At 38.7% G+C, this 72,089-nt stretch overlaps 1 protein-coding gene and 1 long non-coding RNA gene across 6 annotated transcripts; one reads left to right on the forward strand and one right to left on the reverse strand.

Moving 5' to 3' along the window:
• Positions 1-3,042: 3,042 nt before the first annotated feature.
• On the reverse strand, positions 3,043-43,309 carry RMDN2 (regulator of microtubule dynamics 2). Of its 4 annotated transcripts, XM_037528212.2 has the most exons (11): positions 43,127-43,308; positions 34,016-34,483; positions 21,390-21,564; positions 20,912-21,014; positions 19,489-19,549; positions 11,522-11,597; positions 10,630-10,707; positions 8,013-8,111; positions 4,592-4,645; positions 4,429-4,509; positions 3,044-3,418 (listed from the first exon to the last, which is right to left on the reverse strand). In XM_037528212.2, exons 2-11 carry the CDS (start codon positions 34,465-34,467, stop codon positions 3,365-3,367), a joined length of 1,233 nt encoding a protein of 410 aa, XP_037384109.1. In that variant the 5' UTR covers positions 34,468-34,483; positions 43,127-43,308; the 3' UTR covers positions 3,044-3,364. The 4 variants fall into 4 exon arrangements, with proteins under 4 accessions (XP_037384110.1, XP_037384109.1, XP_054557173.1 ...); XM_037528213.2 differs by lacking the exons at positions 34,016-34,483; positions 43,127-43,308 and adding an exon at positions 28,472-28,668 and having other exon boundaries at positions 3,043-3,418; XM_054701198.1 differs by lacking the exons at positions 3,044-3,418; positions 4,429-4,509; positions 4,592-4,645; ... (3 more) ...; positions 19,489-19,549; positions 20,912-21,014 and adding an exon at positions 27,077-27,863 and having other exon boundaries at positions 21,523-21,564; positions 43,127-43,309.
• Positions 28,673-38,979, forward strand: LOC119259390 (uncharacterized). Of its 2 annotated transcripts, XR_005128444.2 has the most exons (4): positions 28,673-29,221; positions 37,414-37,467; positions 37,987-38,093; positions 38,830-38,979. It is a non-coding gene; the product is annotated as an uncharacterized LOC119259390 (long non-coding RNA). The 2 variants fall into 2 exon arrangements; XR_005128443.1 differs by lacking the exon at positions 38,830-38,979 and having other exon boundaries at positions 37,987-38,613.
• Positions 43,310-72,089: the final 28,780 nt, after the last annotated feature.

Here is a 72,089-nt window from a genome sequence, read left to right on the forward strand (position 1 = left end):
CTTGCTACTATGTTTCTGCTTCACCCATTCTGGGTGCACTTACTGTATTTCTGGATGGGTCTGGAAAAACGGTTAAAGGTACATTTACCTAGCAGGATCAACAACAGTGGAAACATTTTATTACATCCTGGCATAGTTCCACCCAAAGAGCAGAACTGGCAGCAACTATCACTGTTTTCCAACATTTTTCTAATCAACCATTAAATTGTAGCTGAGGTGTTTCAAAATAGAAGCAAAATTATAGAATCTTAAAAACTGACAAATACCACAAATATTGACCACAGGGACCAAATAAGGATTCTGTTAAAACAAATAAAAACTGGTTAGATCTTACGTCATATTCCAATTATAAGTCCCAAGTCCCATCATTACCCATGAAGAATATTCTCAATGTTCCTCTTAGCTGCTCCTACAAATGAGCAGCTCATTTGGAATGAGCTGCTCCTGCAAAGCCTGCAATGTGGTTGGTTCTGGGTCATTTGCTGCCAGTTTGCATCACCTGTCTCCACTTGCACATTCTTTTAACTGTTTGGAGCTAGGCAGAGGGATATGTAAGTTCACTGTGTAGATGTGAGGGGAACTGCAACACTTTTGCCCCTTTTAACCAGCAGTTTCAGTATTAGGTCATTTGTCAGAGGAAAGTGGGTTGGACTCAGTGTACTGATTCAGGTATCTTGATAGACTATTATAGAAGATGAGAGTAGCTCAGTTTGATTAATTGGTATCACTAGGTGACAGCTTGAAATTGTGTGTATGTGCATGTGTGTGCTTGTGTGCTTGCATATCCATGTATTTGGGATAGTAAACAGGAAATACAATTTTGACCTGATTTCCAGGATGATGCTGGTTAAAGAATAATGGGCACTCTATAGGTCACTGAGAGCTAAGTTAAATTTAAAAATGCCTTTTAGTTTATTAAAAGTTGGGAGGTGTAAGATAAAAACAGGACTCCACAGAAATATAAACTGCTACAGTTGAGGATATTTTCTTTTTTTTTAAATTTTTTAAATTTTTATATTCCCCATACAATTGCACCCCCTTATTTTGACCCCCCTATAGTGTGTCTCTGGTTCATAGTTGTATGTTGATTTTGATTTTTTCTTTCTCATAGTTATTCTTTTTCCTGGTCCCTTATTTAGGTTTTCTAGATTCCTGCTATGAGTGAGACCATCTGGTATTTTTCTTTTTCTTTCTGGCTTATTTCGTTGAGCATGATCCCTTCCAGCTCCATCCATGTTGCCGCAAACTGCATGTGTTTATCTTTTTTGATTGCTGAGTAATATTCCATGGTGTACATGTACCACATCTTCTTGATCCAGTCATCTATTTTTGGGCATTTGGGTTGTTTCCAAAGCTTAGCTATTGTAAATAGTGCTGCTATAAACATAGGGTTGCAGGTGCTCTTTGGAATTAATGTTTCTGTGTCCTTTGGGTAAATACCTAGGAGTGGAATTGCTGGATCATATGGAAGCTCTATGTTTAGTAGGTCCAGAAATCTCCACACAGCTCTCCATAGTGGTTGGACCAGTTTGCACTCCCACCAGCAATGCAGGACAGTTCCTTTTTCTCCACCTCCTTGCCAACATTTGTTGTTGCTAGTTTTTTTTAATATGTGTCATTCTCGTTGGTGTAAGATGGTATCTCATTGTAGTTTTGATTTGTATTTCCCTGATTACAAGTGATGTTGAACATTTTTTCATTGCCTATTGGCCATTTGCATTTCCTCTTTGGAGAAGTTTCTTTTTAGCTCTTCTGCCCATTTTTTGACTGGGTTATTTACTTTGTTTTTGTTGATTCTCCTCAGCTCTGTGTAGATTTTGTGATCAGTCCTTTATCATTAGTGTTGTGTGCAAAAATTTTCTCCCAGTTGGTGGGGAGAAACAATTTTCTCCCAGTTTCTCTTTGTTTTGGTTATTGTCTCTTTTGCTGTGTAGAAGCTCTTTAATTTGATGTAGTTCCAGCTGTTCATCTTTGCCTTCACTATCACTGCTTTGGGTGATGTGTCTGTAAAGATGTCTTTGAGGTGCATGTCATGCAGTGTTTCACCTATATTTCCTTCTATATATTTTATGGTTTCAGGTCTTATGTCTAGTTCTTTAATCCATTTTGAGTTGGTTTTTGTGCATGGTGTGAGGTAGTAGTCAAGTTTCATTCTTTTGCATGTAGCGACCCAGTTTTCCCAGCACCATTTATTGAACAAACTTTCTTTGCTCCAGTGCATATTCTTTGCTCCTTTGTCAACGATTAGTTGACCATAAATCTGTGGGTTTATTTCTGGGTTTTCTATTCGGTTCCATTGGTCCATGTGTCTGTTCTGGTTCCAATACCATGCAGTTTTGATTATTATGGCTTTGTACTATAGCTTGAAATCTGGGAGAGTTGAGGATATTTTCAATAGATCCTTTTCTACACACATTTTCATATAGTTGAGATGATATGTATATAATAGTTTGTCTTATCTTTGCACTTCAGATTCTCAGGCATTTTCTTATAACATTTCTGTAATTATTTTTAATGTCAAAATAATTCAATGTAGTTATAGTCTAATATGATTAACTGCTTTCATATTGTTGGACATAGTGTTTTTTCTGTAACAAATAATGCTGTTGTGAATCTGTGTATAAATAATTGTACTTTTTATTTTTAGGATTATTTCCATGAAATGAAATTGTGAGAGTAAGGAGGTAATATGTTTTTAAGGTTCTGGATACACTTTATGAAATGTTTGTGTCAAAATAAACTCCCTCACCAGCAACATATGAGAATGTCCACCTCACAGCATCATTGCCAACACTGAATGTTTCTTGAAAGAAAAAAAAAATCTCTGCTAATTTGAAAGTAAAACAGCAGGTTATTATAATTTCACTGATTAAATTTCACAGAAAAATTAATAATCTTCCTCATTATTAATTATGATATATCTCCTTTACTTTTTCTCTTCTACCAGTAACCAGTTCATGGCCTTTCCCATTTTTTCCCCACTCTTCATCAACTTTAATGAAATGATTTTCTTTTGTAAAATTTCCACTGAAGCAACAATAACTCACCAGAGTTCATTTCATTGCACTAATTTAAATATTTTATTTAAAGAAATATACTGAAGACTACTGTTTATTGATAGGAAAAAATTTAAAGCATACATTTGTAAAGATCATTTTGTACTAACATTATAGGAAATAGAATTCTCCAAAAAACATGATTAGTTTTGTAGTGCTACTAAATGCAGAGATTGGTTTTACCTTTACATCTGAGCACATTACTATTACATCAAAAAGAAAAAGGATAATAAAAAATAACCCAGAATTTTAATTAATTTAACCTTTAGTAGACCATGTCTGACTTGTTGAAGAGTAAGTTCTTTTATTTACCTCTTCAAGGAAGTGATCATTTTTTCCACCATTTTCTGTATATCCTTATCCTATAAAAAAAATATATACATGGTGAAACATCACATTTGTCCTGATACTCTAGGTTCTTTGAGACAGGCCTTTGTTGAGTGAGGGGATGTTTTGAAAGACCATTAGAAAGTAACTGGGAATTTCTAAGGAGCAGACATGATTCAGATCTCTGTGAATTGGGATAAGGTAGGGAATTCTTTCCAGATTTTTCCTCTACCAGGCCTGGAGTGGTGGAACACAGGAAGGAGAGCCTTCCAGGAAAGCTGACTCACTACATCTTACTGGCGTGTTAAGGATAACACTGCTTTCTCTTTCAACACTAAGATGTGGAGGTAATACTAGCCCTAGCAGCAGGATTTGAAGAGATCTGAGCCTCCAGAAAAATCCACACTCCAATACTGACTTTATCAGGGAGTTTATATTTAAGATTAAAATTATGTAATGTGCTTTGTAGGATACCATATGTATTTTTTTAGGGGTATGTGTGGGAAACTTTCATTTTTAAATTGAGTAACAATTATCTTACAATGCTATTTAAGTTTCAGCAGTGTAGTTTCACACCTTAATACATATCTACCAAAGCATGCCCACCACCAAGGGTCTATTTACCATAGACCAACATCCATTTACCCCTTCCACCTATTCCTTTCCCCAACCCCTTCCCTCTGATTTCACTGTCAGATTTTAAGACTTTATTATTTGTTTTGTTTATTTATTTGCACCTCAGAGACCAAAACAGACTGCATCAGAAGGGAGAGATCCAAGCACATGTGTGATGGAAGGTGGGTGCAGAGGCACATATGGAGGTGGCAGTCTGAGACTGGAGAGGCCCAGGCCCTGGTGATTGTAACATAGTATATACAGATGCTGATTTACAATGATGTACACCTGAAACATACTGCTAAAAACAAATGTTACCTTAGTAAAACATAAAAAGGAAGACTTCATATGTATCTAAGTCAGTGGATGGTGTCTGACACTGGAATAGCACTGAAAAGGCAAGAGCACCATTGTCACTGTTTGGACTTACCTCATTGGTAACACAAGGCAGCAGCAATGCCAAGTTACAGAACTTCAAAGCCTCAGCTTTCTGTTCAAGATCTATATAACACTAGAAAAAAAAATCAATATAATGATAATCACATTTTTATGTAATGGACTCAAAGTGGTCTTAAAATAGTGATTTTCATTACCTTGGCTAAGTACATGTAGTTGGACTTAGAAAAACCAGGGTTTAGTTCTTCAACCTGATTTTAAGAGAAAAGAGAATAACAGGGCAATATTAAAACAATAGTAGTAGCCACTGAAGAGGATATGGTTCACTAAATCAAACAATAGGCAAATTGTATCAGAATTTGGGTTGGTTTTATCATATCTAAATTATGCATACAAGAGCTGGGGTACAGGCCAGAGATGCGGGGGGTGAGAGGATTTACCAGAGACAGAGTGGGGAACAGAACAGGCAGATTGACCAAAGTACAGTGCTGAGGGGAGCAGCAGGCAAGTCAGTAGAGGTCTGCTGTACCATGTGGGTTGCTCCCTGGCCAGCCGGGGACTGAACTCATGCTGCAGAGGCTGAGGATTGCTTCATAGTCCTGTGCTTAACCCCTTGTGCCACCAGGGAGGCCCCCCCATATCTAAATTATCTTATTTCAAGTATACTTTGGGTAGAAACATAGCTTTTGACTTTATCCATTAAAGTGAAATTACTTTTATGGTCAAAAAGTTGACAAAGCAATGAGATGCTCTAAGGCTTTGGGGTTCCTTTGTATAACCATCTCTATGCTTTCCCTTTTTTCCATTTAAGAACAATGCCAACTGCTGCTACACATGCCCAAGAACAAGCTATGGGCATTTCATAGTCTACACAGAAAACTGGAGTGGAGCATGACTGATGTCACATGGCCAATATCTTCCACGACATCAATATTTGATTTATTATTTCAACACATTCCACTTTAGTTGAATACTATGAAGTCCAAGATAGCAAGTACTTTCATGGAAAAGAGAAATCCTTAAAACAAGTAATAGAGCTACTTATAGATTTTAACAAGAGAATACTATGAAGTACTTTACTCCTCATCTACTAATTTTTAGTGTACCAGTTCCTTTTCTTTATCACTGGTAACTAAGAATTCTTTCCGGTATATGGCACTGCTACCAGAGGGCTCTCCTGGGACCCTAAGCCAGCTTGTGCCTCACAGTGAGCTTCTGCAGTTATAAATGGAAGGCAAGTCTGCTCCCAACCTGATCCTGCCCCACCCAGAGGGATGCAGAACCCTAGAGAACCTGTAAAATATTTACAAAAATTGCTTGTTTTGGGCCTCCCCGGTGGCGCAGTGGTTGAGCGCTGGGTTGCGAAGCTGCCCGCAGCCTCTGCAGCGCCGGTTTGATCCCCGGCCACCAGGTGAGGGTCCCACATGGCGCGCAGACCTCTCCTGCCGCCCGCTGCTCCCCTCAGCAGTGTACTTCGGTCCTTCTGCCTGCTCTGCTCTCCCCTCTGGCTCTGGTGAATTCTCTCACCCTCCTGCACTTCTGACTGTATCCAGTGCTTGTATAAATAAATAAATAAATAAATCTTAAAAAAAAAAAAAAAGCTATAAAAAAAAATTGCTTGTTTTACAAGACACAAACAGTCCAGGAATTTCCAAAATTAGAAGGTGAATGTTTCTCCATTTCAGTTTTACTCTCAATTTGTTGCAGGGAGTATGGGGAGCAGCATTCCTGGTGCTTCTCACTCTCTTTTGACAAGCACCTTGGAATGGATTTTTCAGACAGAGTTTAAGTCAAGGTCCCCAAGATGGTTAGTTATGGTGTTTACATTTTAATAAAGCTAACAGTCTACAGGATTTATCGAGCACTTACTAAGCAATTTACTTTTATTAACCTATTTAATCTTCACAGCAACACTATGAGGCAGGTACTATTATCTCCATGTTATTGATTAGAGAGAGAGAGAGGGGTTGGGGAAGAGAGAGAGAGTGGTGCTAAGTAACTTGCCCAATATTAATCAGTCAGTAAGTAGTAGAACTGGGATACCAGAGTTTCCAGAGCTTCCACTCTATTTCTACATTATTCTGCCTCTTAATAACTTGATTTTATCTTATAATATTTCAGGTCTGTAAGCACCTTGAGAACTTTTGTGCAGGGCCTCCCCTGGTGGTGCAGTGGTTGAGCGCTGGGCTGCGAAGCTGCCTACAGCCTCTGCAGCAATGGTTCGATCCCCGGCGGGGGTCCCACATGGTGCACAGACCTCTCCAGCAGTGCCCACTGCTCCCCTCAGCAGTGTATTTTGTCAGTCTGCCTGCTCTGTTCCCCGCTCTGGCTCTGGTGAATTCTCTCACCCTTCCGTGCTTCTGACTGCACCCAGTGCTTGTATAAATAAATAAATAAATCTTAAAAAAAAAAGAGAACTTTTGTGCAGTGTATTGAAAATATGACCCCCTTCCCCATTATAACTTTGATATTATGAAGAAATATTTAATTTGTTATAATTTAGCATCTTTTATAAATCATTTATCTCAAATATACCATGATCTGTAGTCTTATAACATTTAAAGTGAACTATTAATTCTCAGTGGTAGAAAGTGAAAATATGGGGATGATGCAGTCACAAACTTCATTCTTTTGTAGATTTTTGTGTGACACTCGAAAAAATTAAGTTCTTATGGTCTTGATTTCCTTTCTTTTTTAACATAAAGGATCATACTAAATAAAAAATAAGAAAAGGATCGTCCTAGAACTCTTTTGTGCTCGATCTCAGCACACTAAATTTTCCACTAAGCACTCGAGAAGCCAGTAGCTAGCTCAGAGAAGTATGAGGAAATTCATTTACACTCTGAGACTGTATGGTAGCTCAATTCCCTCTCAGTTCTACAAAATTGATACTCAACAACAAAAAAATATCACCAAGTACAATGTGGTGGACAATACCATTCAGGGCCTAATTTTGTCTATATGGTTACAAATCTGAAATAGGTAGGAAGGGAAAGAAAAGACATCTTTCAAGATTCTATAATTGGTTCCCTGGAAAGGGGACAGGATTAGCCCAATAGGAAGTTGATTATATGGATGTGTATATAGTTGCATGTGTGCACCACACATATTACTAGGCAGTTTTATAGCATAGCAATTATACATTTTAAAACAGGAATAAAAATGCTGGCTTGGTTTGATGCTCCAAGAATGTTCCAGAGAACTGTTTGCAATTTATGAAGTGGTTTACGAAATAACTCTTCCTTTTGCATCCTTTAGTTCCTTAAGATTAGACTGTCTCCATATTAGCCTCATCAAGAATTTTTGGACCTAAGTCTAATAATCAGGGCATGAATGCTCTTGCACATACTCCCATGACCTGGAGAGCTGCTTTTGGATTTGGTAGTCAGGGCTGCCACACCTAGGACCTAGAGTGTAGCCTGAAGCACTGAGAAATAGTTTGGATTTAAAACACATTACAAGAGCCCTCGAACAGAACATGCCAAACATAGGGTTCAAACTGTGGCTTCAGTAAGAGGTCTACTCATGAGAGGAGAAAGATTTCATTAACAAAGGTAGGAGGGACAGGTGGAGAGAGCAGCCAGTCTGGCACTCAAATAACTGACAGGCAAAATATACCTTAAGGAAATTTTGCAAAGCTTCTTCTACAGTTGAGGATGGTGTTTTTCCAAACAGAGTAGCAGCCATTTTTTTCTCAAGCCAGCTCAGTTTTGAGACCTGCAAATATAGAGCAGCATCACTTTTTGAAAGTTGTTCACCATTTGAATAAATAATCATTTCCAAGTTAGGTATGTATATATGTATGTACATCATATAATATACAGAAACATATTCATAAATAATAAATATATGAGATTTATTGCCTTTGTCATATTTTGTCTTTCTTTTCCACAATTCTGACAAACTAACTCAAAGACCACTGGTTAAAAAACCTATTGGAAATACACATAAGAAGATTTGTATTCAATCAGAGAAAAGGGGAGGGGTAGGAAGTAATGCTGATTTTGTTTGTTCTGATGGTGAATCTGAGACGAGCACACGGTGATTCTCTGCAAAGAGTGCAGTAGCTGTTAAGACCCGCCTTTGCCCTCTTCTTGCCTATTTCATGCTCCCAACCTGATCCAAAGAGCAGCATCTCCAAAAGAAATTATCTCACATAGATACTTTTAAATTTTATCCAATGGGTAAGACTAAAATAGCATCTCCTTTTGGTTTTTAATTATCCTTTCCCATGATATCCAATTTCAAGATGTATGTTTGTTGCTTTGCCTTTTTATTTCTAATTGCATTATGATCAGAAACCCTGTATATCAATTCTTTGAAATGTATTAAGACTTGCTTTACGACCTTACATAAAGTCGAATTTAGAAAACATTCCACATAAACATGTACCCTTTAATGATTAGATACATATTTTCATAGATGTCTATTAGATCAAGATGATTAAATGTGAGGTTCCAAAGTTTTATGTATTTTTTTTGTTTCTTGTCTTATTAGTTACCTAAAATTTACCACTAGTGGTATCCTTACTTCACTTCCATGTCTTTTTTTAATTCTTCCTTTCATATTTTCCATCTCTTTGTTTCTCTGGACAACATTCCAGGTAACATTTTTAGACTGAGAGTTCATGAATTCTTTCTTAAGGAGTGGCTATGTACTATTTTTTTTTTTTTTTTTTTTTTTTTCTAGAGGCATGTCTTATTTATTTATTTATTATTTGTTTGTTTGTTTGGTTATACATGCACTGGGTACAGTCAGAAGCGTGGGAGGTGAGAGAATTCACCAGAGCCAGAGCGGGGAGCAGAGCAGGCAGAAGGACCGAAGTACACTGCTGAGGGAGCAGCGGGTGGCAGGAGAGGTCTGCCGCCATGTGGGACCCTCCTCCGGTGGCCGGGGAGCAGCCGGGATCGAACCGGCTGCAGAGGCTGCAGGCAGTTTCGCAATCCAGTGCTCAACCGCTGCGCCACCGGGGAGGCCCTGGCTATGTACTATTAAACCTTTCCACTGAGTTTTCTTTTACTGTCAATTAATATACTTTTTATATAAAAAGTTGTTTCATCATTTTTTTAATTTTCCTTGACATTTTTATAGTTTCATACTTCTTGTTTTTTTTCCTCTTAATTCTTCTAATTTTTTGAAACATGATCCATAGATGTCTAAATTCTGTATTCTGTGTTTCCAAAATCTGAAATATGTTTAGGTCTATTTCTGTTCTTTTTTGTTCGCTTCTGTTGACTTGTCATTCTGACATCTTATTTCCTCTTGTATTCCTCTACTTCTGACTGTGAGCTCATCAATGCAAGGCCATGCTGCAAGACTTTTACAACTTTATAACTCTGAGAAGGTGTGTTCCTCCAGGAGGTTTAGCTTCTGCCATTTATCTATGGTCTGAAGATTAGGATTCATTTTGAATTAAAATTTCTTTCTTGGCATTTTTAAGCCTAAATAAATAATATATGTTTAACTACTAGACTCATGTGATGTTGAGTCGACGGTTTTTAAATCTTAGGGGGCATTACCCACCTTCATGAAGACTCAGATTCTTAATATTTAAAGCTGGAATAATATAAAATATTTATAGCACTATTAGAAGTACTAAATAAAATAAGAAATATCAAGTATTAAATGCACACCATAGGTGATCAATAAAAACGATCTTCCTTCTTTATTTATTCTTTATCGCTTTCAAGACTATTTAAAAGACTTTTCTTGCCTGCCCTAATTTTCTCATTCAGAAACAGCATTTCTCTTCAAGGTAATTTTTTCATAAATCTCAACACACATTTTCACATTCTGCTAACATTCCGTAAACTAAAGTCATTTAAGACACTGGGCCTTCAACTTAGCATCTATCTTAATTCATTGCATCTCTCATCCCCTTCAAGTTCCTTGAAGACAAGGACAGTGTTTTATTAACCTTAACACAAGTGAGCACATAATTTATGCTCAATATAGTCTGATAAATGAAAAAAATCCCTCCCACAAAATGGAGATGAGTGCTCCAGTCCAGGGTGCACATCACAAATGCAGAGGAGAGAGCACAAAGGAAGCATGTGACTGCTGTAGTAAGGACAAAATACATCAAATCACATTAGTATACAAATTATAAACTCATCAAATATGTATTGAGTTTATAATTTTCCCTACCATTGGCATCTGGTAAAGCAAAAGCCATTGAAAATACGTAATCTTAGTATACTCAAATAAAATTTATAGATAAAAGTATTTAACTTACAGTGTAACAGTATCTTCCCTTGAGGTAATACAAAAAGGGTTCTTCAGGTAAAAATAAGATTGCCTTATCTAGATGGTCCTGAAAGAAAATGCAAAAGAAATATCATCTCCCAAGTTACAGGAAGTATTGGATAGAAGTGCACTCAGTGAATTCACAGGGGCTTTACAGTGCTGTCTCATCCTCCCCCCCAAACCCCATCATTAATTGAAGTCTTACCAATAATTCAATTCTCAAAAACAATTGCTCGCAGCTAGAACCAGAACTGTGACTATGATTTAATTAGGCTACAGATAATTTAAAGCCAAAATGTTACTATAAAAACAGAAAACATCCAAGGCAAATGTTCATCCATAATTTGCCTAGATAACACTTACTGATTCAGAGGCAAACTTACACATAGCAAATGATTAGCGTATAATGGAGGAAAGAACAGCAGAACTAGGTGGGAGAGGAAACTACTCACCTGGTGTTGTCAAAATGGTTATAGGAAGCTGGAAAGCAAAGAATTCTTTGTCCATCCCTACAGGGCACTTCTGATGGGGATTCTACTTTTCCCACCAAGTCAACATGTGGAAAATATTAACTAATTATGATGGTGAGGATCTCGTGAAAAATAAGCTAATCCTCTGTCTTTGAAAAAAATAATACCCATGCACTATGTGACTTCGTTCAGGATCTAAAATGATCATCTTAAATCACCCACAGTTTTAATTCTTTTTGTCACAATACTATTTAAAGACTGCCATTTCATTTAAAGAAAAAAATAATTCAAGCAGAATAGCTCTGAGTAATCAAAGATTAGTAACTAGTAGTTAATTTGTTGAATCATTTGATTAATACCTGTTAGTGGAACATGAAGCTACACCAATACATTTTTAATATCAAGAAATACCTTGAAGTGCTGTCCATAGTTCACTTTGTTTTGTAAGCTCTCAAACTCAGATACGTGGCCACATAAAACTGCATACCTGCAAAGGAAAAGAAACAGTGGGTGTTGTGTGAATTTTTGACATTCATTAATGTTTAACAAAGTATTCATATAGGTGCCAGGACGCTAACAACAATAAATACTTAATATTAACATGAGGTCAATAATGATGTCATGGTCTCCTTTAATGTCATTTGAAAATAAAATAAATATCATGACTAAAAATGAGGAAAAGTTAAAGATAACTTTAAAATATACTTTTCCAAAAAAATCCCCCATGTGCCTCAATCCCTCAGTACATAACTAGAAAAGGGTATCCCATGGATTTTTTGTAAAGCTTTCTTTTTTCCATTGGGAACACAAAATTGATATAATTATTTGACTGTAAATTGGGTGCAATATTTGTTCAACAATTTGCTTACTCTAAATACCGGAATATATTACTTTTCACATTCAGAGTGTTTTTGTGCAAAGGTCTTCAATTATTTCATGGTGTTTCTTTCTGAGGCAAAATACTCATTTACTGGAATTATTTTTTTTTTTTTTAAATTTTATTTTTATTTTTTATTTATTTATTTTTTTAATAGAGGCATGTTTTATTTATTTATTTATTTTATTTTGTTTTGTTTGTTTTTTTGTTTATACATGCACTGGGTACAGTCAGAAGCGCGGGAGGGTGAGAGAGTTCACCAGAGCCAGAGCGGGGAGCAGAGCAGGCAGAAGGACCGAAGTACACTGCTGAGGGGAGCAGCGGGCGGCAGGAGAGGTCTGCGCGCCATGTGGGACCCTCCTCCGGAGGCCGGGGAGCAGCCGGGGATCGAACCGGCGCCGCAGAGGCCGCGGGCAGCTTCGCAACCCAGCGCTCAACCGCTGCACCACCGGGGAGGCCCTACTGGAATTATTTTAAGAGTAGGTGTTAATTTTCACTTGCATTATTATAACAGCAAATAGGAGATGTAATTTTGAGTATCTTGATAAGCATAACTTTTAGGTACAAAAATTACAATTTTTTTAATCTAGAGCAGAAGACCCTTCCTGGACACCAAAGATCACATAATTTCATTCATTTTATACACAACCAATTAGTCGACCATTTTTAGTGATGACTTTTTTGACCTCTTAATTTCCAATTTCTTTATAACCAAAAAGTCTTCTATTCTAGGAGCAAAAATGATGACTAAATTAACCTATTAAAGATGATCCAAGAATGTAGCCAGATCAGGAAATACTACTACTTCTTACAAATTCTAAAATCAGACTGTATTTCACATACTTGTCTGCACCTACCAGAGACTGAACTTTTAAGGAAAGACTGCTGGAAATGACTGTTGAGGTCCCTTGTGAAAACCGCTAGCATCACCTTCGGCTGCCCTGTGTTCTTTTGAAAGACTGTCATTCTGTTCTGTCATTCCTCCCAGAGTTCCAGATGGGGGAGCAAAATTTCACACAACTGCATCCTTAAATTCCTCATTTTTTGATATGGGAATCGCCATTTCCCAAATTCTTTGAGCTTAAAACCAACCTTAAGCCACTTTAAAAAAGAAACACTTTTGGGCCTCCTCGGTGGCGCAGCGGTTGAGCCCTGGGTTGCGAAGCTGCCCGTAGCCTCTGCAGCGCCAGTTCAATCCCCGGCTGCTCCCCGGTCACCGGAGGAGGGTCCCACATGGCACACAGACCTCTCCTGCCGCCCGCTGCTCCCCTCAGCAGTGTACTTCGTCAGTCTGCCTGCTCTGCACTCCTCCCCTCTGGCTCTGGTGAATTCTCTCACCTTCCCGTGCTTCTGACTGTACCCAGTGCTTGTATGAATAAATAAATAAATCTTTAAAAAAAAAAAAAAGAAACACTTTTATTTTAAAATAGCTTGAGATTCACGGGAAAGTTGTAAAGACAGAACAGAGTCCCTGTAGACCCACACCCAGTTTCCTCCACTGTTTATACCTTACAGGCTATGGTACATTTACTACATTACCACATGTTGACATATGATAGCAGTACATAATTTTTCAATGAACCAATGTTAAAACATTACTAAGTGATCTCTACACTTTATTCAAATTTCTATTTGTTTTTTCTTAATGTTCTTACATTTTGACATTTTTCTCTCCATCCTTCCTTCCACACTTATTCCTATTACTTTACACCTGGTTATGTATCTTTTTCAACACGTGAAAAAATTTTGAATTGCTATTATCACCCATCAAATGCCTTTCCCCCCAGTTTTGTGTTATTTGCAAGTTTTATAAGCATGCTTTCAAAATCTTCATTACCCGAAAAAATTACTGAGTACACTACTACGTAAGATATTCATCCTGGAATCCTAGACTTATTTCTATATTGACAATGAGATAGCCAAAACTATTCTGCTGAATAACTTGGCTCCAAACTTTCCATCGTCATGGACAAGCCAGCAGTTGCTTGCCCATATTTCCACACATTTGTCCACAAGAATTTATATGTGAACTTACCTTGATGCTTTGCTTAAATATAGATAGAGCTCAATTTCCCTATTCTACCTACTAGTAAAGAAGTAAAAGAGCATGTCACATTTTTAGAAATATCTTATGTTGGGTCTATTTGAATATCTTCATCCAGAAATTCAAAGAACAATCTAGCTGACTGCTGGAATCACAGAAGAGCACATGTTCACTCATCGTTAGTGGTGGCATCAATCCTCTATTTTCTGAAAATCAGAACTAGTTATGTCAATCTTATATTGCTAGTATTGTTCTTATATTGTTCTTATATTGCTCTCTCAGCACGTTCTCTCCAAGTTTCTGAGTGATGAAAAAAAATCCATGAACTATGAATACCTTTATATGAAATTTGTATTTTTTTCTTATAAAAAAACTTCACTAGGGACTTATAGTTTTTCATAATCTTTTTAAAATATGCTTCTTAATAGTCTAAAATATTATTTATCTTTCTACACATGATAAATTCAGAGTTTACCTGACCTCTCTTCCTCAAAGAATGATCACTTTTCTGGCAATTAATTTCGCCCATTTCAGTGTGTGTGTGCCCGTGCACACACATGTGTGTGCATGCATGAGTTATTTTTATGTATTTTTCATTTAAAAAATGGGATTGTAATTTGTATTTCATAAACTCTCAGGTTGATGGGAACTCTGAAGAAAGTTGATTCACTATATGGTCTATTACCTCCATCTAGAGGTCATTCTAACTAAGCTTTCACAAAAATTCTGTATTTTCTTTGTATTGATATTGAACTATATCTTTAATAATTGACAAACATCCTGTTTCAACAACTGCTGGAATAACCTCATTAGCTTTCTGTAGTAGTAAGAAAGACAATTCAGCGTCAATGCTATTTATACTGCAAGAAAGCAGAGAAAGACTATTGTATAGAAGGGACACTCAGTATGTAAGAATATAAGAACTGGATTTTGTTTTTGTTTTTTTTTAAGATTTATTTATTTATGCATACAAGAACTGGAGTACAGATCAGAGGTGCAGGAGGGTGAGAAGATTCACTAGAGACAGAACGGGGAGCAGAACAGGCAGATGGATCGAAAACACTGCTGAAGGGAGCAGCGGGTGAGACGGGAGAGGTCTGCCCCACCATGTGGGTATTTCCACAGCTGGCTGGGATTGAACCCGCACTGCAGAGGCTGCGGACAGTTTCACAGTGCTGCGCTCAACCCCCTGTGCCACCAGAGAATCCCAGAACTGGATTTTGTTTTTCCACTTGTTTGATCCTTGGTTATGAGTAGCCCTCCTTACCACCCTACACACAAGCACACTGCCTTATCTACTCTAGCCATAAAATGGGGGAAAAAAGAAAACTAGCAGGCAAACTATAACTTGAGACACACAGCAGGGGAAGGGGAGGAAGAAGGGTTAAAGCGAGAGAGGGAAAAGCACAAGAGACAAGCCTGTTGCCAAAAAACTGCAATCTATTGGTGATCTCACTCTCTTGATTTTAGGAGTATTTTAGGCTGGTGCAACAAAAACAATAGGATCTTATTGAAAGTTGATAAAGCTGATACAGCTCATATACAAAGCAATTCTGCTTTAGAAAAGATGAAGATGAAAAACAAGTCTTTAAAATGGTATTTGTTTTTCAGTTATTCCCCCAAATGTCAATCCTTTATAGTAACTACTCATAAACTCTGCATCTTTTATTTCAAACTGAGGGCATATAAACTATGACATAACCTTATAAACCAAAATTTTGCTGTAGGGCTAGATGGCAAACATTTTAAATCTTAGGGTCAAAGAGTCTGTTATAAGTACTCGACTTTGTCACTATGCTTATAGGCTACAGTTTGTCAACATTTGTGATGTTGAATGAAAGAAAAAATATCTTAACATATTAAGAAAGATTCCAGCAGAACAAGATCTTTTCTCGACATTTTATTATAATTAACCTAAATTTCATCCATTGTTTCTTAAGTCAAAGTTTTTCTTTCTTTTTTCATCACTTTAAACCTCCACTATTTATGGAATGAGAACTCTTATATTCAGTAGACACATTATAATAAGCTCTATGAATTAAGGTAAAATTGAAATTTGAATTTAGTGTTAACTGAGTAGACTTAATTATATTTTTAAAAGATTGATTGATTGATTGATTGATTTATACAAGAACCGGGGTACAGGCCAGATGCACAGGAGGGTGAGAGAATTCACCAGAGACAGAGCGGGGAACAGAACAGGCAGACTGATGAAATACGCTGCTGAGGGGAGCAGCGGGCGTGGCAGGAGAGGTCTGCTGCACCATGTGGGACCCTTGCTGGCTGGCCGGATCGAACTGGCGCTGTAGAGACTGCAGACAGCTTCACAGCGCTGTGCTCAACCGCCTGCGCCACCAGGGAGACCCGACTTTACTATTTTTAAATAAAAAACTAATACTAAATAAGAAATCATATGAAAGACAATTGTGCTGCACCTCCCCCTGCAGTGACCCTTAGGGCTAATGGCTTGCGCCACGGTCCCTAGGTCCGGCAGTTAAATGCTCTGGAAGAAATTGTTATTGCTATTGGCGATGAGGTTCAACTCCTCAAACAACAACTGTCTACTCGATGCCATGCTCAGTTTCGTTTCATTTGCGTTATGCCTCTGCATTATAACTCTTCCTTACATTGGAATCTTACCAAACATCACCTATTGGGTATCTGGCGTAACAATGACCTTTCTCATGACCTCTCGTCTCTCCAATCTGAAATTTCTGCTGTCAGTAAATCTCATCTGGATACTTCAGTCTCTTCCTTTGCCCATTCTCTAGCTTCTACTCTCCAATCTTTGACTCCTACTCACTGGTATCATCTTGTTCTTTCCTTCATTGCTCTTTCCCTACTTGTCCTTCTCCGTTGTCTTTTAACTCCCCTCTGTGTCCGCTCACTTCACAGGTCGATCTACCGCCTTCAACGTGACATGTACGCCTACCAACTCCGTTTTAAAAAAAACAAAGGAGGACCTGCTGCACCCCCCTGCAGTGACCCTTAGGGCTAATGGCTTGCGCCACGGTCCCTAGGTCCGGCTGGGCAACCAGCGCGCAGGCGGAGAACAGCAAAACCCCCTGAAGATATACTTGCTGCACCTCCTCCTGCAGTGACCTCTAGGAATCCCTAGGTCCGGCTGGGCAACCAGCACGCAGGAGGAGAACAGCAAAAAATCGCCTGAAGACATAGATAAGACGGAAGCCTGTTGAAAGATAACGACCACCAGAAGCCACTACAGGAACGCTGTCCGCTAGGAAACTTATCTCACCTTCTCTAGACCCACAAACTTTATTCTAATACAACTGTCTCTCTAAAATCTTTTCTCTTTCTCTGTTTAAAAGGTCATTGGTTTGCCGATTAAAAAAAGAACATGCGAAATCTAATAACTAGGCTGATTCAAATGAAACGTTACTAAACTCTGTGTATTAATTGAACTGCTAGCTTAATAATTTCTCCGTTGTATACTTAGCCTTGTTTGTATTAATCTAAATGATAAAAATAGTACATTGTGAAAAGTAAAATTCACCTGTGTTAATTAATAGTAATAGTGAGTAGTTAAAACAAAAAGTAATCATATAAAACAAAAAGAAAAATTAATAGCCTAACTACTTAGGAATGCGCCTGGGTCCAGATATAAATCACTGCCCTGTCAATGATAAGCTAAACCTATAAGCAAGCTGATTTCTTCACTGATGTTCGCCATTCCTATGCTTTTAGAAAACATATATATACTGGTCACCAACTCAAATAAAATCACATTCAGATTTTCACTCTTGAAGTGTGTCTGTTTGTCATTTCTTTAACCAAATCCCTGACCACCCTGCGCAGTCTCTCAACCCTGAGACAGCCTCATCGCTCACTGCTGTGCTGGTCCGCGGCACAATTGGATCATTACTCTGTGTGCATCAGTAAGATATAACTTTAGATTAAACCCCACAGTTATAAACAAGGAAGTTAATTCAGAACAAAAAGATGAACAAAGAAGAAGTAGCCAGACTGGGAAAGACAGACTAAAAACTCTCTAAGAGAATTAATAGTAATTTTTCTCATAATTTGTTCTCATTAAATGGATTTCAAGATATTTATACACCCCTATGCCCATTACAGCATTATTTATGATAGCTAAGATATCGAAACAACCTGTGTCCGTAGATGAGTGAGTGAATAAAGATGTGGTAACATGGTGTGTGTACACACACACACACAAACACAGTACCCATACATGACACACTAAAGAAATGATTCACAGGTTCTGCCAAGCTTACCCTTCACCTATCTCTGGCTATAGGCTATGTGAGCACAAAGAATTCACTGTGGAAGGAACAGACCTGGAGGGAGAATTTCTGTTGATAGAATTGTTAGGATTTTACGGATTCCACCATTTACCTTTTCATGGGAGATAATTGGGGCTAGACTTGCATTTCACCTTAGGTCAAGTGAAGATGGTTTCAAAAGATAATCTTATTTTGGCATGTGTTTAGTGGTGTTTAGGGTACATAAAAAGGGTTACACACCTGACTCCTGCCCAGGAAAGCTTTTAAGATAAGAGTTTATGAGTGGAGCTCCCCCTGCTGGTAGCAGAGTAAAGAAATAGGTCTGTTTTGGAAACTGGTTTGCACTTCACTTTGGTGGGGCAAAAATAAACCTTTCCTAGGACAAACGTGGTCTTATAGAAAGTGAGCCTTTGGGAGAGGTTCTGCCTAAGAGTGCCCCAGAGAAATAAAATAATTTCAAACTGGGGTGCATTTCTGGAAACCTAGGGCTGAGGGAAGGGGGATAAATTAATGTTATCTTCCTAAGCAGCAAGTGTACCTGTATTACTCAGGAGTAAAAAAACAACAGAGAAACTAAAAAAACATTATATACATGGAAATACAGGTAAAAGGAAGCATTAATTGAAAACAACATATTTCTTATTTATGTTTTACAATTCTAAATATACAAAGGATTTAAACTAAAACATACATTCAATAATTTTTTCCCTCTAAGACATTCACCTATACCCATTTAAGTAATGAAATTCCCTTTTTTAAATCTTTCTTACATTATAAATGGCTTGTCTTTGCCCTGTGAAATTTGTATATCCTACTCATGAAGGTATAAGAAGAGGCTAATGTGCTTTTATTCTTTGAAGCATTCTCCCTATATTTTATTTAGAAACATGATATCATTTTAGTATTTGCTGTCAAACAAAATGTTATATTAAATTAGATTTAATTAGAATTTATTACATACAAAGTCACTGAATATGGTAGATTCATTTATGAAATCTTCAGTGAAAATTAACCTAAATATATTTAAGATATACATACTGAAAAATACATGAGAATAAAGAGAACAAGAACAGTTACTGGACTATTTACTAAATACATGTTTCAGTGAATGTGATGGACAGATTAAAGGGGTCAATTATCATTTATAAAGAGGTATGTCAGAATTTAAAGAGACTCACAAATTCTATGTACTTACCACAGATGACAATATCCATTCATGGGTGCTCTAGATATAGCTTTTTCACCTAATGTTTTCCCTATAAGATAAATGTACATATACTTAGTACTTTCATGTGAGCTGGTAAGAAGATTATTGAATTAAGTCAGTGGTTCCCCAAAGTATAGTTTCAAGACTAGAGGTATGAGTGTCACCTGGAAACTTGTAAGAAGACATGAATTTTTGACAACATGAGATCTCCTTGATCACAAAATCTGGAACTCAAGCTGTTTTAATGAGCCTCTAGTTGAGTTTAATATATGTTCAATTTTGAGATTCATTGACCAAAGTGATTTAACCAAGTGTAAAAATGTCATCCAATCATTTAAAAGCTTTCACAGAAATAGTTTTTTTATTAATGAATTACCATTGTTTTATATCCTTGTTAATATTTTGACAATATAGGATTTCTCCCCTTAGGTGTGGTCATAGTAGCTCTCCCACCATAAAAGCAGAGTCCTCAGCTTCAGTCCCCTGTATTCTACCCTACCCCCCCTTTTCCCCCAACCCCTTCCCCAGCTCCCTCTTAAGTCTGCTCTCCTGCTCGCCACTTGGATGCCTCAGATGGTCAGTTTTCAAAGATTAGTTTTATATAGTTTGCCTTTATTTGACCCTTTGTTTGGTTTCTCTACATGTAAGTGAGACCATCCAGAATTTCTTTCCCCTTTTAGCCTACACAGATAATTTTGTAATTAACTCAAGCAACATCATTGAGTGTTTACTAAGTACTATATTATATAAGTCTCTGGGAATAAGAAGTCAAATAGGATACAGTTCTTGACTTCTAAGGGTTCACAGTGGAGAAGGCAGCAAGTAAGTATATACAATATATGAAAATTAAAAGCAAGATTTGACATACTTGTTTTTCTTTTTTCTTTGTTTCTTTTCTTTTTATTGTTGTTATGGAAAATTTAGAGGACAATATAATGAATTACCATATACTCATCATTCAGCTTAAACAAATGTCAACTCAAGGCTCATTTCATTTTATCAAGATAAACTGAAAAATATTGAAGTCTGAGAAGTTATTTCTTTGTGTTACATGGGGTTCTAGTAACAGGGTTACTTTTGGTGAATGACTACTGCTGAAAACAATTGCCTATTATTGCTTCTTAAACATCACCACTGAATGTCTTCTCTTTCTGTGATTTTATAAGCTTTAAAGGCTAAAATGACTTTTTCAGTTGCCTAGTATAATATGCACAAATATTTTAAAAGAATATATACTTTAGTATTTAAAAAAACCTTTCTGTCCTAAGGCTTTGTGCATTTTTCAGCAACAGGTAATACTGTAATAAACATATTGGTTTTAGCTAAGATAATTGAGCTTTAATTAAAATTCATTATGTATTATAGACAATAAATGTGGAATATGGATAATCAATCTTTACAAAACACTTACCAATATTAGCATAATGTTTCTTTTCTTGTCTATCTGTAGATAGCTCACACATGTCTCCATATGCACGGGCAAGCCGCCAAATAAACTCAATTTCATCTCTAAACTGAAAAGGTAGAATTGCACTTCAGATTAACTCAGTGTGTGTAAATGCTAAGTTGTTATATTAATAACTAAAAGACAGAAATCTTAAAATACAGTTTCTCCTTCACCCAGAGTAGTATGTCTTATTCTTTGTTATAAAAGTCATTAAGTATATATCAAATGAATAAAATAACCGGTAAATCTGCATAATCATATTTCTAGCTCTTAGAGACTAATGAATTCACATTTACTTTTCAAAAATTTTAGTCATATTAAACAAATATTTTGCATCAGCTATTCAGCTTATGTCACATTTGCTGTAATCATAATATGAATGAGGTAGTAGATTAAATAAAATAAAAACTATACAAACATGTTATTGTCATGTATCTCTTACCTTTTCCTTGTGGTCACAAAGTAGTTCAAAACTCTCCATCTTACTAGCCTCATTCTTACGTAAATTATCTGCCTTTTGAAGAAGGACATCTAAATTTAATTCTTCTATTTGTGTGTTAAATGCCTTCGGATCAGGAAAACTCTGTTCTTCTGTGTCAGTATTAGCTGTAATATACCTAAAATTGCAGAAATAATCATCAATACCCTTGAAAATTATAGTATAATAGCCAGAATGATCAAATCATTCCATACTTACGCTTCAAACTCTGCAATGGTGTTCCTTTTAAACAAGGCTCTATAAAATTTGTGTCCTAACCCTGTCACCTTTCTGACCTTGCTTTCCTACCACTCATCTCACTCACTTAATTCCACACTGCCTGCCTAACTGCTCCTTAAAAGTGTCACGTATGCTCCTACCTTAGAACCTTTTGCTTGCTATTCCTTCTGATGGAATGCTCTTCTCTCAGAGAGCATATAACTTCATGCCCTCACTTCCTGTAATGTTACCTTCTCCATGTGGCCATTCAGACCTTGCTAATGCTGCAAGCCCCACACTCCAACCCTCCCCATTCCCTTTACCTCCAACCTCTCTTATCATGCCTGACTTTTTTCTGTAGTATATATCATCTTCTAATATACTATTTAGTTTACTAATCTACTACAAGTGTAATTTTTCATCAGTATCTCTCCCACTAGAATACAAGCTCTCTGACAATAGGATTTAACTTATGCATCAAGTGCCTAGAACAGCACCTGATATACAGTGGATACACAGTGAATATTATTGAATGTACAATGCAGAGTTGTAGGAACTGAGAGGACATTCAACTTTATAAAAATAATATACATTTATATATTTCATAGAAATATTTTTACATGCAAAACATTTATTTACAGTTCAGGATGATGTTCTGACTCAGCTTAGTTTTAAAAAAATTCATGTTGGGGCCTCCCTGGTGTCGCAAGGGGTTAAGCACCGCACTATGAGGCAATCCACAGCCTCTGCAGCATGAGTTCGATCCCCAGGCAGGGAGAAACCCACATGGTGCAGCAGACCTCTCCTGTCTTGCCTGCTGCTCCCCTCAGCAGTGTATTTCAGTCAGTCTGCCCATTCTGTTCCCCACTCTGTCTCTGGTGAATCCTCTCACCGCCCCCCCATCCCCCACATCTCTGGCCTGTGCCCCAGCTTTTGTATGCACAAATAAATAAATCTTAAAAAAAATAAAAAAATTCATGTTACCTCCACCTTTGCTTTTGGTGACATACAATGCAAATAAATCACTTTGATTTATTCAAATCCTGTCCTGTTCTGAAAAGATTTTAAGGAGTTATATGAGGATATACAGCATAGAATACATTGGAAATAGAAAAGATAAAAACTAGGTAAAATGTTAGTGAGGTCAATTAAAAAAATACATCTACTTTAGATATCTACACTTGCCACGAGAGACACAAACGCAGTTCTTTATCTTCCAGCAGCCAATACAGTCACATTTCCTTGCAGATACTAAAAAATACAAATGCAGCAAGTTCTTGAGAAAAGTGTAACCATTTCTAATACTAAAACTCAAACTTCTTGCAGTCTTTATTATAAAGACTTTATATAAAATGATATTTAACTTCTTCAACAAATTAATGGAAACTTCATTCTTCCAGTTATTTAGAATCATCCATAACTCTACTTTTTCTCTCTAAGCAATATCCAGTCTGTCAGAAATTTCTTTTGGTTCTATCTTCGAGATACATCCAGAATACAGGTACTTCTCACTACCTCAACTTACAACTGCCCTGGTCTAAACCATCATCTTCCTCATCTGAGGTCCTACTAAGGGCTTCCTATCATGACTCCCTGCTTTAATATTTTAACACATAGCTTATTTTCAACACAGTAGCCAGAATGATCCACTGTAACCTTTAAATGATCCTTTAAAACCTATATCAGATCATGTCAGTCTTTGCTAAAAACTCTTCACTGGATGTCCAAATTAGAGTGAAAGCCGAATGGTCTGAAGACCCTAAGTATTCTGAGTCAATTCCTTCAATCTCATCTCCTATCCCTCTTCTACTTTTGCAGAGTACTGCAGGCATGCTGGTTGGTATTTCTGGAACACATCCGTGACACTCCACCCAATCAGTCAAGGAAATGAAATAAAAGGTGGTCAGATTGGAAAGAAAGAAATAAAGAACAAGATGACATTATCTTGTTCATACAAAATTCTAAAGAATACACACACAAAAAAAAAAAACAATTAGAACTGGGCCTGGTGGCGCAAGGGGTTGAGCACTGCACTATGAAGCAATCCACAGCCTCTGCAGCATGAGTTCCATCCCTGGCTGGCCAGGGAACAACCCACATGGCACAGCAGACCTCTCCTGTCTCGCCCGCTGCTCCGCTCAGCAGTGTACTTCAGTCAATCTGCCTGTTCTGCTCCCCACTCTGTCTCTGGTGAATCCTCTCAACCCCCCCTTTTCTGGCCTGTACCCCAGCTCTTGGTTGCATAAATAAATAAATTAAAAAAAAAACTATTAGAACTAATAAATGAGTCCAACAAGGTTGCAAGATACAAGATCAACCTAAGAAAAGCAATTGTATTTCTATATACTAGCAATGAACAATTCAAAAATAAAGAGAACAATTTCACTTACCATACTATTAGAAGAACTAAATTCCTAGGAACACATTTAACAAAAGATATGTAAGACCTGTACACTGAAAACTGCAACATGTTGAAATTAAAGAACCTAAATACGTCTCACTCTCATTGATTTAAAGATGGTATTATACAGAGATAAAGCAGTTCGTACTAAAATATCAGGTGGAAAATTTTTTCCAGAAATTGACAAGCTGATCCTAAATTTCACAGGTAATGCATGCAATGTAGGGTCATCCAGGATACCCCAAAAAATCTTGTTAAAGGAGAAAGTTGAAGGATTCAGGCTTCCTGGTTTCAAAATTTACTATCAAGTTACCATAATCAAAATAGTATAGTCCATAAGGATAAACATATGGAATACAAATTAAAGGTCTATTAAAAATAAGCCTCCAGAAATAAACCCTTTTGTTTATGGTCAATTTATTTTGACAAGAATAACAATACAATTCAATGGAGGAAACAATATTATTCTCAACAAATGGTACTGGACATCCACATACAGAAGAATGAAGCTGAATCCTCTCTCTCTCTCTCTCTCTCTCTCTCTCACACACACACACACACACAGACACACACATACACATATATATATACACACACATATAGCACATAAATATTTATGATATACACACACACATACACACACTCTCTTCAACTCCCAATGAATCAAAAACTCAAATGTAAGAGCTAAAGCTAAAAACTCTTAGAAGGAAACATAGGAGGAAATATTTTGAGCACACATTAAGCAATGGTTTCCTAGCTATGACACCACAACCAACCAAAGAAAAAATAGATAAAATGGATTTTTTCAAAATTTAAAACTTTTGTGCTTCACAAAACAAAGCGTAACACAAAACCAAATCAATAACAAACCCTAGAAATCTGAATATGGAACTGAGGCTACAGGAGCGGGAGGGGAGAAGATGGAATGGGGAGGGTGCACAATGGGCTAAGATGGGGGACTAAGGGCGTTTTGGTGCAGGATGTGGTGTGATGACATACATCCGCCTCTGAACCACATATAGAGCTGGAAACCAATATTACCTCAATAAAAAAATAAACAAAATTTTTGTTTTCAAAGACATCATGTAGAATAAAATAGTCATTTTATTTTCTAAAAAGGAAATACTTAGAAATCACATATCTAATAAGAGGCTTGTATACTGAATATAAAAAGAACTGCTGTAACTAAATAATAAAGACAATAACTCAAGTTAAAAATGGGAAAGGACTTGAACAGATATTTCTCTAAAAGATGCTAGAAAGGAAATACACAAAAAGATACTCAATATCATTAATCATTAAGGAAATAGAAATCAAAACCATACACAAAAAATCATTTAACGCCTTCTAAACTTAAACGAGATAATAATAAGTATTGATAAGGATATGGAAAAACTGGAACCTTCCTACATTGCTGATAGGATTATAAAATGGGGTATCAAGTTTGAAAAACAATTTGATAGTTTCTCAAAATGTTAAATACAGAACTACCATGACTCAGCAATTATACTTTTAAGTACATATTTAGGAGAAATGAACACATATGTTCACATAAAACACTGTTCAGGGAATACTCATAGGAATATTCATAATAGTCAAGAAGTGAAAATAACCCAAATGTCCATGAACTGAAGAATGGGTAAACATTATGATGAAACAAAGAAATATTATTCAAAAAAAAAAAAAAAAAACCCGAAGAAGAATGCATGATACAACATGAATGAACCTTGAAAACATTATGCTAAGGGAAAGGTCACATACTGCATTGCTTCATCTTATGACATGGGCAGGGGCAGGGAAACAAACCATGGAAATAGCAGATTAATGGTTGACAGGGCCTAGAGATGGAGATAGGGAGTGGGTACAAGGTCTCATTGTGGGGTGATGAAAGGGTTTGGAAATTAGACAGCGGTGACAGCAACACCATTCTGTGAATAAAACTTTCAAGCTATATACATTAAAAGGGTCAATTTTATGGTGCATGAATAGTATCTCAACAAAAATGTTATATTTTATGAGAACAAAGAATAAAAACTTGAATACTCCATAACCATTAAATAAATCAAATCAGAAGTTATATTTATTCACACAGAGACAGACACCCACATTCACACCCACATATGCATGACAACAGAGAGAGAACACAGATAGCTTTATAGTGAAATCTATGAACTATCCAGATACTCAGACTTACTCAAATTCTTTTAGTAATTAAAAAAGAGGAAACAACCTCGGTTCATTTATGAAAAGCTGAGACAAAACCAAACAAGGTTAGCATAAGAAATAAAAATTATATACCAATTTCACACATAAACATAAGTGTAACACTCCTTAATAAAACTGTATCAAACAAGGGAGAATGCATCATCATAACCAAATTGAGTTTATCCCAGGAAATACAGCACAGTTTAATATAAGACAATTTCTCTAGTTCAACAAAGTGAGAAAAACTATATGATTATTTCAGTGGTTACCAAAAATTCTTTTCAATAATATTCAATACCATTTCAGGACAACAGAAATATCAAATCCACACACAAGGAATAGAAGAGGATTTCTAAACCTGATAAAGGTTAGATACCCAAAATTATAATACATTTCACACTCAATAATGAGGAAACATTAGAAGCATTCTCCTTAAAAATCAGAAGGATGTCCAATGTATAATAAACTATCTTTCAAAAAATACAGCAATTGAAGTTAAATTTAGACTGCAACATAGAGATCTTTTGAGAAAATGCAGTAAAGCTTATGAGGAAAGAGACTGCTATGAGAACCAAGTAAAGATTTCTAGACTACAGTCGTTACGTCTGAGATAATCTCTGATTTTAGATGCCTTCTCAGAGAGGATAAAGTCTGAGGAGACCTTATTTAGGAATTTTAATAGGTGAAGATTTGCCTTCATCTTAAGATGAGATCTCAATTTTTCAACTTCAAAGGGAACTGAGATGATGTTATTTTGAGATGGGGTAAAGCAACTACCATTTTTATAAAAGGAAGAAAATCCAACATTAAGAAGAGGAGAAATTACACGTTGAGAAGGATGCTGTTGAATTAAAGCCGTAGAATAATTTGTACCACGCCTTTGAGAATCAAAATGAAGGGAATCTTTCCTTATCTGGTCTCTTTCTTCATCCTCAGAGAGAATTCCACTTGGCTCATCGGAAAAGCTACTGAGAGTTGGGAGAGAATTAAAGGTTGCTTTGTCTTGTTGATAGGTGGTTTTCTCTATAGAAGTCCATTGGGGTGAGTAATTAATTCTTGTTTCAATCGTTAATTGCATAGTGCTATATTCAGGAAGAAAAGAACTCGTGTATCTTCGAACATCAGCAATTCTTGAGTTTCTAGAAATGATTTCAATTTCACTCAGAAAAAATGTGTTCTGACTACTTGATTGAAAATCAAAATTATTAGAGTCCTCATAACAAGTAACCATACTTAGTCTAGGGCTAGACCGCAGTCTTAGGGATTTGAAACTGAAGAAGCGTGAGGGTTTTAAATCACCAAAGCTTGTTTTTCCTTGAGACTCAAAGTTAGCTCTACTTTGTCGACCACGAAGGTAAGCATTGCTTTTCTGAAATTTAAGAGATAAAGAACGTCTTCTTTTAGAAAAAGATAAACTAGTAGATATATCTGAAGAAGATAAAACTTCATTTCTTTTAGCTGAATTGTCTTTACGCCTTGAAGGAGGTCGATGGGTTTTTTTAGGACGAGAAGGTTTGGCTGAATGGGTTTTAGAAGGGGCTCCGGGCTGTGGGTCTGAAGTAACTTGGTCTGCATGATGCTTTCGTCGGAAGCTCCAGTCCTGTTTGCAGCAGCTAGAGTGAGAAAAGGGTCAAATGAGGAAAAAAATAGGGAGCTTCCAAACCTCCTGAAGAATAATATCCACCTTATCATTATGGAAACAATACAGAATAAGAAAATTATGGCAGGGGAAGTTGATGGTCACACAGATGAGCCCATAAAAGAATGCCTATGTAAAAAAAAAAAAAAAAAAATCTCTAATTATCTACACAGTACCTGCCCAGTCTCATAATCCTGGGGAAGATAAGTTGAAGACTCACAGAAAAAGGAAGAAAGAAAATGGAGGGAAAACATAATGTGAGTGCTTCAGAACTAAAGGGTCCCCAGAAGGAAAAGGTAGAACTTCCTGTTTTAAAAATAGTAATACTATCTGTTCCAGACTATTAAACTCCTATTTGAAAAGAATTAAACAGAATAAACGTATATTTTGTTGACTAATGCATTTTACAATATTAACCGTGGATGAGGCAGAACCTCTCTGGAGAGACTATCTCAACTGATAATTCAGGGAACAGTTATCGTAGGAAACTGAAGGAAGCATTAAAGCTTGGTCTATGAATATGTCAATATTCATTAGCACATGAAACATAAAGAGAAGGCGTTTTTCTTCTTAAAGGCTTACCTTAAGCATTTTCCCATACTGAATTTAACAAAAAATAGATCTCTCCCCTCTTCTCTAAGCCATCTTCTTTAAGTCATAAAAATGCCCTGTGTAGGTGGAATGGGTCAGAAGACTGAATGCTTAAATTGTATGTGGAATTAGCATGGCAATAGCACAGAATGTGATGAGAGCAGACTCTAGAATCTAATGACATCAGCTTAGAATAAAATTCTTCAGTCGCTCCCCTTTCTGTAAAGTTGAAAAGCTCTTGACTATGGGATGCATATTCTGACTTCACTGTGTTCAGAGTCAGCCAACACATCAAAGGGTGAGAAAACAGCAGGATGAAGGCAATGACATATGTGATATCTGCATAAACCTTAACTTGCGATTCTCTCACAAGTTGCTCTCCACACCCCTGGTCTAGTAACTTCTTCTTTCACTTGAACCCTCTTTACTTCAGGTTTTTACACCATCCAGTGGTAAGGAAAAATGATTGTTACAAACTTTGGTCCAAAGATACATTGAAAAGGGAAAGGGAAAAAAAGCATAGATGCTCCCAAATGAAACAAGTTTCATCGATGTCAGCGGTAAAGTGTGTCACTGGACTGGAAGGGCCACAAGCACAGATCATGAAGATCTGCTCTGCCATTGTTCACGGCCCCTTGAAACAACTTAAACCCACTAACAGGCAAGGTTAACAGAATTATTACAAAGGAAATACTGCTCTCTCTTTTTCCAAATCAACTTGGAGCACCATCCATACAACAGGTATGTATAAACACACCTATGCATAAAACACAACCCAAATACAAGTTTGATTTCTCAGTATCCTACTTTGGGGTATCCTTTGGGAATCTCTTAAATTCCTTTTTAGAGGCCTAAAGCTCTTTAATTCCCACCATACAATTGTTAATTTGCAATTTGATTTTACACTATATACAAGCTAATAAATTAATCTGTTACTGTTTCCTGGATACTAACAGAAGATACACAATTATTAGGTCAGAGACAGAGAACTTTATTACTCACAAGCATATCAAGCAGTGTGATCACCAGCATATTACATTGGTTCTCCTTGGCTTCAGGTCCCGCAAGGTTCATGCAGAGGACATAGAGAGTTTTGCATTCATGGTTAGTAGTATCACACACAAAAAAGAACATTAAGCTTAGGGAATCTACTACTTTTATAGCAAGCAGTAAGTAAATATTCTAAGCCTGCTCTTGGCCCTGGAGGGAAACATTATCTTATTCCTCAATGTTTCTCACCACAACCATGAGAAATGACCCGGCTAAAGAGGGATCACACAGACCATTACGCCCTTCACAAAAATAACACTAAATAGATCACAGACATAAATGCAAAACTATAAAACTACTTAAAGATACATAGACATAAACCCAGATAAACCTGGTTATGGCAATGATGTTTTAGATGCAAGCACCAAAGGCACAATCCATGAAAGGAAATAATTGATAACTTTCTGTGAAAAATGATGTCAAGAGACCGAGAAGCCAAAGACTGAGAGAAAATATATGCAAAAACACATGTGATAAAGGACTATTATCCAAAACATACAAAGAGTTCTTCAAACCAACAATAAGAAAACAAACAGCATGGTTTAAGAATGGGTGAAATACCTTAACAGATATCTCACCAAAGACAACACAGATGCCAAATAAACAACAAAAAGATGTTCCACATCATATGTCATCAGGGAGATGCAAATTAAAACAACAAAGAGATAACTACTATATACCATTTAGAATAGCTAAAATCCAGAACACTGACAACACCAAATGCTGGTGAGGATGTATAACATCAGGAACTCCCATTCATTGATGATGAGAATGCATATGATACAGCCACTGTAGAAGAGTTTGGCAGTTTCTTACAAAACTAAACATATTCTTACCATATGATCGGGCAATCACACTCCTGGATGTTTACCCAAATAAGATGAAAACTTATGTCCACTCAAAAATCTGCACAAAAATGTTTATAGAATTGTCTTCATAATTGCCAAAACTTGCAGGCATGCAAAATGCCAAGATGTCCTTCAGTAGGTACATGGATAAATAAATTGTGATGTATCCAGATGATGGAATATTATTCAATGTGAAAAAAGAAATGAGCTATCAAGCCATGAAAATATATGGGGGAAACTTAAAGGCATATAACTAAGTCAAAGCCTACTTTACATACTTTATGATTTCAAGGATATGGCATTCTAGAAAAAGCAAGACTATGGAGACAGTAAAAAGGTCAGTGGTGGGGGTAGGAGGTTGTCAGTAGGAGGGATGATAAGCAGAGTACAAGAATTTTTAGGGCAATGAAAATATTCTGTAGATACCATATGATAAATACTATGATTACATGTTTATCAAAACCCGTATAATGCACACCCAGCTTGGAGCAGAATGTAAACTTGGGTGATTATGGTGTGTTGTACATTGTAAGTGCATCAGTTCTAACAAATGTGCCACTTTGGTACAGGATTGGAAGGGGGCTATCTGTACATGTGTGGAGGTAGGGGCATATGAGCTCTCGCTATATACCTTCCCCTCAATTTTGCTGTGAAAATGAAAACTGCTCTAACTAAAGTATTAATTTTTAAATATCAAGGACATAAAGTGTAGTTAGGATCTTATATTCTCGGCACACCAAACAAGATGTGCAGGAGAATATGAGGGCCAAGGATGATTCTCACTATAGCAATCTATCATTTATCTCCCCTTTTTTTGTGAGATTGTTGTCTGTTCCTAATAATGAGACGATGAACACCTTTCAAGTGCCTATTTGCCATCTGCATATTTTCTTTGGAAAAGTGTCTATTCACATCTCTATTCATTTATTTTATTTTATATATCTTTTACAGCATTTTTCATTTTTGTACAACGTATGCATTTTCATCTTGGTTATAGTCCCTGCAAAATTTCCACCACCCTTGTTTTGATCCTACTCCCTTGTCCCCCGCTGTAGTGTGTCTCTGGTTTATAGTTGCTTGTTGATTTTCTGTTCATTTTTTTATTGGGCTGTCTGGTTTTATTTTGTTGTTGTTCAGCTTTATGAGTTCTTTACATATTTTGGATATTAGTCTTTTTTCAGACATGATGTGCAAACATTTTCTCCCATTTTAATAGGGTGTCTTTGTTTTGGTGCAGATTTGTTCTTTCACTGTGAGAAGCTCTTTAGTTTGATGTAATCCCATTTATTTATTTTTGTTTCCTTTGCTGTTGGAGTCAAATTCCCATTTAGCAGTAGGTGGTCTGTGGCTTTACTTTTATGTTGTTGTTGTTATTATTGTTATTATTGTTGTTATTATTAGGATTGGCCCCAGCAGGTTTCTGTAGGCCAGTGTTACAAGTTGTTGTGTCAGCGAGGTAGGGGAAGGACATGAAGAGGAACAGTCACTGTTGCAACATATTAGAAAGGGGATCAGGATCATGTTTGTGAAACCTCTGATAACCTTCTTTTCTGTAGTCCCAGAACTGAGACTAAGTGCTCTGCTGTGAGTGCACCTCACCATGTCCGTATAGGTTCTGAGAGCTGCAGTGGGGGCTGCATTCTAGACTGCTTTCTCTGCTCTCCTCCTTGCTGGGATCTCAGCCCCTGCGGAGAACCTGTTTTCTTCCCATGGGCTTTCACCTGTGCGAAGGGCATGCAGCTCCATAGTGTCTACTCTTTCCTCCCAAGGGCTGTGGGTGGGTGGTACCCTGCCCGAAGTGTCTCCTGCCCTGCACTGCCAACTCTACATATTTCCACCCATTGTCCATCACACCTGTGCTTGGATCTTGCTGACGCCCCTCTACTTAGTGTGTGGTAGTTGCTGTGGTGCAGGGGTTAGTTCAGCCTCACTCTGTGCTGTGGGATTCTCAGAGTGGCATCTCTTTCTCGCTAATTGTTAAATATTCCTCTTGAAAGCAAAGCAAAGAACCTCCTCTATTACCATCTTGTTGACATCAATGTTAAAGTTTCAATATGTTTAGTTTTTCTTAATAACCTTATGTGACTGTTATTCATAAATCTTACAAATCCTTCTTGAACCCACATAAACAATTTGTTCATACCATTACTTAAAAGTAATTAGGTTCCATAATTATCTGCTTCTTATTTGTCCTAAACTTATCAAAAGTCCCCTCTCTGAAATTTTAAAAAATGTTAAACAAGTCTGTGTTCAACTTAAAGAGGGTCTTTTTGATCCAAGGCCATTCATCTTTTTGGCCTTTATTGGTCTACACTACAGAGGGCTGCCCTCTCCCCTCTTAGTCTATGGGTCTCCTCTGATTAGTCACTAGATTAATTTACAGAAAGATAAGATAACCATACACTCATCTTCAAAACTCTCAATGTTACATTGGGATTTCTATCTTACTGTTGTTTTTCATACCCTTAATAATTAATTTCTTTTTTCTAAGTTCCAGTTCTCATTTAGAACTACTTTAGATTCCTTTCAATTATGTCATTGTCTATTTTGAATACAATCTACAACTTTCTTTTCTTCATGAACACAAATTTTTAAGATCTTCCTGTTATTGAGATGTATCATTTGTGCCTCTTTCTGAAAGATTGGTGAGAAGTTATTTCTCTGACTCATATATAATGATGCTAAGTGATTTTAGTCCAACATCTGATGAATTGTTTACATTTCCAAATCTTTGAAATCTCCATTTTATCTCTACCCTTTGTTTCTACTCCAGCTTTCTTCTTCAATCCCAATGTAATGTAGCAGATCATGCATTCATTCAGGAAATATTTGGTATCTACTCAGGGTTAGGCATAAGGTATTAGGCATAAGGATTACATCATTAGGAATACAATAATGAAAACATAGGGTCCTTGCCCTTAAGAATTTCAGGCTGTGTCATATTTACTAGTGCTTTTTTTTTTTTTTTTTTTTTTTACTAATTTGCCACTTTTTCCTCAAAACAAGGTAGGCACATTTTCTTTATTCATAAATCATTTATTTTTCTCCAAAAATGTGTTCTTGCTTTTATGTTCTTGGTTTTTGAATCCAATGTACTATCCTGTGAGGAAAAAACTGAATCCTTACATATTCTCAAATCATTTTAGGTCTATGCTGCCCAATTCAGTAGTCCCATCTAGTTATTTAGATTTAAATTAATTACAATTAAATAAATTAAAAATTCAGTTCCACAGGTGCACTAGCTACATTTCAAGAGCATCACAATCATATATGGCGAGTGGCTACCGTACAGGGCAATACATAGAGACCTTTTCCGTCATCATGGAAAGTTCCATTGGACACAGACACAATTAAAAACAGGTTACTCGTTTTGGCAAATAGTTACCGTTTTCCTCAAAACTTACATGATACCGCTAATCCTATTATTTACATTCCTTTTGTCTATACAGTGTAAATTACCTCAGATATTAACCACTACTGAATATGGTTTTAATTATAATGTAAACCAAAATAATGACTCCTTTTTATGTCTTGTTAGTAGTAGAAATATATGAATAGAAATGCATAATGAAAGTACCTAAATAATAGCAATTAGGCAATGAATAGTCAACATGGGAAACATCTTAAAGAAACTTACCCTCCTTCACTTTCTGCTTCTTCTGAACTATTACTTGTTGCTGAACTGTGAACTGTGGCCAGCCTCTTTTTTCTGGCTCTGTGCTGAGGACTTATCTTATGAACTGTTACCTTCCCTCCAAGTTCACCCTGTATATATTCCTCCAGCTTTGGAACGGTTTCCTTAAGAACTCTGATCTCTTCCTTGAGTTCCTCCATATTCTTCAGTACTTCATTTAACTTTTCTAATATTTGAAGTTGTCTTCTTTGAAATATCGCTGCTGTTCCTTGACTATTATGCATTTCATGTTGAAAAGCGATGGAATCCAGTGTATTGCCCAGAGAGAGAAAGTTAGGCATGTTCATTGCCATCCTTGGCTTATGAACCTTGTGATACCACAAAAGCAGCAAGCTGATTCCAGTAGTTCCCACCATTATGCCGAGGATCAGTTCCTTGTTTGTGGAATGAGGCATGGCTTGCTTTTTGTTTCTAAAATGAAAAGCATAAGTGTGAATGAATATTGTTTCTGGCTTTGCCTAAGACAAAATTAGAGCTTTGTTTATCAATTGAAGCCAGGCCCATCTACATGATAAAAAAAGAGAACTTGATAAATACTAAATCATAAACTAAAATATTTTTTTTAATTTTTTATTTTTTTTAAATAATAAATTTTATTTTTATATTCCTCCATACAATTGCAAACCCCCCATTCTGACCCCAATCCCTCCCCTCCCGCCCCCCCCCCCCCTAAAATATTTTATGAGTACTTGCCTCTATAATGTATGTGACCCAACAAAAATATTTACTTTAAAAATATCACTGATGTCTAAAGTTTTACCCTGAATTTAGAATCTGTATTCTACATGACTGTTCTGAACCATACTCTTTACCATGTATTTATTAAAGGTGTGAGAGAGGAAAAATCACTATACATTTGTGAAAAAACTAAGAATTCAAATTCTTAACTGTGTCTGAACCTTTCATTTATATAAAATTAATCAGTGTATAGATACCTGGATCTTATCTAATATTTAAGGAAGGCGATGGAGAAATTGTTGCTTATTAGCATCTAGTTACATTTGCACTTACATTTAGAGTGACAGAAAACATTTTTTTAAAAGTCAAGGGATTTAGAATATAAAATATATTAAGGAGCTCTGGCAAGTTTGTAACATATCTTCTTTGCTCTGATCCAGAATTCCTCTGGTCTACACATTTCTATTTCTGAAATATAAATATTTTTATTTTCTTTCAAATTTTAAGTAATAACAAAAAGTCAGTTTTTGACTCCTTTCTCCTTTTGGGCTGTCATCTTTTTGCATTCAAGGCCCAAATTTTGGCCCATCTAATTCCATATAAATTGAGTTACTTTAACCATATACAGCATAATCTTTCTTTAGTATATTCCATCTTAGTTAATTTTATTACTTATCTCTGTTCTTAAAGTTAGAAAATCATTAAAGGAAAATAATAATGTAAAGCACTCTTATGAGATTTTAGAATGGCAATATTAGTACTATGACAAATTTTTGTAATTAGAGTAAAATATGAGACTTTTTTTTACAAACTTTGAAGTACCCAAAATTATTTTCCCATTGTTAATCCATATTTTTAAGTAGGTAAACATCTGTGTTAAATTATATTAGCAATTTGGGAGAAATGTAACAAATAATAGAAAACTGTCCATTATAAAAAATTAAACTTGCAAGTTTTTTTTTTTTTTGGGTGGGGAGGGAAGCTCGTTTTTCCTAACACCTTCTCAAGGAATAGATTATTACAACAATATCATCTATGATCACTGAGAAAAAGGAAACAAATGAATATTAAGTCCTGTTATCTCTCCAGATTTCCAACTGGAGGCAATTTCTGGAGTATGGCACAGGAAAGGGAAAAACAAACAGAGCCTGGTAGACTCACTGAGATAAATGGATCAGAGTTCAGGGATCAGAGTTCAGAGATCAGAGTGCAGAGAAACTAAAACACCTAGAATTTGTGCAGCCTGCTACTAAAAATGAAGGAGAATTAACTCTAGAAATATGCATAGGGATCGCCTTGAATCTTTAGCTGAATACCAGCCTGCACATAAAGAAAGAGAAACCCTGTAAGGCCAGACAAAGAACAATCTTCAGGGAAAGAGCAATTACCAGGGAGCTATAATCTGAACCATTCAAAAAGATTACAAAGAACTAGGAAGTATTCAAGTTCCCACCAGCCACCAGAGAGCGCTTGTAAAATACATGAGACTTTCAGTAGAGACCTCAGAAAGGTAATGCCTTGGTAATGGGGTTAAATGAACCCTAGGGTTAAAACTATTTAGACTTGGGCCTCCCCTGGTGGCGCAGCGGTTGAGCGCTGCCCGCAGCCTCTGCAGCGCCAGTTTGATCCCCAGCCCTCGGGCAAGGAGGGTCCTGCTGCACCCGCTGCTCCCCTCAGCAGTGTATTTCGTCCGTCTGACTGTTCTGTTCCCTGCTCTGGCTCTGGCGAATTCTCTCACCCTCCCGCACTTCTGACTGTACCCAGTGCTTGTATAAATAAATAAATAAATCTTTAAAAAAAAACTATTTAGACTTGACCTACATATATATTAAAAATGAGCCTCCAAAAGATCAAACCAATTTTAAGTGCCATTAAGTAGTCCAATCCTCTTTAAAGGAACAGAACAAAATCCTGAACTCAAAACATAAATCAGTATGTTGATCATCCAGCCAAAACTTACAAGACATGTAAAGAAGCAGAACCATTCATCCATAGTAATGAAAGAAAAAGGCAGATTACACAAGCAGATTCAGGAAGGTGGGTAGATATGATGCTAGCAGCTTATGAAAATTCTCTTTGGTGGTTTCATTGTTTTAAGTGAAATCAGAAGCAAAATAAACAGCTGAGAGTGAAAATGGGGAAAGAGTATTGGAAAGATGAAAATTCTGAATTGTTGTTTACTTGAAATGTGGCTTCTAATGGCTTATTCTATGACTTCAAATACTCAAACAAAGCATTATTGTTTCTTGCATTCTACATGGACAATTATATGTGATGTTTCACATGGAAGTGTATGTAAGAAATAAGCATCTAATTTCAAGAAGATTGCATGAAAGATTTCTCTTTAGATTCCTGAGCAATAGACTCTATGCATTGAACACAGGAAATATTCTATTTGATATTCATAAAATGTAAACAAAGACTAGTGATTTTAAAATAATAATTTCTGAGAAATTGTCGCAGGTATTGGTGAATATTATACCTAAGAGAATTAAGACTTCTCTTAATTCAGGGCTCCAGTAAATGCCTGTTTGCTCAATCTGATTTGTCTATCTTCAGGGTAGTTTACCTGTTATCAATGTTTTTAAGCCAAAGTATTTTTACTTAATTAGTAAAACTATGAACTGTAAGTCTAACCATTAATCTACTCCCATCCTATCCAGGAGATACACCAAGCAGTACATTTGGATCAATTTATATTTCAACTGAAGTTGTAGGTAATTATTATTAGTTGCTCAATTTTATTTCCACAAAAAAAATTCTAGCACACTAAATAATTTTGAAAGGTAATTACAAAAAGGCATAGATATAAGAAAACTCACTATATGCCCATGACTTACACTGGGATCTCATCTAATAATCATACATCAAGTTTGATTATCTTGTTTCTCCCTCCCCAAAAGATATTCATATGCTGAATCCTTAATCCTTAATGAATAGTCGTATGCTGATTTGGGGATATATTAAAAGGAATGTTCCTATTCTAATTGCTTTCTTGGCTATTCCTGCTGGGGCTTCCTTGAACTTCACATTCATAAAAAGACATAGTCTAGCTTTTCATTTAATAAGTAAATAAATGGAAGTAAAAAATCTACCTAGGAAGGTGATGTTATCCCTGAGATAGTACCAGGTTTAAACAGGGAGGGGGAAAGAGTATCAAATTTAGTTAGACCTTTTCCTTAGGAATTATTCCAATTCCAAATGACCTTATGAAGCATATTATCTCTATTTTGCAGATAAGCTAACACAGGCACACAGTTGTCAAGTCATCTACCCAGGGTCATCAGACTCCCAGATACACTGCTGAAGGATGAAGACGCAGGAGAATGCTGACTAGGCAGAGGTGTTCAGAGTTGAAGGATGACTTCAGAACTATGAAAATCAACTGGGAAAAAACCCAGAATCAATGCAGCAGATACTTATTTTACATAACTGCAATTACAGACTAACTCAAAGTCAAGCTATGTTTGAGTTTTCTGTCAGTATAAAATGAATGTGCTTCTCGGCTAATCATTTAAAAACCATCTCTTGTGAGAAACAGTAGTGTAGGAAAGTAATAAATCAGAACATTTGCTAGCTTGCAGTATAATTTCAAAGGTTGTATTATTTATGTTGTAACATATAAACTATCAAGTTAAAGTGTAAGTTGTAATTTAGTATAAAACGTGACTTTAAAAAATCTAAGGACAAGGTAATCTGATTCTAAGTATCATTTCTATTAAAAGTTTACATTTGTAAGGCATTAATAACAGTGGAAAATGAGACACTTCAATATAAATTATTGGCATCTAAAATTAATGTGTAAAACATAAAGGTTATTGCCAGAGAGCCAAAAATTCTACTGAAATAATAAATCATCAAAATGTTGGACTCTAATTTTACATGATTCCTTTGTAGAAACTGTCATGAAAAATTAACTTACAAAAAATTATTTTTCAAGTGTTTTAGATGTAAACATCATGTTTTACCAAGTAACTGTAACCTTTTTCAGCATATACCTACCATCTATTAGCCACTTAATTCATCAGCGATTTTTAGGGAGAAATACAAACTCAAGCAATGTAAAAATTTTTTTGCAGGGAGGGAAAAGGAACATTACGGGTCTGAAGTTTACGTTTCCCAGGAGAATTATTCTGAAGCCTTGAATCAGTGATCGGATTGCACACGAAGACCTGCTTAACGTGATACTTTCTAAGTGAATTCTACCCCTCATATTTCATCAGGTTTCTGTTGTGCCCACGTCGACCAGTGCAGCCCCCAAGGACACAGACAACCGATGCAAGGGCACAAAGGAGTTTAATACGGGCTCGAGACCGGGCCCTCAACACGCACCGATGCAACGGCAGAGGTCGAGAGCCCCGAACAGAGGAAGCTGGGACATCTTATAGGGTCGCGAGTGGCGGGAACTTTGAAAGAAGTTGGCAATTATTCATTGGCTACTACAAAGGCACTTTGGGCGCGCGCGGTTACAGTTTCAAACTGATTGGACGGTTAGAGATGCTGTCCCATTTATGGACAGGACTGCCCTCATTGGTGGCTGGGGTGGTCTGCTTTTTCGTCACCAAGTGGAGTGAGGGTTGTGACTGCTGAAACTATCTCCGGAATGCGGCAGGACAAGGACTAACATATCAAGGTGGAGGATATACAAAATGGCGAAACCTCAGCTAAGCTTGGTTCCACAGTTTCCATTTTCCCTATTTTATAATTGATCATTAAATGTAGGGCTCCCTGATGTTTGGCTTATTTGCATATACTTGTCGCACTGAAAATCAGGTCTTTCTGTGCGAAAGTTAGGAAATCTGAGTAAGAGCAAAAGAAAACAAAAACGTCTGCTGGAGAGTGAAGACCCTGGGATCCAAGTGAGGAGCGGGCAAGTGCGTCTGGCAGAAGCTCTCTGGGGTGTGCAGGGACCTCCCGGGCCTCAGCAGTCCGCAGCCTGCCCCCCACGGACCCCACAACGGGCGGCCTGCGCGGAAATACCGGCGACCAGCTGGGCTGGAGCTCCCGGGGCGCCGGCTCCGAGGGGGGCGCCGGGGCAGCCCCGCGGCCCGCGCCCGGACGGGACCAGCGCAGCGAGCGGCGAGCGCGACCCGGAAGTGCAGTGGCGCCGCCGGAAGTGCCCCCCGCCGCTCGTTCCCCCCCCTCCGCGGGCGGCCTCGCCCTCCCGCGCGGCCCACCCGCCGCCGCACGCACCTGCTTCCCCGGGCCTGTCTGCGGTGGGAGGCCGGGCACCTGCGGGCGGGCCGGGCGGGAGAGCAGCAGCGGGCGGAGAGCAGCCCCGGAGCCCGCGAGGCTGAAGTCCGGCGCCGCGGCCGCAGCGTCCTGACCCAGGCGGCGGAGGCGCCGGGGGAGGAGCCCGCGCCGCTCGCCTGTGGCTCCCGTCTCTTCACGCGGGGATTTCAGCTCACCCCGGGCGGGCGCCCAGCGCACCTTGACAGAGGCCTGGCCTCGGCCGCCGCTGGCAGTGCCGCGCCAAGGCCGGGCTTCCCCCCTGGGCCGCCGCGCACTGACTCCGGGCCCAGCGTGAGGCTCGGCGCCCGCTCGCCACCTCACCATCCGCTCGGTGCCATCACCCTGCACGGCAGAGCCACCCTCGCCCGGGCGCCTTAAGAGGGGGTGACCTTGTGTTGTGCACCTCTCCAGACGCAGCCTTCCAGGCTCCCGCAGAACCGGGTCAAGCGCACACGTCTTGTGCCAAGGACTGTCAAACCCACAACCACGTTTTCCTAACTTCATTGAAACTCACATCCACCTTTAAGGTGTAAAGTCCCCAACCTCTTCACACACCCCCCACTCCACCCTTCTGCGTCGACTAGGATGAAAACCACTGTCTTCGCAGATGTCTTGACATTGACGTCTTCACGTTCCCTAGTTTGTGTCATGAAAATAAAATCATATTCTGCCAAATAAACTTAAAAGTTGCACACTCTCTTCTGTGTTGTCTTCGCTTGGAGCGTTATTGCTTTAAATTTAGGCTTACAGAAAACTTACTCGTGATTACTGAATTCCCCACCAACGTACTCAAAAAGAGTAAAACTACTCTATATAAAAATGGAAGACTAATTTTACAATCTGAATTGTAAAGGCAACAGCTAACAAATTACCCCTCTCCCTCGTCTGAAGGGGAGCAAGCCAAGGAGCCAAGGCACAGCTGGACTGGCCTTGCAAAGAATCTGAGCCCAATAACAACAAAAGTTGTCTCTGGGCAAATTAGTAACTTCAAAGAAAGACCTCTAGGTTTATGACATTGCTAAAACCGCAGTTCCCCGAAAATAAGGCTCTAAATAGGGTAAATTTTAACAACCATCCACGTATTCCTCAATGCATAGATAACATCAAATAGAGACATTAACCGGACACCTGCCCCAGCTTTCTCTGTAAAAATTCTTGGAAATGTAAAATGTTCTCGTTGCAGACTGTATAAAATTCTCATTAAAGGCACAGAAGTTGGACAGCTTTCTGTGCCTGCAGACTTGATTCTTCAATAAGCTCATTCACTTTTGCTTGGCTCAAGTTATTTAAGTCAACAATACAATACTATGTACAGATAACGATTCAAAAGGATATTTAAGACCACGATTTTGGGACTTTATACAAGCTGCATTCAAGAATAAGGTTAGCCACAATAATTTTAGTAAAACGGTTACATGTGGGAAGACCGCAAACTAATACTTTAAGATTTGAAACCAGTACAGCACTCCATTCTAAGAACCACTTTCGCTCACATATATTATGGCTTGCAAAGATAGAATATGATGCTAACATTTGCTTTTATTTAGTCAAAAATAATATAAATATATCATGCAGGGTAGTAACAGTTTTATCTATTTTTAAAATATTTTTAAAATGTAAGCATAAATTTCTTTTTAAACAACAAATTTACAAAAGAAACTATTGTCTCTTCAGTAATATTTAAAACAGGTCTAAGCATCTTGAAATTTTTAAGTGTTTCCAGAAGGAATCCACTCTGTTGTTTATTGCTGCATCCCATGCACATAACACAGAAGAGGTCCTTAATAAAAATTTGGACTATGGGCTAAGAAAAGGGCCTTAGCAACTCTGCTGCAAGAGGAAGGTGGGAAGCTGGCAGTGCCTTGTTCTTCAAGTTCAGGAAGTCAGGTAAAGCTGGACTTTTCCTGTATAACTATAATAGCTGTTCCTCTGCCCTTCCAATATCTCTGTTCTGTTCAGAGTAAAACTAATCTGAGCGGCAGAAACTCTGATAGTGGTAGCCATTTGGTAAATAAAAACCCAACAACAAAGAAAGAAGCTTTCTTTGCCAAGCAGTGCGGGGATGACATAAAGAAGAAGAAACGATGCCCCGCATCCCTAGGAGGAGAATATATTGGAGGAAAACAAGGTGAATCTTGAAGTTGCTGTTTGTGGTGGACTGAAGCTTATGTTTCCCCCAAATTCATATATTTAAGCCTTAATTCCCATTGTAGTGGTATTTGGAGGTGGAACATAATCAAATCATGAGGGTGGAGCCTTTAGGAATATAATGAATACCTTTATAAGAAGAGTTAGTGAACAGAGCTTTTGCTTTTCCTACCAAATGAAACTACAAGGAGTAGGGTACAAGGAGTCCTGTAAGCCAGGCCTCTCCCCAGAATCCAACTATATGACACCATTATCTCAGATTTCTAGTCTGCAGAACTGTGAGAAATAAACATTTGTTATTTATGTCACCCAGCCTATGCCACCCAAACTAAGCCCAAACTAAGCCTCATGTATTCATCCCAAATAATCGAGCATTGCAATCTGGCACCAGTGACGGGCCCTTCACAATTTGTACCCATTAACATTTCTAGCATTTCCATAGCTTTCCACCAGACATCATCCTCCATTTCAGCTATAGCCAAAAGATACCTCATCATCTTTCCATAATATGTTCAATTTAGGTTAGGAATAGAGGTTGGGGGGAAGAGGAAATATAATTACATGTCTAATACAAGCAGATTTTTAAAAAAATTTTCCTTGGAAGGAATACAAGAAAATTTTCCAAAAAATTTCTTCAGGACAATGCTGACATTAGACCTTCTAAAGGAAAAATACTTTCTTTGAAAAAGGCATGAGGATACATTTATCAAATACTACCTCTAGGTTAAGTTATTTGTAGAATATATTATTAATCCCTTAAATACAATAGAATAGTTGACCCCAATAACCCTGTACTGAATGAATCAGAAAGGATATTTTAGAAAGATATGCAAGAAAGAAAAATGAATAATATTTATGAACTGTAACTTACTGATTCAATGCTAAATTATTTTATTAAACTACCTTATTAAAATAGACATTTTATGAGAGAGTTTCCATTTTGTTAGGAAACTTGTTTTGAAACAGTCATTTTCAGAAAGTCTGATTGATACTAACCTTGCTCAGTGATTATCAGCAGTTTTTCTGTGACACTTCAAGCTAAGAATGAAGTTTCTTCAGAAATTGCAGAAGAATATAAATCGCATTCTTACACTGATTTTCTACAATCATGCTGTTCAAAGCACAATCTGGACAACACTGTAAAATAGAACTCAACAGATTCAGAGCAGAGTCTTTTTGCCCCTCCTCTCTGCTCTTTTTTCTTAATCTTCAGAGAAAATGTTCAGGGACATTCTCGACAGAATGTATGTCAACATCACAAGCCAAGGTCAGTTTCATTTTTTGTAGCAGATTAAAAATAAAGTCAAATGTTCACCAGTTAGACAAAATATTGTTACACTATATATGCGTATGCACAAATTAGTTAAAATCATTGAACAGTTTAATTAAATAAGTAGAACAAAAGATTTTCATTTAGAGCTTAGATGCTAAGTCAATTTTGTGCAAGGTTCTACTGGAAAAAATTTGGGTTAGCAGCTTTCCCAACCCATTGTTCTCTGACTATACAAAGAAAAGGTATTTTCCTCTCGAGAGGAGATTCCTTTCAAGAAATTTTTCAGTATATAGAGACATCCTTTTGGTATGCAAATCTGTAGAGAGAATACAGTCTCCTGCCGCAACAAAACCATGCTAATTGAACAACCATTGATAAAATGCTTTCCATTTTATAAAAAATTGAATTCCTATCATTAAAATGAAGACACATATTTGAACTCTCACTTAGAGGAGAGAGTCTAAAAGGATGACAATTGAAATTCACCACTATGATTCTAGAAGAAAGATGTCTCATAAAGAAGGTCATAAACACATATGGATTGTGATCCAAAATATTTATAGTTTGATTGTTTAGAACTGGAAACATATTTTATCATGGAAATCATTCTATAAATTCTGGTTTGTTTCCTGAGTAACCCCATAAAATCCTTCATAAACTATATACCAAAACGTATGATTTTCAGCTAAATTCTTTCTCAACTGCTGATTTTAGAAATCATCAATCTGTTGCTATGAAATTTGCTGCCCCCAAAGTTGCACATTTTCCTGACAGATGCAACACCTAATAACTATCCAATTTAAAGAGCAACCCCCCACCCTTCACCTTTGGTGCTTACTAACTAATGCAAATAAACCTCCCAACCCACCCACAGCTCTACCTGGTTTCTAGACATAAAAAAATGACCCATTTGGTCACAGGATTCTTTGATTTTCCACCTGAAGCAAAACAACCCCTGGTGCTCCTTAAAAAAAATGACAACTCCGAATGTAATTACACATACTTCCTCTCTTAGTATGGAAACCTCTCATTTCTCAAATAGAAGGGAGCATTTCTTTCTGACTTAAAGACTGGGTAGTCGCTGATGGTGTTAGGGGGAAAAAGATGTCCTAAAGCTAATTCCATACAGGCTTTGTGGACTCCACCCCTACCCCAGGCCAAAGCCAGACACTGGGAACTCCAAATCCCATCACCACCAAAGGGAAGGTCAGGGCTGCCCTAAAACAATGGGGCAGGAAATATAGTTCAAGAGATGTCTATAATGAATAAATAAAAGACCTAACAAATTTGAATAATTTAGGTATTTACATACAGAAATGCAACAAGACTTTATATGATGGCAATAGCTTCAAAGATTTTCATACAATATTTAATTATAAGAATCTAACTTTATGCATAAAGGCACTTTCACTATATTCCTTAACATTTGTGATTATGAGGACATGACCATAAGTAAGTAGCATTATTTTCTCCTCTTTTTAAAATATAAACTATAAAGATTGTTTATCAAAACACTACATTGTGGTTTAGGCTGTGGCTTAAAAGGCATCAAACATCTAAAGAGAAAAAACTCCAGTTGCTCCAAATACTTTAAAAATGCTTTAGTGCCACCAATTATCTTTCAAAAAACCTAAGAAGTTTCTATGAACCCCATTTCTCCTCTTATTACTATCTTATCTCATACCTTTCATTAGCAGAAGCTTGAAGAGACAATTTTCCAGTTGTATGCTGGTTTCTTCACTTCCCAACCACTCATCAACACATTGCAGAAACATTAAAATTGCTCTTTCCGGGACAAAGTTCTGATTTCCCAAATTAGTGGTGTTTGATCTCTTTAGAACAAAGTTTCTCAATCCCAGGCCTATTGATTTTTTTAGACAAGGGACTTATTTGTCATTGGGAGAATTCTCCATTGCAGGAAGTTTAGCAGCCTCCCTGGCCTCTGCCTCTACTAGTTACTGATGGATCTATAAGGTAACATAACTTCCTAGAATTGTAGTCCTTAATGTACATGAAGCAGCAGAATCAAACCAAGTAAACTTCCCTAGAGAATTAATTAACAATTAGGTAGGTTTGTTCAGCGATGCCCCAAATTGAAAAAATATTAAGTTCTTAATTTCTGTGTTCTGGATGATTTTTCTTAAAAGTGTGGGCCATGTCTTATTCATTTTTCTATCCTCAGTACTTGACATTCAATAATAAATATCTTGAATGAATAGCTTGATTAATAAATTAAAATACCTATATATTTGAATTATTCACTTTTCAACCAGAAGCTTTGGTCAATGTGCATATACTGGCATACCCCTCTTTTGTTTTGTTTTGTTTTGTTTTGTTTTGTTTTGTTTTGTTTTTTTTGCTCCCCACCTTATTACCCTGCACAGATATTGTGGGTTCTTGGGGGTGTTTTGTGTTTTTTACAAACTGAAGGTTTGTGGCAACACCACACAGGTCCATCACTGCCATTTTCCCAACATTATATTTTTCACTTCATGTTTCTGTATCACATTTTGGTAATTTTATCAATATTTCAAATATTTCATTATTATTATATCTGTTGTGGTGATCTGTGATCAATAATCTTCGATGTTATTACTGTAATTGTTTTGGGGGCACCATTAATAGTGTCTTTATAAGATGACAAACTTTATGCACAAAGGTATGTGCTCTGATGGCCCATCCACCAGCCATTCCCCCACCCTTCTCACCTCAGGATCCCCTGAGAACACAAATATTGGAATTAGGGCAGTCAATATCCTTACAATAGCCTCTAAGTACTCAGGTAAAAGGATGAGTAGCAAGTCTCTTACTTTAAATCAAAAGCTAGGAATGATAGTTTCGTGAGGAAGCAAGTCTGAAGCCAGGGCAGGCTGATAAATAAGCCCCTTGCACAAAACAACCAGATTGTGAATGCAAAAGGAAAGTTCTTGAAAGAAATTAAAAATGAGACTCCAATGAGCATACGAATGATAAGAAAGCAAAACAGCCTTATTTCTGATAAAAAGTTTTAGTGGTCTGGATAGAAGATTAAGCCAGCCACAATATTCACGTAAACTAAAGCCTAATCCAGAGCAAGGTCCTAACTGGCTTCAATTCTATGAAGGTTCAGGGAGGCAAAGAAGCTGCAGCAGAACAGATTGAGGGTTGTGGTTAAAGAAAGAAGCTGCCTCTATGGTTTAAAATGCAGATGACACAGCAAGTGTTGTTAAAGTAGCTGCAGCAAATTATTCAAAGTTCTGAGATAATTTACAAAGGTGGCTGCACTAAAACAACAGATTTTTACAGCAGCCAGAATAACATTATATGGAAAACAGATGCCATTTATGTCTTTCATAGATGGAGAGGAGAAGTCAATGCCCATCTTTAGAGCACTAAAGGACAGGCTGACTCTCTAGCTAGGGGCTACTGCAGCTCAAGAGTTTCAGTGGAAGCCTATGCTCTCTTACCATTCTGAAAATACTAGGGCCTTTAAGAACTATGCTAACTCTACTCTGCTTGTGGCCTATAAATGGAACAACAAAGCCTGGGTGGAAGCATATTTATTTGCAATATTTACTGAATATTTTAAGCCTCCTTTTCAAACCTACTGCCCAGAAAAAAAGAGATTCCTTTAAAAATATTACTACTCACTGACAATGCAGCTGGTCACCCAAGAGCTCTAACTGAGATATACAAGAAGATTAATGTTGTTTTCATGCTGGCTAATACTGCTTCTCTTCTGTAGCCTGGGGATCAAGGAATAATTTCAACTTTCAAGACTTCTTATGTAAGAAGTAAATTTCATAAGGCTGTGTAACTGCATAAAAAGTGATTCCTCTTATAGATTTGGGCAAAGTCAATTAAAAGCCTGGTGGAAAGGATTCACCATTTTAGAAGTCTTTAAAAATGTTCAAAATTCATCGGAGGAAGTCAAAATACCAACATTAGCGAGAGTTTAGAATAAGTTACATCCAACCCTCATGGATTCCTTTGAAGGACTCAAGACTGCAGTAATTGCGGATGTAGTAGAAATAGCAAGCGAACTAGAATTAGAAATGGAACCTGAGATGAGACTGACTGACTTCAATCTCATAATAAAACTTGAATGAATGAGGAACTGCTTCTTATGAATGAGCAAACAGTGGTTTCACGAGATGGAAGCTATTCCTTGTGAAGATGCTGTGAACAGTGTTGAAATAACAATAAAGGATTTAGAATAAGACATGAACTTAGTTGATGAGGCAGAGGCAGGGTTTGAGAGGATTGACTCCAATTTTGAAAGTTCTACTGGGAGTAAACACTTCAATCAGCATCACCTATTACGGAGAAATATTTCATGAAAGAGCCCATCCATGTGACTAACTTCCTTGTTGTTTTATTATAAGAATTGCCAGTCACCCAAGCTGCAGCAACCACCACTTTTCCAGCAGTCACCAACCTCCAGTCAAGACCTTGGCCAATGGCCTCCCTGGTGATGCAGGTGTTTGAGCGCAGCGCTGTGAGGCTGTGCACAGCCTCTGCAATGCGGGTTCGATCCCAGACAGCTGGGGAGATACCCACATGGCAGGGCAGACCTCTCTTGTCTCGTCCGTCGCTCCCATCAGCAGTGTATTTCATCAGTCTGCCTGTTCTGTTCCCCACTGTCTCTGGTGAATCCTCTCACCCTCCCACACATCTGGCTTGTACCCTGGTTCTTGTATAAATAAATAAATCTTTAAAAAAAAAAAAGACCTTGGCCCAGATTCTGACTCACTGAAGATGCAGATGATAGTTAGCATTTTTCAGTAATAAAGTAGTTTTTAATTAGACATCATAACAAAAGCATACTTAATAAACTAATTGTAACATTAAATAGAACGTTTATATGCACTGGGAAATCAAACAATTCTTGTGACCTGCTTTATTGCAATATTAGCTTTACCATGGTCATCTGGATTCTGACCCACAATACCTCGAGGTATGTCCTGCTAGAGAGGAGAAGCAGCAGGAGGAGCAGCAGGAGGAGGTGGACTGGGAGGAGGAGCAGGAGCACAAGGCAGAGGAGAGGGAGGAGAAGCAGGAAGAGAGAAAATATTTCCCCTTTTCTCCACAGGAGAGGAAACTGTCCCTGCTTTTCGCACTCTCTTCAGACAGGTGCATTCTTGGCTCTGAGTCCCACTTGGCAGCTCCCAGCCCTCATGCCCCAGCAAGCATTCATGGCCTGAAATGAGGCAATCATCGCATGAGCAGCAAGCACCTGTTCTTTAAGTACTTGGCCGACAGGTTTTTTGTTATTATCCAGCTTAATCATTTATGTCACCATTGTTCTCAGCTTGCCAAATTCCTTTTTCTCCTACAAGCTAATTCTCACGATGTGTCTATCCAGTGGACACAAGCAAAGATTTCATGGAAGAGGTGCCAGCATGCTTTCAGCATGCTTTCTGTCCCCTTTACCAGGAGGCACTGTGGAGCTTTCCAAGTGTTTTCCCACGCTTGTGTCTGAGCACTACCGCAGCTTCTAGGCCAGCAGGGCAAGGGTCTTCATTTCCCTTTTTGTAGACAAGGAAACAGCCTCTCTGAGATTAAGCGTGACTTATCCAGGTCACACAGTAAATAGCAGCCCAGAGCTTTGCACCTGCACTTGAGGGTTCTTTGTTGCCTCTCTGGCTCCCGCTGAGCTGCTGGTGCACATTTTTGGGGCATGTTGTCTGAGCAGTGATGGCAAGCTTAGGCTCAGACAATGGGTGAAGGAAGGCAAGATAGTGGTAATGACATTTGAAAGCACAAAATAAGAAATTCATTTTTAAATTCCCCCCTGCACATTGTTTTACTCAGTAGAAGAAAGCTTAAAAAGCATGAATCACTCAAAATGCTATCCTTTATTAATGAATGACTAGCAATGTATTAGTTGCCTGTACAGAGGTCAAGTTTTTATGAAACATCTTCAAAGTTTTGATCTTGAAGACCATAAAACACTTTCATTATCTTCATGTAGCATTGATTTCCAGCTACCTTCAGATTATTTCCAGTTTACCGCTTTTCCAAAAAGTGTAGTTGCTTCATCTCTCTGTTCTAAGTTTCTGCGATTAATTCATCCATTAGGGTTAGAAGGGACTCAGGTCACTCAGGTTTTCAAATACTTTCAAAAGGTTTCTAAAGAGAGGTTTTGAGAGTTCTGCAAATAAAGTTGGAGTCCTTGTGGGGGGGCAAGTGGGCTTGTGACCTTTATTAGCACAGCTGGGGGGGAAATCTATTGTATTTGTACCCTGACAGAGCAAGCATTTACTTTTCAAGTGAAAGCTCAGAAGACAAGGAATATGTATGTGTGCAGGTTTAAAGCACTTGAGCAGTTGGCAATGCATTTTTCAAAGCATTGCCTCCATTTCTAACAATATTCTCTCAAAAAGTAAGAGCCTCTTGAAATAACATCCCAGGAATAAAAGAAGCATAAACTTTGGTAGCCTTTGAACTAAGACCATAAACACCAAAGATAAGCTAGGGCCACATTCGCTAGATGAAATGCTGAAGAACCATTCTCGAGATTCCAGCTCAAAGCTCATGCCCCTCTTGGGACTTTGTGCTAACATAACACTACAGCTCTAGGTACTTCTTAGATTGACATTCTGAGATAATCCAGCCAATCATTAAAGCAAATCACTCTGGGAATAACTCGTGGAGAGAGGGGGAAGGGCGCGCAGGTATGAAAATCTAGGGGAGATGGGGGTCGCAGAAAAGAGTAGAGAGACTGCCCGTTCTGTCCACATGTGTGTTTACAATATCCAAATACCCATGATAATGGGGTTTTTGGTTTGATCTGTGGTGATATGATGCAAAAGACAAGGAACAGCTCTGTGCCCAGAGTGCCAGAGAAACCCCTAGAAGGAGCAGAGCTGGAACTGGGCTTTTGAAGTGAGCTATCTCCGCTGCCACCAGCAGTCACTCTCCTCCCAAACACACACACTCCAGCTGGGTTCCCAGCCTGCGCAGGGAGAAATTACCTCCGGTTGGGCAGTGCTGTGCTTGTAAAGAGAGGCTAGGTGCTCTGTGCTCCTTCGACACCTTGTACACTCTCTCCCAGAGGGAAACTCCATCAGCGTTCACACTCCAGGAGTAAGGGGTGTGGTGGGGCTGCAGGCATGCCAGATACTGTAAGGAGGAGGAGAGAAGGGCAAGTGGTCATAAGAAACGTGGCGTATTGCCTTTAGCTGGATGGTGAGTGAATATGCATTCACGTTGAAAACGAGATTGCTGTTGTCCAGAGAAGCTATTTTGGATTGTGTCTACACCAGCAGGGTCAGCTGCATCATTCACCTGCCCACACCTGGGAACATAGATTCAATGGGTTGGTCCAGCTGTGATGACCAAGCCAAAGGGACAGCACCTGCATTACCTCCACCTGCTGCCTCTAGCACAAGCTGATCAAGTGGAGGGAGCATTATAACTGACCAGGAGGAAGGCAGCCCACATGCTTTGAGCAGCCATAAAAGGAGGCATCTGTTCTCCAGCCCCTCTCAGCTGGCAAGGGAGGAGGGTAAGATTGAAGATGAAGGGGAGTGATGGAGAACAATTGTAGCCTGCCCTATAGTGAGGTGAGAACAACTGGGCTCTAAATTCAAGTCCATGTGTTTCCATATGGAGTAAGGCTACACTGTGGCTAAGGAAACATACTATGCAGTGAAAAAGGGATATTTGATGGAACATAATTGATAACAATTTGGAGATGTAAATTTATTCTGTGACTACATGTGAATGAGTTGACATTAAAGGAATCTCCTTGTATGATATTTGAATCTCATCTTAAAAACTTACTCTTCTTGGGCCTCCCCGGTGGCGCAGCAGTTGAGCGCTGGGCTGCAAAGCTGCCCGCAGCCTCTGCAGTGCCGGTTTGATCCCCGGCCACCGGGCGAGGGTCCCACATGGTGCGCAGATCTCTCCTGCCTCCCTCTGCTCCCCTCAGCAGTGTATCGTCAGTCTGCCTGTTCTGCTCCCACTCTGGCTCTGGTGAGTCCTTTCACCCTCCCGCGCTTCTGACTGTACCCAATGCTTGTATAAATAAATAAATAAAATCTTAAAAAAAAAAACCAAACTTACTCTTCTTAGTCTTGATTCAGCTCCCTGTTAAAACCTGTGGGTATTTGTAGTGGCAAGCTTCCCAGACCAGGCAGGGCAGTTTCATTGCTGATTAGGGCAAATGGATAAAGGATCTTGGAGCTCTCAGTGGATTTGTCAGGCCTTTAATGCTGAAGTAGGGGGACAGGTACACAGGCACACCAGCAGGTAAGGGAACCTGGGAGTTGGAGGGCTGGGAGGTAACCAAGCCTCCCTGCTATCTGGTTTCTCGGCCTGGGTGTCCACAGTCATGGGTGCACCTGTACCATGCTCACGCCTCTTGGCCCCAGGTGTCTGTGTGTGCCAGTGCTTATACTCCCAAGCACCAACACCATATTGCATGTGGGTAATGAAACCTGGGAGGAAAGCAAGGCTGCAGGTGGCAGCCATAAAGGCTAGTGGTGAAAAAATAGCCTGAACAACTCCATTTTCCCTGCAGTATTAATTTCCATTGTATATGCCTATGAATGTATAGCATTACATTTGTATATTTATTACTTTGTATACAAGAATACAACGAACTTGTTTTCTTTTACATAGGAAGAAGGAATGATTGGTTTTTTTTTCCAAAACATAATACTATCCAGCATCAATTAGTTACCTTAATGACTTCAGAAATTACAATACCAATGTTTCACCCAAAGGAAATAAGGGGATGATTATTTCCCTGTGGGCATTCTCTGGGGACTGTTTTCTGAATTAAATAGGTTCCTGGAGGAATGGCCAAATTAAATTAGTCTATTTTTACCGTGGAACAGCGCTAACGAGCAAACTTGAGATTGCTTGCATTTCTAATGCTTCAGTTCAGCATCACTGAGATTTTAAAACAAGCTTTTTTTTCTTTGCTTATCACAATTTGAAAGTTTCGATTAATAAAGTAATTTAACATTCTGATTTTAAAAGGTACAGTGATATATTAAGTAAAGTCCCCTTCCCTTTTGTATCGCATACCATTCTTCAGAGGTAAAACTGTTGATAAGATTTTGGGTTTACAATATTTTTGGAAGTTTTCTATGAATACATGAGCATGTATATATGCTGTGTAGACTACTGAATGCGTGTATACTGTTTTGAAGCTCTTTTCAAAACCTAATATATCAAAGATGTAATTTCATGTCTGCTCAACCTGTTTGACAACTCATAGGATTTTCCTGTGAAGATATACATAATTTTTACTCAGCTTCTGAACTTGGGTTACTTATGTTATTTCCTGTACTTGCTATTAAAAACAATGACTCATTGTGTGTATGTTATGAGAAAGAAAAAATAAAAGCAGGCCCTGTAGTCTAGGAACAGTTCTGAGTGTTCTTAGAAATGATCTGATGCATATAGCTAAGCCATATTGTTCAGCTGGACAGAAACTTCTCACAGAACATCCAATTCAGAGGAGGGTGCTGCCATACAAAGTGCCAAACACATGCCTCTCTTGCTAAATGAGTGACTGCTGATTCTTTACTAGCTGAAGTTTTAGCCTATCTCTATTCTGCCCTTCCTATAGGGAAGATTTAATAAGATTCACATTCATGGACTTGTTCCACCCTACTAAAAATGTACAATCTAGAACATTCCTTAGACTCACCTTAAAATTACCCAACCCAAACCCAAATCCTATAATGTGTTCATTTTAACACCTTATAATAAGACACCTCATGTCAATTACAAGTGTGTCCCTGGTGATCTTTGGCTAGAGGGCTTTGACAAGTAAATTCTTAAAATACATAGATAACATTTTTTGAACTGGAATTCTTGGGTCAAAGGGATACATGTTTGAAGTTCTGATCAATATGCCTAATTGCCCTTCAAATAATATACAATACTAATGCTTACTAGTAGTTTTTCTATTGGTTGTTAGTCTTAAGGTTGTGTAAAATTTCCTCTGTTATAGTGATAGCATTGGCTACAAAGAGCCAGGCACTCTCTGTCTTTCCCATGTTTTAAATAACCTCTTGTTTATTGTCACTCCAAACCCATGATATAAGTTCTATTGTCCCCATTTTCCAGATAAGTAAAGTGCAATGATCACAGATTATACAACTTGTGCAAGGTCATGTGGGTAGAAGGTGCTGGAGCTGCAATTTGGACCAACCAATCTGACTCCAGAACCTTTGCTATGACCGCTGAGCCACTGGGCCTCATTACAGCAATGGGAAAGAGGCAGGGTCACATGAAGGAAAAGTTAAAGCCCCACTGATAGACATCAAAGTAAGATGGAATAAATTAAAAGCCACACTGTGCCATTGGATATAAAGATTTACTATTTTAGGATGTTCTTTTTACTGATCCACAAATTTTAGGATGTTCTGTTTTCTGATTCACAAATTTTCAACCAAAACCAACCCATTTGGGGGCACTTGACAAAATGATTTTAATGTTCAACTGGGATAACAAACATATGAGAACAACAAAAAAATCTGAACAACAATCATGAAATTAGCCAGCTTTACCAGTTATGAAAATTTACTGTGAAATGGACACCATAGCACAGAACCAGCACTGTTTATGGGTTTTTCGCCTCAATCAGCTGTAGATAGTGGTTCTCATCCTAGTGACAATTTTGCCTCCCCCCTTCTCCTTCCCCAGGATATTTGACAATTTCTGGGGACATTTTTGGTTGTCTGCACTTAGGGAGGAGTGACTAACATCTAGGAAGCAGAGGTCAGGGATGTTGCTAAATGTCTCCACTATCCAAGACAGACCTCCAAAATAAAGGGCTATGAGTCCCAAGTACAAATAGTGCTAAGGTTGAAAATTCTGTCCTAGATGAAGTTTAGGGATAGGAGGCAGTATCATAACCCCTGAAATCACATCATGTTGGCTGTTATGTAGAGATGGAGAAAGTTAAAAAAAAATACATATCATTTAGGGACGCTTCCAATTATAAGTAACAGCAACAAGTTCACCTGACTAATGTTAGCTTTATATCCAACACAGTGAATGGCTCCTGGCATTGATTTGTCGATCAATGATGCCATCAAAGGCAGACTATTAGCTATGTCATTTTCAGTGTTGGTTTTTGATCCTAATGAGGTGAGGGACCTCTAGGGCAGGGAGCACCAAGCAGCAGGACTACATGAGCAGGGAGAAAGGACTTTGATGACAGCACCATGAGATCAGTGCTATCAAGAGCACAGATAAGTTGCAGGGAGCTAAGTCAGCCTAGAGTACTTAGGACTTCAATAGAAATGGTAGCCAGGCAAGTGAGTTCCAGATGCCACGTGTTGGCATCTAGCTCAACAGTGCAAGTTCTCAGAGCCTCCACTGACCCCACGAGATCTCTGACCCCCGGGAGCAGAATCTGCTTTCTTGCTCGTTGTGGCTGGCATTGTCTGCTCAGTTTGGCTGGAGACACTGGCCACGAGAGGGCAGTAGGAAGCCATGGAGTAGAGCAGAGGTACTGGGGCTCTGGGCTGAACTCACAGTTACAGATGTAGGTAGAAAACTCCCTGAGAAAGATGACACGGATTCCCCAGCCCCACCCTGCACGTTCTGATGCTGAGCCTGGGTGAGGCCAGCAGTCTGCGGTTTAACATATGGCACACGTGAGTCTGATGTACCAGCCCCACAGCTGGCTTTGGAGAACCACTCCCCTCAATTATCCAGAATTTCTTATGCAGTTCCCTCAACCTAGAATGACAAATATGATTGTAAGGAGAATAGTATCTGTTAAAATATTTTATTGGGTAAACACATCATGTAGCAATGTGTATACAAAACATATGCTCATTTTAAAGATAATAAAGTGAATAGTTGTGCAAACAAGTGTCAGCTTAAAAGAATGTCACAAGCACCTTCAAAGCCCCCATATGCCCCTCATCCTGGGTCTTCTCCTCCCCAAGGATATCTTTAATCCTGAAGTTTGTGAGGCTCACCTTCTTCCTCTCTCTAAAGCTTAAGGATGCCTAAATATTATTTTAAATGAAATGGAATTTTTTCCCCCAGATAATGGCATATTTGTGAAATAAATCCATGTGAACACATGTGTTTGTACCTGGTTATTTTGTATGGACAAGCCTATGTGATTTATCACCTCTCTTGATGGATATTTAGGGAACATCTAGATTTGGGTTTCTTTTATCTACTGAAACAATGCTGCTATGATTCACCTGGAGAGCTTCATATGAGTTTTTCTAGCATGTATTTCTAGGACTGGAATTTCTGGGTCTTAGTATTCACAATAAGCACTAGCCATTAAGAAAAAAGACTGATAGATTTTTTACGATCATGAAAAGGCAAGCTGCAGAGTGGGATATTTGCAATACATAAACTTGATAGAGGAAGAATATCCAGAGTACATAAAGAATTAAGACTCAATAAAAATAAGGCAGATGCACTACTAGAAAAATAGGCAAAAGCTACACGTACTTTAGAATCAAGGACATCCAGAAGGTCACTAAAAATATTAAAAGATGCCCAACCTCATTCATTACCATGAAAATGTAAGTTGAAGCCACGAGGAGGTAAAATTTAAGAACTAGCCTATATCAAGTGTTAAGGTTATGGGACAACAGAAACTTCCACTCATTGCAAAGTAAATGCTATAATCACTTTGCGAAACACTAACATTATCTAACTAATCTCCAGGGGGGTCTGGTATCAGAGGACAGGAGGACCCTTGATGCCCAGCTTTCCTTCCAGACTGCAGGACCTGCTGGCCCACAGCAGCCCCAGGAATCCCATAAGATGCTTGTTTGTGAAGCCACAGAGACCACCACTTTCTGCAGACCCCTTCAGAAACTACCCTCAAAGCCCTACTTCAGTGCTAGCTTCTCAGATTCCATTGCATTCCCCCATTTGTCCATTTTTCAAAAAACCATTTCTGAGAAGGGATTTCCTAGGATTTCTATTTCCTTTCCCCAAACCATCCCTTAAAATATAACTCAGTCCTAAACTTTAAAGCTGAGTGATTATTTATACTACTAGAAATAAAATTGGATATGCGGGTAACACGGACAAGTATTCTCCATTATGGTCAGGAAGAAACTGCAAAAGTTTAGAGTCAAGATATTTTTTCAGTTGAAATATCAATTACAAATACCTGTTTCAAGGATTCTCAAACAAAGTGGTTTGATTTCTTAGTATCTTATGAGAGTTTGGCTTAAATTCATCTCAAAAGATATTTCAGACCATGAGTCACACTGAAGGAAATTTCTTGGACCACCTACCTCAGTTTTCCTTGCAACCAGAGAAAACATACACACACACACACACACACACACACACACACACACACCTCACACCATTTGAAGGGTTTGCTTAGCATCTTTGTGGTTTTAATTTTCAAATATCTATTTCTGTAGCCTTTTATGGAGAATTCAAACGTTTAGCAGAAAATACTGTTCAAACAAAACCTACTCATTGCATTTGGGCAACCACAGACCACCTGGAGGGCCTTCAAAGACCAGATTTCAGAAACTGTAATTTAGATCATAAGACAATCATGGTGTCTTGAGTAGAGGAGATACTTAGTATTCCACACCCCACTTTAAAAACCAGCAAAGCAAGCAATTTGGATTGGTTCAAATATGAAAAATGTACTAAAACGATTAGCAAGACCTCCCTGCCCTCTGGGGATTTGGGAAACTTGCTAATGGAACTGCACTGCCCTGCCATTCTCAGTTTCTTCACCCTCAACCTGGAATCAGGCCTCGGAGGTTTTTGTAACTGTCCATTCTCTTCAATCATCTCAAGAAGTTAATGATGTCCCAGAGGAGTCAACATGTCATGTGACACCACACCCCACATTCTCCACTGCCTATGCCCCCTCTTCTTTCCTCCCTACCCACTTCCTAACTCTACCTCCACCCTCCACTGGGACCAGACAGTGTGTCTCCTTGCACTGCCTGCATTTCCCTTGAGGCCTTGGGAACGCCCTTGAATATTTACAAAAATAATATATAACCATAGTACATAAAGCTATTATCTCCTACAATTTTATCATCAGCTTAATTCCTACATCAATATTTTTCTATTCAGGACAAGAAGCAATTATCTCAACCTGACACTGAATAATTATTCAAACCACAAAATTAATGTTAATGTTAAACCAGGTTAATTTTCAACAATAGTTTTGCCAATAGCAGTTTTTGTACATGATCAGTTACAGAATTTTCTATGTGATGCACATACTCAGACCCTAATATTAACAGATTTTTATAAGATATTTACTTAAATTCCTAATCATCATATCAATTTTAGTTACCATTCATGACATCTTCCAATTTTTCATCATATGAGTAGGACTTACATCATTTTTATTAATGGGGTGATGTTATGGCCAAACTGATGCAGCCCTCCCTCACTCATTAGAGTTTAATTGGCTTTGAGTGGCCCTACTGAGTATTTTCCAAACAAGGGAGGAACTCCTAGGAAGAGGAATTCACCTGCCAGTTGCTGAAAGTATGAAAAGTCTTCATCTTTTTACACATATGGCAGACAAAAAGATCATCAAATCATTAGACAACATGGAAGTGATTTAGCCTCTTTCTCTTCAAAGGAAAAACCCATGCAGAAAAACCCAGGCAGGTGAGGTTGAATGTGATCACAGCTGTCTCCACAGCACTCTTTCCTTTAGTGGGGTTCAGCAAACACACATTACCTGAATTTCATGCTTCCCCCAGTATTCTTTGCTGATCTTGGGAAATCCTTCTTCCGCACTGATAAACTCCACTGTCCTACTTTCCACCTTGCTATGGCCCTGCATCCACAAAGCACATGTGCTACTGTTAGGTTTTATACTTATTTATTGTTAAAAAGGCAATGTTGCAAAGAACTATGCCCATCTAAAACTTCCTATGTAGAGAAATCATTAAGTTTCTATGACAAAAGATGGATCCTTATATTTTTCTTTAGCAGTGTCACATGTGTGTTTGCTGTTGCACATGCAAGGCAGCAAGCTCCTGGGACCGCTCTTCATATTCTTTCTCAACCCGCACCTAATCTGACATGCTGCCATTGCTTTAGAAGTGAACAGAAAGCATAAGTTTCACTGGACTGCTTCCTACTAAAGTCTAACAAAAGAGAGCACTGTATTTATTCAAAGGACTTAAAGTAGCCCCATGATATAATAAGAAACACTGAACTTAAAATCAGAGAGTCTGACTTCAAAAGGGGTGTAAGTAGATTATTGAACCTCTCTGAGTTTCTTTGGGTTCCTTGTTTGTAAAATGAGTAATAATAATTGCTGCCCAGCTTGGGACGGTTGTGGGAATCTAATAGCATTGTATGCAGCAAATTTCCATGCAGATTGCAAAATATTTTACAATCTTAAGATTTAAGCCAGGGGTTTGCCATAACTATAAACACCAGGTAAGATGTGAAAGGAAAGAAAAGTGAATTTAGCCAATATGCTGTGTCTTCAGGTGCATGTATGTGAACCTGAACTTCTTACCCCTTCTGCCCATTCAGTTTTCCATACAAGCCTTTCCCCTAGCTCTGATAGTGGACTTGGGTTTGTGATACATTGGTCATGGCCAGGGTCAATGAAATAAATCTGGAAAAGCACAATAAGGCTTGCCACTCAAGTAGGAAGTTTCCACTGAGCCAGGGTCACCAGGAGTGATGTATTTGCCTCTCTAGGGCCGAGAATTCCAAGCCTATTGCTCTGGGTTATGCCTTTTCCTTCTTTCCCAGGCCTTGCCTGGACATGTTCCAGTGTGTAGATGGGAACATGGTCTGAACAGCTAAGCAGGGCAATTGAGAACTAAGTGAATATTCGTCGTCTGGGCCAATCAAACCATCCAAGGAGGGTCTCCCAATATTCCTTTTGTGGGCAGAAGGATGCTGGATTGCCAGCTTTGCCAAGGGCTGACCAGGGTGGGCAAAGCCAGGGAGGGCTGGGTGTCTGTCTCTCCCCACTACCATATCCAGTCCTTGGCCTCTTGGATGTCCTTCACTGAACTGTTGAATAGGTTATGCCCTCACTATGAGTTATGTCCTCTCCTTCCCAGCCCAGGGTGATGGGGGAATACTGGGGACTTGGGAGGGAAGAGCTGGTACCCTTCCAGGTAAATTAGCACCATTCCTGAGTCACTTTCTCAGTCTTTCTTACCCTTTCTGATGGTTTCTGGCTCTTCTCCTTGATAAGACACTGGTCCTTATGTTCCCAGCTCAGTTCTAGATGTGGTTGCGTCTTCTAGACACCCATCCTTGCTATTCCTGAAGGAAGCCATGACTCAAGGGTCCTGCCCACCTGCCATCTTCTGGACTGACTCCTCTCTGTATGTACTTTCATGATTCTGTATGGCCTTCATATGTCAAAAAGGGAAATAAAGGAACCTGGAATTAAATAAAGGAATCTATGAATTAAGTTTCATGTTTTGGTAAAAATCCTAATTTGAATAACTAAAGCTATTATTCAAAATACTATTTTCTTTCCCATTTTTCAATCCTGCTGTAACAATCTTTATCCTAGTGACAGATGTTACCTCAGGTTGCCTAGGGAGAAATGTAAAGAGAAAAGCATATTAACATTTTTCAGACTCTGTCTTTACAGAGCTAGGTCAGGTGACTTCCACAAAAGACTTTGCTACATATTCTATAAATTGCTGTTTGCCTGCCCATGTTTTAATAACACCAGCCATGCAGTGCTGCAGCTTGCAGCTCTCTGAGGACCTGAGCTGGGTTCCCCGGCATGATTAATGTCTCCCCTTAATGCTCTAGCTACAGTAGTTCTGAGTCTTTCTCTTTAATCTCTTCCTGCCTGTTGCCACCAGGGATGCTCTCACCCACCACAGGAAGTCTCCAATTCATGACTGATCCATGCTTGAGATGTCTGTAAGTGTAGTATTTGAAATTCAGAACTCATTTTGTATAAGTGATTATTGGGTCTCCAAGTCAACCCACAAAGGCCCATTCGACTTTTAGTGCAGGTAATGATTTCTCCCTTTGCTCCTTTTTATATATCATAGAATTATGAAATGTCAGAGCCAAAATGGAATTTAGAAAAATGTGCTATACACCGATGACGGAGTTCTTTCTCACTGTATTCTATTGCAAATGTTCCTCCACATTCCATCGACATTAGACTTAAGCAGGGTCTGGTGGTCCAGACTAGAAACCCAGTCACCCTTTATATCACAGTAAATCAATAGTCATGTAGTAGGAATGATCTTGCCATAGAGAACTTTACTTTGGCTACTTTTCTTTATATCCTTTGAGGTACACTACAGGGACCAGGCATTTATTAATGATGTGCCTCTATCTATGTACATTTATGGCCAATATTTTTGCATCTTCAATCAATATAATCATGGAAGCCCTCCCTGGGCTGTGGGAGCATTCAAGTGTGGGAGCAGATATGAGAGGGGACATCTCTTGATGTTTTTTGAGTCAAGTATCTTCAAGGATCCTTGTCTTTTTGTCCTCTTTATCTGCAATGTTTCCCCCAGATATCCCCATGGTGTACTCTCTTATTTCATCAGCTCTTGCTAAAGTATCACTGCTCAGCTAAGCCCTCAAGAGGGTTTTATCTAAATCAGCACCTCCTGGCACCGTAGACTCCTGTTACTACTGCTTTGCTTTTCTCCGTTTTACTTTTCATTTCCCTATTTGTCAGATTTCCTGCCTGTTATCACACTCCCAACTCACAAGAGTAGAATTTTTGTCTCTTGTTTACTGGTTTACTGTCAAACCATAAGTATCTAAAACAATGTTTTTACTGTACATAATAGGAGCTCAGTGATACACACACATACACACACCATTTTATTGAGGTAACATTAGTTTACAATTCCATATAGGTTTCAGGTGTACAGTTTCTCACCTCAGTGCCTGTATATCTCACACCACACCCACTGCCAAATATCCAATCACCACCCACCATCAACCAGTTGGTCCTCTTGACCTATTCCCTTCCCCTCTGGTAAACTCTTTTCTGTTGTCAGAGTCTAAATCTTTAGATGTATTTAGTTTGTTCATTTACTTTTTCCCCTTTATATTCCACAAATGAGTGTAATTACACAATATTTGTCTTTTTCCTTCTAACTTATTTCAATTAGCATAATGCCCTCAAGATATACTCATATTCATGTTGTTACAATGGCAAGATTGCATCTTTTTCATGCCCAGGTAATATTCCATTGCATATACAAATCACATCTTAATCCACTCATATGTCATATGGTGTTGAGTACTTAGGTTGTTTCCATATCTTGGCAATTGTAAATGGTGCTTCAATGAACACAGGAGTGCATATATTCCTTTGGATTAGTGTTTTTGTACTCCTCAGATAGGTACTTAGAAGAAGAATTGTGGGGTCATATGGTAGTTCTATTTTTAATATTTGAAGAACACCAATAATACTTTCCATAGTAGCTACACCAATTTATATTCCCACCAAAGATGCTCAAGTGTTTCTTTTTCTTCACATCCTCTCCAACACTTACTATATCTTGACTCTTTTATAACAGCCATTAAAACTAGTGAGAAGTGATTTTGATTGTGTTTCTATAATGATAAGCCATGTAGGACATCTTCTCATGTCCTTTGACATGTCACTCGTAAGTCTTATTTGGTGGAAAGCCCACTTAGGTCCTCTGCTCATTTTTTAATCAGGTTATATGTTTGTTGTTGCTGTTGTTGAGTTGCATGAATTGTTTACATATTTTAATATGAACTCTTTCTGTCATATATTATTTGCAAATGTCTTCTTCCATTCAGTAGGCTGCAATTTTGTTTGATTTCTTTCACTGTGCAGAAGTTTTTTTGTTTGTTTTTTTTTATAATAAATTTTATTTTTATAATCCCCATATAATTGCAACCCCCTTATTTTGACCCCAATCCCTCCCCTTCCACCCTCTACCCCCCCACAGAGTGTCTCTGGTTCATAGTTTTTTGTTGATTTTGATTTTCACTTTCTTATAGTTATTCATTTTCCTAGTCCCTTAGTCCCATTAGTTTATGTTCTTTTTGTTTTCATTTTTATTGGACATGAATTCATAAAGATATTACTAAGGTTGATGTCAAAGAGCTTATTACCTATGTTTTCTTCCATGTATTTTGTGGTTTCAGGTCTTATATTAAAGTCTTTAATCCATTTTGAATTAATTTCAGTATATAGTGTCAGACAGAAGTCTAGTTTCATTCATTGTGTGTGACTATCCAGTTTTCCTAGCATCATTTATTGAAGAGACTTTTCAGAAAATATTTTAAGTGATATAAAGAAGTGCATAATCATTGCTAGATACTCTAGTAGTTATTTCATTTTATATCCAAAACACTTTAATGCAGCAAGTTTCTTCTTTCTGAAAATAGATGAATGGTTAAATACTCTGTGTTAAAAGCCACTGTAACCATATAATTTGTGATTTATATAATCAATTTTTAATAGTTGATGTTTTTGAATCCCATTACATTTTTCCTATGTTCTCTATAGAAGAAATTTGAATTAAAATAAATCTTATTTGGATTTAGTCATTGAAAGAGGGAAGGTATATATCACTCTAAAGTAGTTTGTATGCAAGGAAATACTATAAGGGCAATTTTAGCCAATCTGATTCAATTCAAACCAATAAACCACAAGTGAATAATCACTATACATGGGAGTAGGGAGAATGTAAGGTCTCTGTCCTCAAAGACCTTATGAAGGCATTATCTCCTCATCTTGTGAGAAATAATATGCAGTAATTTTTCATTCATCCATTCATTCATTTGGCAAGCATGAATTATGTCCTTGAGGAATTTTATTACAGAATGACAGCTTTGTAAAAATCTATTGATAACACAGTGAGATAATGGTGACAGAGAGGTCTGTATAAGAAGCTACAAGAAAATAAAGAACTGTAGGTTTGTCATCCTTGGCTGTGAACAAGTTGCATATGAACCTAAGAGCCTTCCAGGAATTGCTTTCTTAAATACAGATGCAGTTTCTTAGGTAAACCTGGTACACCTGTACAATGAGATCGTGTCTCAAACCACAAATTTGGGCTGATTTGATACAGCCCAAATCAAGTCATAAAAAGCAGATCTTTACTGATGAACCCAAAGTACATCCCTAGAAATAAGTTAGAAGGTGATTCAGCACCATGTTGTGTGAGTTAACAGGAAGGGTAACAATGTTAGAAACAGATGAAAAATTGGATTTAAACCTGGTTCTCACTTAGCTGTGTAATCTTGGCACCTGCTTTCTTATCTGCTGTCCACCTCATAGGATTGCTGTGAAAACATTTCCTAGCACAGTCTGATACTTGGTATGTATTCAATAAATGTCACATAACAGCACCTACATTGCTCTGCTAACTTTAGAGTTAATTTAACATATATAATTTAACCAGCAAAATACCATTTTAGGTATCATCACTCATATTTTAGAGATGAGAAGACTGAGAATAAGAGAAGTCACTTAACACTAAGTGGATTAGCAGACACACCCCATTATTTATCCTCTTCCAGAATTACTCCTCATAAGTTTATATAAATAATTGTATTCTGATTTCATGTGGTTATTTCTCTAAGTTAGTTAAGGATGAAATATTTTAAAATGAAAATGCGTTTACATGAATCTATGTATCATTTCCATGCTATTTCACCTAGCCCACATGTCATTGTTATGTGTCATGATTTTATCTTTTGACAGTAGAGGGCGCTGCTGATCATCAAAAGACACAGATTCCATTATCTTTCCCACCTCGTCTCCTTTGCTTAACTATTAAAATAATAATAGTAATATCAACAACAACTGGTGAAAAGTAAAGATTTTCATTCCCCCCCCAAAAAAGACTGACTTTCACAAAAGGCATGGACTACTCTTCTTTTTTCTTTTTTAAATATCGTTTTTGAAATATCTTTGGTATATAAAAAACAGACATGACTCAAAAGAAATACAAATGGTGAACAGGTGCTCAGCATCTCTAATCATCATGGAAATGCAAATAAAAACCACCAGGAGATCTCAACTCACACCTGTCAGGGTAGTTATTATCAAAAAGATAAATGACAACAAGTGTCAGTGGTCAGGGGGAGCCTTGTGCCCTGCGTGGAGGTGTAATTAGTGCAGCCACCTTGGAGAACAAGAAAGATGTTCCTCGAAAGACTGGACCAACCACGTGATCCTCTGCTCTTCTTTCAACAAGAGTCACAAATCTTTCTTCTTTCAATAGAAGATTCACAAATTTTTGATGATGATAGGTATTGTCATTTCTGTTTGACGATCTCTGGGTATCTGTCCCAGAGTATTGGCCTATTGACCCCAAAATGTGGATACACCCTGCCCAAGAGCCCAGGGAAGCTGGATTCAGCCTCTCCATTCTGCCAGGACCCTTTTCCAGGCTCTACTATTTGATCTGAGCCTTGGGGACCTAAAGCATCTTCACTGAGACGTAACAGTGACCCGCCAGCTTCTAAAGGCCCAGGGGGCTGGATTTCTAAAGACTGCCCCTCCCTCCTGCTTTCACAGATTCTATCACTCCCTCCAGGACCTCCCTAGGCTGCTCAGGCATTCCCTTACAGCTTCATCATAAATGTCATTCATTATAGAGGCATTTGTGTGGCTGTTTAATTCCTCCCACTAAGTTCAGTGGGGATGTGAAATGAAACTTTTCTTTATTGCTGTGTCCCATGCATGCCCAGGGCCTGGCACAAAGTAGGTGCTCAGCAAAAAATTGTTGAATGATTGACTTGAACCTTCCCTGGAAAGGGCTGCCAGGCATGTAAGGGTTAAACCAACCCCCTCTCAAAGCCCAGACTAATGGCCTGTATGCCACTTCCCAGGCCTTTCAAGAAGACAGACTCTTGAGGAAAGAGGAGCATTTCTAGCTGAGAGAGGTTGGGTTTGTGGGCCTGCAGCTACCCTGCTCTGGGCTCCTGGCGCTTTCCCTACTAAACCAGCCCCTAGAGCTGGGGGTCCTTGCTTCTCACCCTTCACTGCTTCCAGTGCACACAGGGCTGGCTTGGATCTTGATCCTAAGTAAAAGTCTGTTCTACTAGGAAGCAAATAAAGTTCCTGCTCTGGTGGAGGTGTTTCCTTCTTGAAGCTACAAAGGACTCTTTTCAGAGAGAGAGGGGGCCAGGCGTGTGTGGCCACACACTGTCTGCCCTGTATGGAGCAAAGCGCCTTCTGGAGTCCAGAACCTCAGGAAGGAAAAGGCCCTAAACAACAGGGTGGCCTGGTCTCCCTGAGCCCCAGCCCTCCACCTGCTGGATGCACACATCCCCAGGGAGCCTGTGGGTCACAGGGAAGCCGTCACCTCCAGGATAGGCACCGTGGGGTTATCTTCCTCCTACAGCCCCTTGCTAGGTCCTTTCCTCCTTGTCATTGCTTCATCCCGGAGGGGCCCCCAGAGTTGTCCGAGTTCCCCTTTCTCTAGCTCCACTCATCAAGGGTGGACACATGGAGTTTCAGGGCTACAAATTCTGTGTGCTGAGGAATCCTACATGCCTGCCTCAGTTCTGGTGCTACCCCTGGACTCCATGTTCTTACTTCCAGCTGCTGACTCAGCATCCCCACCGGGATATCTAATAGCGGTTTCACACTCACTGCATCTATTAATAAATTTCTCTGCCATTTAAATCAGTCACTGTGTCCTGTGACTCCAAGAGCTGGGAACACTGGCTAGACTGTTGTGTGGAGCTGGAATGTCATTCCCTGGGAGAGGGAAGCCCCCTTGGCCTGTCGCCCCACCCAGGGGCCGCTTGGCCTTTCTCTCAGTCTTTTCTGCCTCAGTAAGGGGCTCAGTGCCCGAGGTCCTTGATTGCTCTTGTTCCTTCCTACCCTACATCTAATCCTCAGCGAGGCCTGCTGGCTCTGCCTTCAAATCCTGTGCCCATCTGACCTCTTCTGAGCACCCCGCCTCCAACACCCTTGGCCTTGATGGAGACCCAGCCAACCACCTCTCCCCTGAGCAGGGACAGTTTGATCTTTCTATTCAACCCTTGGCCTGCTACAGGCAATTCTCCAAATAGCAGCCAGAGTGATCTTGGTAACTGCCAGATCACGTCACTCTCTGCCTGAAACCACCCAGGTTTCCCTCACACAAACTCCGAGCCATGCTCTCTCTGGCTTCCCTGCTCTGGCCCTGCTGACCTGCTTATCTTTTGACTTCAACCTGCATCTCTGCTCTCAGCCACACTGGCCTCCTGGCACTCCTCAGACACACAGGCCGTTGCCACTTCGTGCTGACACAGAGGTCCTCTCGCTGGGGTTCTCTGGTCCGGGGCTTCATGTGCTTTGCTCCCTTACTTTATGGAGAGACTTCAAGTCCTATCCTGAGAGAGGTTAGGGTTGACCACTGTAATAATAGCAGATGACACTGTGTTGCCTCATCTCACTTTGTTTCTGTCACCATACTTGGTGTAGGTGTTGCTCAGTCCTTGGGTGAAAGCACAAGACACTGTGACTGAGTTAAATGGAAGAGAAAGTTATTAACAGACAGCGGGGCAGAGTGCAGATGAGCACCCTTCCATTTGCACTGCAAATGCTCAATCGTTTTATCCTCCTTCTATTCTCTAACATTGACCTGTCACCATTTTGATCCTGCATGTCACCGGAGGTGGGAAAGGCTGGCCTGGTTGTCCAGCTGCAGCTCTGGGTAAGCTTGGGTGCAACAGGTGAGGTGTAAGAGGTCACTTGTATGGGCCACAGTCTTCCTGTCCTGGGGCAGGTGTCCAGGCCGTGGGGTTAATGCTTCTGGACACTCTCCATTCTCCATTGCAACCCCCTTCCTTCCTACCCTCCACTAAATTATAGACGTCGTAGTAAAGAAATGTCTGGTGTAGTTCTGTCACCCCCGCCCCACCCCCCGCCACCAGCTAGTCCTTGGCCACTTGAACGCCTGAGCCCAGCTGGTCCTACAACACCTGCAGAGAGTCTTTAAAGCCCTGCAACACCTGTAGGGAGTCTTTAAGGAAAATCACCTGGTACCTGGAACGCTGACCCCTTGGTGGTGGTGTGAGGGAGAGTCAGATGCAAAATGAGAAACAAAAATTGAGAGTGAAAAGCAATGTCTGGGCTGGGCTGTCTGCGGGTTCCCTGGATAGAGGAAGAGAAAGGGATTTGGGAGTGGAGAAAGAGAAAGGAAGGAGGCTCTGGAAGAATCAGACCAAACATAATATCAGGAAAATGCTGAACATCCTCTATTTATAAAGTCTGGAAAACTTCTAAAAAGATTGGGTTTAACTGTGTTAAAAGATTACTAATTACAGTCATTTATGGGAATGGCTGCTTAGCATTTCTCGCTAATGACTGTGCAAGCTGTAAGCGTCATCTATACTGTGAAGATCTGTCAGAGCATCTTTTGTTGCAAATTTTATTTGATTGCAACACCTGCTCATGAAGATTCTCCCTTCATTTAATCCTAGCAGCCTGCTCAGGATTAAGACAAAACAACCCAGAAAAAATGCTTTCTAAGAATAAAGCAAAACAAAATAAATGCCTGTAAATATACAACATAAAGATGTTGATATTTGGGCTCAAGATTGGTAGGAGAGGATCGACAAAGGATGAAGAACTTATATATGTAGCTTCCTATATCCCAGTTCTTCTCCTTGCCACGCCACCATCTCTCTCTCTTTCTCTGTCTCTCTCTCTCACACACACATACACACACATACACACCCGCTCTCAATAGAATCCAAGACAGTGTCAGAAATTGTGGCATCTAATTTGCAAACTATCCATTATGGTACTTTGCAGATGAACAGAAGTTATTTTTCCCATTTTCAAAAAAAAAAAAAAAAAAGATACAAAATCCAAGTGCCATTACTGATGGTACCTGGGTCCTTTAGGAAATCTGTGTCATATCAGACAACATTGGGCTTGGATTAGAATGCAAGAAGGTTAGCTTAAATCTAAGCAAAAACATCTTGATGTTTACATTAGGCATATGTGCAATTCTTTGCACTAGATTCACAGTTTTGCAAAGTAACTGTCTAAAATGAATTCTCTGGGTGTCTGTAAATGTGGAACCCTGGAGGACCTTGGAAGGCCCCCACTGCCAGCCCCAGCACCTCCCACCATCACCTCTGTAGGGAGGAGATGAGCTGGCGCAGCTGACTAGGGCTTCTCACCATGGCTGGAATGCACACAGGGAATACATAGAAAAGGGGAATATATTGGAATCTCTCAGTTCCTTTATAAATTCATCAGCTTCTATCCCATCAACATTTGGCATTGGCACTGGGGTGTCAACCTTCCCAGGTCTATTGTTCAGATGAAGACATTATAGAACACAAAAGGCATGTCAAGTCCTCTAGCTTAGCAGCAACCCTAAGATAAAAACCAGACTTGGGAGTCAGAATGGGAACAAGCTAAACAGGGTAAAAATAATGCCTGTATTAATAAGTATATTAATAAAAAATATTATTTCCATGTAAAGCTGTGATATGTCCTTAGAACCCCCAATAATTGGGTTATTAGGTATGAATAAAATGATGAAAACTTAGAAGCCATCTAATACAATTCTCATCTGTTATTTAAATCCCTTCTTTGTGTCCTAACACTTGGCCTTCCTGCTTCGGCCTCAAAACTTTAAGTAGCAGCAAACCCATTGCCTATTTGAGTATTCAACTACCCTGGAGCAGCCTGCTGGTAGACACTATCATATCCCCTGTCCCTCCGCAGTCACCTTTGAGACACATAAAGAAAGTCCAGTCTTTCTTTTGTGCACAAGCTCTTCACTACTAAGCCACAAAGTCACGTGCCATTGAAGATGGGACTTCTGTACCCAGTCTGTGAACTCTCCTGAGTCATGTTGTCACAATCGCTGCTATCCTGGTTCCAGTTTGCAAATATTCTTTGGTATCTATCAGCAACTGAGCCCATGCAATAACCTGAGGATCGACTAGGGGTAGGTGATATGTCCTGTTTTGACCCTTTAGAAACTTTTTTTTTCATCTAGAAACTTTTGAAGACCCCTTTTAAGAGGCTGATTGTCCCTAAGGAAGAAGCAGAACTTGCTTTCCAAGTCTCTCTTGCCTAAGCAAAGTTTTGGGCCCATGGTCCAGACTCCTGTGATCACATACAGCCATGTGAGCTCATGATTTGGATGCTGTGGACATGAAGAAGGTCTGTGCTGAAGCCACTGTGAGCAGGACTCATGCTGTGATGCACAGCACTTCACAGACAGGGCTGGTGAGGGTCTTCCAGTAGATTCCTGACAGCCAGAGGGATAAGCTAATGAGGGAGGCAGAATGATGGCCTTTCACACGTGCCCATGTCTGAATCCTCGAAACCTGAATATGACACCCACATGACAAAAGAGACTTTGTAGATGTGATCAAGTTAAGATGGGGAGCATTTTCTGGATATTCTGGGTGGGCTGCTATGTCCCCAGAATTCTTTAAAAAGAGGCGAGTCAGGGTTAGATAAGGTGATGTGATGATGAAAGCTGAGGAGCAGAAGGAAATGTGATAACAAAAGCGGAAGTTAAAGACAGAGAGAGATAAGATGTCAATCTGTTGAATTTGAGGATGGAGGGAATGACCATAAGCCAAGGAACACAGACAGTGGCAAAGACAAAGACTCCCCTAGAACCTCCAGCGAGGAACCTGACCTGGCCAACATCTTGATTTTAGACCAATAAGACCATTTTGGACTTCTGACTTTTAGAAAAGAAAAAAATGTATGTTGTCTTAGCCTAGTATGTTCCTATATCCTTTCAACTTTATTTTTGAACCATGTCTCAACTCCATCTTTGTTGTTCTGTTACTCCCACCTCAGTTCATGTCCTCACTATTCTATACCTGCATTATTTCTGTGCCTTCCTAATCAATTTTCTTCTCTCTGGTTTCCTCCCCCACCAATCTTTTCTCCAGATTCCTGCTGTAACATTACCCTTTGATATTTAATCACAAGACTTCACCACCCTCTTGAAAACAAGATAAAGGCCAGAGTCTTTACATTGCATGGGAGGAAGGACCCTCATCATCTTGCCTAAATTTGCTTTTGTACTCACTAAGAGCAAAAGCTTTGATGTGACACCTGACGAGTTCTAGAAATTTGGCAGTTTCCCTCATCATGTACAGCCTTGCTGTAAGTCATGAATAATAAAATCTTCCTCACCTGTAAAATGGTGATATAAAAATCCCCATCCCTTAGCCCTGCATGAAAATCAAACAAGATAATGAGTTGAACATACTTGGCCCGGTGCTTGCCATAGATTAGACCTTTGATCATATATGTATGTACGTTTTATGACTTGCCACTTGCTCCCCAGTAGCTCCCCATATCACCCCTGCAATTTCCTACTGATCCTTCTTTAACCTCAAGTTCTCCCCTGCTCCTTCTCTTTAGAGAAACTATTGCAAGTTCAATACAAATGTCATCTCCTCATGGAGCCATGTGGTTGGTTCCTTCTCTGGGTGCTTCTCTCTGGTGGCAATTTTATGGTTTTATTGCAGTGGCTTCCCTATACAGTCCCCTTCTCCTCTGAGTCTTTTTCATTTGGGGATCAACAAATTAGTGTGCTGCCCCAGAAATAGGAGGACCTCAATAAATGTCCAGTGAAGGGCTGGATGAAGCAGTGGTAAAAAGTGGAAGGACGGAAAGGCCATCTACCCTTTTTTGGAAAGTAAGGTTTGACTGGAAGTAATCCAAACTCGAAACTTTCTGTGATTACACAGCAAACCTATGTGGTGTTCTAGGCAGGATTTAAGGAAAACTATTTTCAGAAAGTTGAAGGTACTTAATGTGTAAAAGTAATTATTTTCCAAAGTATTATTACACATATGAAAGAAATTTTGCAGGTTTTTTTTTCTTTAAAGAGGAATTTTTCCGATTGCTATAAACAATTATTTGCTTACTAATTTCAAGTGTGTACAGGAAAAGTCTGTGATAGAGGCAACTGCCAAGTGTAATCTCTCTGAAATTAAGTCAAAGTGCCTCAGAAATGGTGTGACAGTGGGAAAAGAACATTGGCTGTACATGTAACTACTTATATTTGATGTATAGTGAAGCACATCTGAGTGATATGTAGTGGTTTCTTCATAAAGGTCCATACGAGATTTCAAGCTATCTCACGTATCTATATTTTCAATATCAAATCACAAATTATAGTTGAGAACTCCAAGAAAAGGGTTATTTTGTGAGTTACCTGAACTTTCAAACTATAGAAAAATGGAGGAACTTGACTACTGTTCCTTCCAGCCCCAATAAACTGGCTGTACAAGCGTAGTCTACAACTCATTTCTATTGGTGGTGAGAAGCTAAGTCTGCTTCCATAGAAGCGTTTTCCAGAGGCAGAGAATGCACCAGAGCCACTGGTCAGCTCTTACCCTCACCCTGCTGACATGTCCAGCAGAACCACATTTAGAAATCTAGAGATGATATGAAACTTAGATGGGGTGACTAAGGCTTTAGATCCTTCTTAAAAGAGCAAAAGGTTATGACCTTGGTTGCATCTGAAGTAAAGGCTTTTCTGTTTTAGATTATAAACGGGCTTGGATGAAAGCCATTTGACATGTGGACACTGGTGGGTTCCCCAGACTTATCAAACCCTGTAATTATCTCCTTCCTAGAATAAGTATCAGCATGACTGTTGATATTTGATGAGTCACTTTGTGCTCCCCAAGATAGCAGGTAGACACATTTTTATCATTTTTTGAGTAGCTAAACATATATTTTTAAATCATATAACATTATCCTATTTTGTGGATATAATAGAAATATATTCACATACACAGGGAGTTAAG

Source organism: Talpa occidentalis, unplaced genomic scaffold (genome assembly GCF_014898055.3).
Source record: "Talpa occidentalis isolate TD23 unplaced genomic scaffold, MPIMG_talOcc4v2.1 talOcc4.5, whole genome shotgun sequence".
Lineage (NCBI taxonomy): Eukaryota > Metazoa > Chordata > Mammalia > Eulipotyphla > Talpidae > Talpa > Talpa occidentalis.

Bases quoted from the DNA above. Each gene is read 5' to 3' on its own strand.
- RMDN2 (XM_054701197.1), bottom strand. From the start codon at position 34,467: ATGCCTCATTCCACAAACAAGGAACTGATCCTCGGCATAATGGTGGGA. The intron at 27,864-34,015 runs GTAAGTTTCTTT...TTCTCACTCTAG, and splicing joins GAAGCAGAAAGTGAAGGAGG to CTGCTGCAAACAGGACTGGA. The intron at 22,698-27,076 runs GTAATTTCTCCT...AAATCTTTTCAG, and splicing joins AACAGCATCCTTCTCAACGT to AACAGGACAGGATTTGAATA.